The 72,089-nt window shown below is 37.3% G+C and overlaps 1 protein-coding gene across 1 annotated transcript; it reads left to right on the top strand.

Moving 5' to 3' along the window:
• The first annotated feature begins 28,803 nt into the window (after positions 1 to 28,803).
• LOC129267888 (uncharacterized) lies at positions 28,804 to 57,949 on the top strand. The gene is made up of 9 exons (XM_064104541.1): positions 28,804 to 29,118; positions 30,790 to 31,103; positions 32,649 to 32,912; positions 34,535 to 34,840; positions 35,068 to 35,306; positions 36,696 to 36,818; positions 45,753 to 45,915; positions 51,776 to 52,079; positions 53,821 to 57,949. The coding sequence occupies exons 2-9, from the start codon at positions 30,953 to 30,955 to the stop codon at positions 54,080 to 54,082; spliced, it is 1,812 nt and encodes a 603-aa protein (XP_063960611.1). The 5' UTR covers positions 28,804 to 29,118; positions 30,790 to 30,952; the 3' UTR covers positions 54,083 to 57,949.
• Positions 57,950 to 72,089: the final 14,140 nt, after the last annotated feature.

A 72,089-nucleotide genomic window follows, 5' to 3' on the forward strand; every position in this document is an offset into this window, starting at 1 on the left:
TTGTGAACAGTATCATACCTTAAAGAGAAATTCCAGTATTTGCAGTAAACACTTATTTCATGAGAAAATCTGTAAAACAAGGCTTAATTGTCAGTATATCATCGAGGATCTAGATCTGGTACAGTTACATAAACCGAACTTTGTGAAATCTTGAAATCTACGCTGAAAAATGTTCACGCTGAAGATCACCAACACAGATAAGCGCACGTGGGGCAGTGTATTATTATTGCTTTGAGCGTCGGGCACGACGCCCTACCCGAATCCTGTGCTTATTTGCTGATTTCTCAGCAATTACACAATTTCTTCCAGAATCCTTTGGAACGTATGTTTTATTTATACAAAAAGATACTTTGGTGGTCATTTTATTGGATTCTGTACGAACTCATTTTGATATCGTTACCAAAACTGGCATTTACCTTTAAATAAAAAAGTTAAGATTTTTTAAAAGTTGCAAATATTGGTAAGCACTATATCCGTGGAGACTTCAAATTGGTTGGATATGTGATGACATATGTAGAACTCACTTCCTCTGAGCTTAAGATTCTTCTCTAAATTCCTGTAAACATGGTTAAGTACTACTTAAGACATATCTTTTCCGTAAATAGTATGATTTTTATAGTTAATATGTCCGTAGTTAAGTTGGTATTTTAGATATGAAAGGTAGTTACGTTGGATGTTTAGTTTTGTAAGGTAGTTAAGTTGATAAGTGAGTTAAGTTTATTAAGTTAAGTAGTTAGGTTTTGTGATGTAAAGCGCTAAGAGAAATTTTGATAGGATCTATATAAATATTGAATTATTATTATTATTCTATTTTATTTATTTTGTTCTCTTTTCCAACACAACATTTTATGACCAAGGCTGGATTCTCCTGAAAGCATGAACTTTATCCTGTCGTCATTCAAAAAATATGATTAGGTATTCTTCGTCCTTCTCTCTACCTACAGGGGCTGGAGATGTATCAGAAGCTTCCTCGGCGGTAGCATCAATTAGTTCGGACATCGACGCTGATAAAATCATTCATCAAGAAGGTACGATCTAATCAATTGTCTTTTCACTAGCGATTTCACTGTTTGAAAAATGTTTTTTCAACATCAGTTGTGTTTTGACTTTTCATTTGCTTGATTTCTGGAAATTGTGCTCCATATCAAGAAGAATCCAACCCCTGTACATGTATGCAGGCGCGGATCCATGGGGGGGGCCGAGGGGGCCTTGCCCCCCCCCCCCTTCGGCTAAAAAAAAAGAGGGAAAGAAAGGGAAAAAAGAGGGGAAGAGGGGAGAGAAAAGAAGAAAAAGAAGAAAGGAAGAGGGGGAGAAGGGAAGAAAAAAGAGCGGAAAAGGGGGAGAGAAAAGAGGAAAGGAGAGAGGGGAGAGGGGGGGAAGAAAAAGGAGAAAAAAGAGAGGAAGGAGGAAAGAAGAGAAGAGAAAGGGGAAAAGAAGAGGAGAAAAAAAGAGAGAGGAAAAGGGGAAAGAAAAGAAGAAAAAGGGAAGAGGGGAAGGAAGGGAAGGAAAAGGGAGAGGAAAAGGGGAAAGAAAGAGAAGGAAAAGGAGAGGGAAATGAGAAAAAAAAGAGAGAGAGGAAAAATAGGAAAGAAAAGGAGAAAAAAGAGGAAGAGAAGAAAAGGGAGGGGGAGGGAGAGGGGGAAGAAAAAGAGGAAGAGGGGAAAAGAAAAGGAGAGAGGGGAAGAGGGAGGAAAGAAGAGAAAAAAGAGAGGGGAAAGAAAAGAAGAAAAGAAGAGGGGAAAGATAAAAGGAGAAGAAGAGGGGAAAGAAAGAGAAAAAAGAGGAAGAGGGGGAATGAAGAGAAGAAAAAGGGAGGGGAGGGGGGAAAGAAGAGGGGAAAAGGAAAAGGAGAGAGAGGAAGAGGGAAGAAAGAAGAGGAAAAAAAAGAGAAAAGGGGAAGAAAAGAAAAGGGGAAAGGAAGAGAAGAAAAGGGAGGGGAGAAAAAAGAGGAAGAAGGGAAAGAAAAGGAGGGGGAGGAAGGGGAGGAAAGAAGAGAAAAAAGAGAGGGAAAAGAAAATAAAAAAAGAAGAGGGGAAAGAAAAGAAGAAAAAAGGAGAAGAAGAGGGGAAAGAAAGAGAAAAAAGAGGAAGAGGGGGAAGGAAGAGAAGAAAAGGCAGGGAGAGGGGGAAAAAGAGGAAGAGGGGAAAGAAGAGAGAGGAAGAGGGAAGAAAGAAGAGAAGAAAAAAGAGAAAGAAAGAGGGAAAGAAAAGAAGAAAAGGGGAGAGGAAGAGGGGGAAGGACGAGAAGAAAAAAGAGGAAGAGGAGGAAAGAAAATGATGTTCGAACCAAAAGGGCGCCGAAATGATGTTCGAAGGAATGTCAAAATGATCTTAGAACTGGGGGCCGAATTGATGTTCGAACGGGGGGGGGGGGGGGTTGATGTTCGACGTAGGGGCGCCAAATTGATACTCGAGCTAGGAGGGGGGGGGGGGGCGAAATGATATTCCAACTAGGGGCGCCAAATTGATGTTCGAAGGGATGTTAAAATGATGTTCGAACTGGGGCGCCAAATTGATACTCGAACGGTTGGGGGGGGGGGGCGCCAAATCGATATTCAAAATCGATATTCAAACTAGGGGGCGCCGAATTGATGTTCGAACTAGGGGGCGCCAAATTGATACTCGAGCTAGGGGGGGGGCGAAATGATATTCAAACAAGGGAAGGCAAATTGAGTTCGAAGGGATGCCAAAATGATGTTCGAACTGGAGGCTGAATTGATGTTCGAACTGGGGGCTGAATTGATGTTCGAACTGGGGGCTGAATTAATGTTCGAATGGGGGGCGAATTGATGATCGACCTACATGTAGGGGCGCCGAATTGATATTCGAACTAGGGGCGCCAAATTGATGTTGGACCTACATGTAGGGGCGCCGAATTGATACTCAAACTAGGGGGGGGGGGGCGCCGAATTGATGTTCGAACTAGGGGCGCCAAATTGATGTTGGACCTACATGTAGGGGCGCCGAATTGATACTCGAACTAGGGGGAGGGCGCGCCGAATTGATGTTCGAACTAGTGGGGGGGCGCTGAATTGATGTTCGAACTAGGAGCGCTAAATTGATGTTGGACCTACATGTAGGGGCTCCGAATTGATACTCGAACTAGGGGGGGGGGCCGAATTGATGTTCAAACTAGGGGGGGGGGGCGCCGAATCGATGTTCGAACTAGGGGCGCTAAATTGATGTTGGACCTACATGTAGGGGCGCCGAATTGATACTCGAACTAGGGGGGGGGGGGCGCCGAATTGATGTTCGAACTAGGGGCGCCAAATTGATGTTGGACCTACATGTAGGGGCGCCGAATTGATACTCGAACTAGGGGGGGGGCACCGAATTGATGTTCGAACTAGGGACACCAAATTGATGTTGGACCTACATGTAGGGGCGCCGAATTGATACTCGAACTAGGGGGAGGGGCGCCGAATTGATGTTCGAACTAGGGGCGCCAAATTGATGTTGGACCTACATGTAGGGGCGCCGAATTGATACTCGAACTTGGGGGGGGGGGCGCCGAATTGATGTTCGAACTAGGGGGGGGGGCGCCGAATTGATGTTCGAACTATAGGGGCGCCAAATTGATGTTGGACCTACATGTAGGGGCGCCGAATTGATACTCGAACTTGGGGGGGGGGGGTGCCGAATTGTTGTTCGAACTAGGGGCACCACATTGATGTTTGAACTAGGGGGCGCCATGAGCGGAAATCCCATGGGGACAGGGGGGACGTGTCCCCCCTACCAAAAATAGTAGGGGGACACAATATTAAATCTCCCCCTACTATTTTGGTCTTTTATGATGGAGAAAAATACATCATTCACATTCGAAATAATACATGTATTTAGAACTAATAAAATGACCTTTTAAATGGGTGAAAACCTTCTTTTTTTTTGCTTGTCAAATTTTCAAGCCCCTGGTCCCATAGGCCGATCCAGGAGGGCCCGAGGGGCCCTCTTGGATGGGCATTACACATTATCACATTACATTACACCATTTCACATTACACATTTCACCTCGTAAATCGAACTTTCGTTATTTTGTTTGATTTAAAAACTGAATTTTAAAGAGTGCTCTCTAAAAATGACAGCTTGATGGCCTGAATATTAACACTTTCTGCTCACGCTACGCGCTCGCATATTTCGATTTATCAAGTACCTTTTTTAAGATGGCCGACTGTGACGGACGCCACGGTTCCGAATAGCCGTCTTATTTTTTCTTGGATTTTGGTGAGTTTTCTTACATCTGTGATATACTTTTCGAACTATATGGAACTTTAAATCCTGTTTGTCTGGATATCAGCCTTTTGCAGATTTTTGAGACCATTTCTATGATAGAAAAGACACTTAGTGGTGAGTTTGCTGTGAGTTTTAAAACGAAACGGGTTCTCTTGATTGATACACCCGGGAGTTCACCGCTGCGATACTCTTCGAACACTGTATCTAGTTAAGCTATCCGGCATATTATGGCTAATGTGAACGCCCAACCAAAACCCGGGGGTACTACACCTAGAGTTTTGCCTGTTTTTTTCAAAAACAGTGACTTATTAGATGGTGTGAATGAAGTGTCTGTTTATGAAGTGTGTCTTGCTGCAGAGAGAGTTTGTGGTGATTCCACCATTGATGGAGCTCAGAGAATCAGGAATCTATGGCGTATCTATCCACTTGATAAAAAGTCTAGACAAAAACTACTTGTCACTGGTTTATCCATCAGAAGTCAGCAGATAGATCTTATGGACGCTAACCCATACCTTCACACTAGTGAGAAGCCTACCACTAAAGTGTTCATTAGTGACGTACCACTATCTGTTGCCAACAGTGACATAAAGTCTACTTTCATAAAAAGAGGACTGAAACCAGTAACTGAAGTGAAATATGAGTGTGCGAGAGATTCTGACGGAAAGCTTACTCGTTTCAAAACGGGGAGGAGGTTTATCTTCATGGAAATACCGACGTCCCCGTTACCTAATACGGTTGAAATCGTAGGATTTCGTGCAAAAATCTACCATAAAGAGCAAAAGGAATCGAGTGACAGAAACAAAATGAAAGAAAACATCAGATGTAACAAATGTTTGAAAGAAGGTCATTACGCTCGCGAGTGTCGAGAAAATCAGATTACATGTTACGATTGCTCCCTTCCAGGGCATAAGAGAGGCGACCCCCGGTGCACTGCCTTTACGGAAGGTTCTTCCCAACCAGACGACAGTGATCATGTGATCGTGAATGAACGCAATGCGCAGATGGCGCCCACTTCAAAATATGCCAGCGAAGATGTTTGCGACGTACAGGTAGCAACTCCGCAAGGATCGATAGAGGAATTAGCATATACACGCACTAGTAGTCTCGTTGGTGAAAGGTCAGGCACGGTCAAGCAAATAACGCTCGACGAAGTCATTAAACAAGCGCGTGCCCGTAGCAACGAAAATCAACATCGAGTAAAACAGAAGAAAAAGAGAAAAAGAAGGCATTCTAAAAACACGCCAGAGAAGGAAGAATTTATTCGACTGAGTTCTGAAGAAGATTATGAAGATGCATATAACACAGCTTAAGAATCATGAAAACGATGGAATTAAGTATCTTGACAATTAATTGTCAAGGATTAAGAGAAAGGAAAAAGAGACTAAAACTGTATAAATGGGCAAAAGATAAGAAGATTCAAATTCTTTTTCTTCAAGAAACTCATTTTACAAAAGAAATTATTCAGGTTCATGACAAATTTGATTGGAAAGGTCTGTCTTACCACTCTATTGGAACTTCAAACAGTTGTGGTACGAGTATTCTAATAAATTGTCACTCAGTTGAAGTTCTTAATCATATATCCTTCCATGAAGGTCGATCAAATGCTGTTAACATATTATATGGTGGTGAGTCGCTATGGCTACTTAATATTTATGCTCCGAATATTTTGACAAATAGAAGGCTTTTTTTCAAATCTTGTTTTGCCTTCTTAGATGACAATATCCTTCCTAGTGATTGTGTTATTTTTGGTTGCGATTTCAATACTGTTTTAAACTATAGATCTGACAAAAGAGGAGGGATTTCGAAAGATTTTTCGGATGCAAAGTACCTAAGAGAACAGTCTGAGTTAAGAGATTTCGTTGATATCTGGAGACTCAAACATCCCAACTCTATCGAATTTACCCATCAACTAATACGACAGTCTCCTATTGAGACAAGAATATATTTTTTCTTAGTTTCTGATAGACTTAAGAATAATATTATCAATTGCAATATAATAGGGAGATTTTTATCTGATCATAATCCAGTTCTTATAAAAATTGAATTCAATAAATTCAGAAAGGGCAAAGGTCTATGGAAACTTAATAACTCTTTGTTACAAGACTCTGAATACAAAAAAATCATTATTGCTCTAATAAAAGACCTTGGGGAAAATATTAATAATCAAGTAGCTGATATAAGATTACTTTGGGATTTATTTAAAAAAGAGGTTAAACAAAAATCAATATATTTTTGTATAGATAAATCTAACAATACAAAATGTAAACAATTAATTTTACAACAAAGACTTGACCATCTTACTAAGCAGAAATTTATATCTACTAAACAGAATCAAGAAATTAAAGAAATACGAAGAGAACTAAATAATCTCTATGATTATAAAGTTCATGGAGCTTTGGTGAGATCCAAAATAAAGTGGTACGAAGAGGGGGAACGTAATAACAAATTTTTTCTAGGTCTTGAAAAAAGAAATTATCAACAGAAGAATTTGTTTAAAGTGGAACACAATGGTAAAGTTTGTATAAGTCAAAACGATATCTTGACTGCTGAGGTGGATTACTTCTCAGAACTTTTTTCAAAATCGGAAAATATAGAAAGTAAGGATATAAATGATTATTTTGAAAATATTCACATAGAAAATTCATTAAACGAAAAACAGAAATTAATGTGTGATAGCACACTTACAATTCATGAATGTAATAAAGCTATCCAAAATTCAAAACTTGGTAAAAGTCCAGGTCCAGATGGTTTAACGTTTGAATTTTTCAAATGTTTTTGGGATCATTTAAAAACTATATTATTAAATTTATTTAACCATTCGTTATCAGTTGGGAATTTATCAGTTAGCCAAAATAGAGCTGTTATTACACTTTTGCATAAAAAGGGACGAAAATATATACTATCCAACTGGAGGCCTATCGGTCTTTTAAACACTGATTACAAAATACTGGCATCAGTTTTGGCAGATAGATTGAAACTAGTATTAAGTTCATGTATTTCGCTTGATCAAAATGCCTACTTAAAAGGCCGTTTTATTGGAAACAATATAAGACTTATTGATGATGTGATAAATTATATGACAAAAAATGAAAAATCAGGGGCTATTTTATTTTTGGACCTAGAAAAGGCCTTTGATAAAGTTAATAGGAATTTTCTTTATAGAGCCCTTGAGAAATTTACTTTTGGTAATAATTTCATAAGTTATATAAAAGCCTTATATGCTGATGCAGAGAGTTGTATAATGAATTTAAATTGGCAGTCAGTTTATTTCCCTCTAACTAGAGGGGTAAGAAAAGGTTGTCCAGTGTCTGCCCTGTTATTTTTAGTAGTTGTAGAATTTTTATCAGTTGATTTGAACAAGAATGATAACATTAAAGGTATTATTTTGACGAATAATGTAAACAATTCAGTTGAGATCAAGATAAGTCAATTCGCTGATGACACCACAGTATTTGTAGCGGATGAACTGTCTTTAAAAACTGTAATGGAAAGAGTCCAAAGGTTTTGCAAAGTTGCTGGACCATCGTTAAATGTTTCGAAAAGCTCGGGTTTTAGCTTTGGAAATTTTAACAGCAATCTTTTTCAAAAGGTTGATTGGAAAAGTGTGTTTATAAAAACTCTAGGGGTGTATTTCAGTAAAAATATGTTTGATGCTTATGAAAAAACTTGGAAAGAAAAAGTAACAAAAATTGAAAACCAAGTATTATTGTGGAAATGCCGATATTTAACATTTTTCGGAAAAGTTACTGTACTAAAATCTTTAATTCTTTCAAATATAACTTATTTAATGACTGTATTTCCCATGCTTGATCACATTAATAAAAAAGTTGAACAAATCATATTTAAATTTATATGGAAAGGGCGTGATAAAATAAAAAGAAAAACAATGATTGGTAGAACTGAAAAAGGAGGAATAAACATGCCTGATTTTGTTTTACAATGTAATGCCCTAAAAACAGTTTGGCTAAAAAATCTATTTGAAACCAAGGATCACAATTTTAGATGGAAGTTCCTTCCTGAACTACACCTCAATTACTTTGGACCGAATTCACTTGTTCTTAAAATGTCTTTTGAAAAAGAATGTCAAATGCCTGAAATGAAACAACTTCCATTATTTTATCGTCAATGTATAATTGCTTGGAAAATGTGTAATAACAAACCCTCTTTTGAGAATACAGGTGAAGATATTAGGCAACAGTTATTATGGGGTAATAAAAACATTTTGTATAAGAATAAGTGTTTGTTTTGGAAGCATTGGGTATGCTCAGACATTCTTGTTATTGGAGATATTGTTAACAACGATGGACTATTGGATATACTGTGTATTCATGCAAAATTAAAGAAAAAAGGAAATTATTTATGTGAATCGAAATTAATTTGGAGTTGTATACCAGAAAAATGGAAAAACATTTTGGTTAATGATAAACATTGCTCAAATCATTCAATTGTTAGCTACTTTCAATTGAAGGACCATGATCCTGTTTTACATATAAAACAAAGTAAACATTTATCTGTTAAACTTTCTAAAAGATTATACAATTTTCTTGTGGATAAAAAGTTTATAACCCCAAATGTTGAACAATATTGGTCACTTTATTTCAAAGAAAATTTGATTTGGAACAATATCTGGAAAGAAAAAGTTACTTTCATTGAAGAATTTCGTTTAGCTGAATTCAACTTTAAATTTTTGTATAAACTTTTGATGTCAAATGAATATTTGTTTCGATTTAAATTGGCAGAATCTCCACTCTGTTTTAAATGTAAAACTATTGAAAACTATTATCACTTATTTTATGATTGCCATTATTCTAGACTCTTTTGGTTAAAATTCAGTAACTTTTGTGTTACCATTAATCTGAATATTAAAAATGTGGATATTAGTTATAAAGACATTGTGATTGGTAGACACGGTGGTAATGGACACAACGTTATATCTTTCTTTAATGTATTAATCAATTTAGCTTCTTATACAATTTTTCAACAAAAAAGAAAATCAAATTTTAAAGAAATATTTGAAATTTTCTTAGAAGAAATAAAATGGAGAGCAAATATAAAAAAAAGTATTTTTTGGAAAAATTGTAAAACAAAGATTGAAAAGTCAATTTAGGCATTATGTTTGCTTACTATTGAACATGTATCTAAACATTTTTCTTGCTATATTTGTATAATGTTGTCAATTTTTATGTTGAATTCTAATGTATATCATGCTGTTGTTTTTTATTTTGTTCAATATACAGTGACGATGTAAATGAGAACATACAAATAATAAAAAAAAAAAAAAAAAAAAGTACCTATTATTTTCGTGTATTCCATTTTGTTTTAAAAATATCCCATTTCAAGTCTTGATTGTCAAAACGTTTCAGATTTGATTGGCGAGTTATGTATGTCTCAACATTGATTTTCAGTTTATCAAGATTTTGGCTCGCGATTTGCGCTCGCATTAATGGTTAAAACATATTTTAACTGATGCATCCTATTCAAAATTACAATAGTGCTTGAAATGTCCAGTTTTCAGGCCAAATTATCATAAGATTTTCTCGCCCTCATTAAATAAGATATCAATTTAATGATTAAATTGTCCCTTTTGTTTCATCTCGCACTTAGCAAGAGGAATATGAAGATAGTCATCATTTTCATATGATGACATGTCCTAAGGATGTCCCGCTCCTATGTAAAAACTCAAATAATAGTGAAAAATATCAGCTCTTTATGAAGTGCGATCTATATCCACCTCACTATTTTCCTACAAAGTGCTTGGAATATAGAGCTGAAATTGACTTTTTTTCAGATCGGAATATCAAATAGTTTAAGCTCGCACTTCGCGCTCGCTTTGATTTTTCATGATAAAAGATGTGTAGAATGCCTAGATTATAGGTCTAAATCTGAAACACGTGCGCGCATGTTTGTTCAGATATTCAACGTGTTCTCTATTTAAATCATCCAGTTTTAGATCACAATATCAAAAAATTCTGCTCGCGCTTTGTGCTCGCATAATTTATGTAGAAAGACCCCATATTACTCATCCTTTTCATGATTTACAAAACCTCGAATCTCGAATTTTTCCGCTCGCGCTTCGCTTGCATTAATTGCTAAGTTAAATAGCTACCCTGTTCACGATTACAAAAATTGATTAAAATTTTCGATTCTCTTTGTAGAAATGTCAAAAATTTTCAGCTCGCGATTCGCGCTAGCATTATTTGATAATTGAAATATGTAACGTCTTCATGGCTAAGTGCAAGCAGTCCTAAACAAGTACCTTTTCGATCAGTTCAAATTAAACTGCACTTTGCACTCGCATTATTAATGTAAGGAAGACCCCCAGTTACTCATCCTTTTCATGATTTACAAAACATGAATAGAGTGTCTCGTTCTTAGGTCTAAATCTCAATTTTTTTCATTTTTCATCAATTGTTTAGTTTTATACCTATTCTGTTTAAGTTGCAAAAAGTGCTTAGAATTTCCATTCTTGAGGTAAAAATTTCCAAAAATTTCAGCTCGCGCTTTGCGCTCGTATTATTTGATTGTTGAAATATGTAACGTCTTCATGGCTAACTGCAAGCAGTCTTTAACAGGTACCTTTTCCATCAGTTCATTTCTGCTCGCACTTCGCGTTCAAAGTAATTATCTTGTTGCATACACATCTTTTTCAGGATAACAAACATTGCCCAGATTGTTCACATTTTAGGAAAAAATACATAAAATTTCCCCAAAAAAATTTAGCTCGCGCTTCGCGCTCGCATTATATAAATACGGATTATGATAAGAATAAAGCTTAGAAGTGACCATGAGGACTACCCCTTCAATGAAACAAACAAAAATAATCTTCTAGCGCCCGATCGGGGATTAAAATATGGCTGATTTTTTTTGCCCCACCATCCCCCTCCTTCCCATTGGCGAAGGCTGGATCCGTACTGGCAATGATGTTGCTACATAGAGACCTTGAAGTCGACAATGACAAAGTTATCAAGGATTTCGCCACTCGAAATTTTCGCCCATCCTCGAAAGATGAGGCTTTCCTGTGTCATTGATGATCCTAACGATGTATAACAAGTGAAACGCGTAACGTACATGTAAAACAAGCGGATATTTGATTGCTTTTATGTCTAAATTTCATGAATTACTAGTAGATCCATAATAGGCCCGTTTCGGGTACACGTGTACACGTGTACACGCACGGCGGTCAAGTCAGTGCACGTGTACTAAATTCCATCACCGTGTACACGGTAGCATCTGCATAAAGCTTGCATGGGACTACAAAGTCAGTGAACAAGCTCACAGCCTCACATTAAATCTTAGTTCTCAGACACTGCACATGTTTTAATGACTAATATGTCAATATATTTCAATTAATCTAGAGTGAGTTCACTGCCAAAATCGCCGATTTAATCCACATTCATTCTGGAGACTCAAGTTTTTGTACCACGAAATGGGTCTCGAAAGCGTTGCTCAATCAAATTCAGATCCAATTTGAGAATCACCAATTGCGACAGCGATCATTGCTACAACTTACGTGTTATACGCTCGAACACATGTGCTACAATCCTACAAACAAACGCTCCTCAAATTGGCAACAAAATAATGAAAATCAATCGATAACTTCAGTTACACTTAATTCTGCAGCATGCAGCAATCTGTGCATGCATGTACGGTACAGTATACAAAATGCGCATCCAACGGGCGTCGGCGCTAGCTAGGGCCCTGTACTGATTTTCTTTTGCATTCTTTATTAATTTAATGCGCTGCTAAGCTGAGTAAACTTTTAATTTGCACCAATTTTTGTAGATTGATACTTCAAACTTCTCAGGTAAGCTTTAAAACCGTGACTTAGGCTATATAGACCCCATTTTCTCTGAAGGGTAGTGAGTGGGTACGCGACCTCGGTGTGATGATCGACAATAAACTTACTCTTCAACATCATATCAAGCATATTTGCAGGTCTGCGTCATACGGTATTTTCAAAATTGGGAAGATTAGGAAACTACTTGACCGACCCACACCTGCCAAACTAACACATGCATTTGTTTCCTGTCACCTAGACTATTGTAACGCAATATTTTCTAACCTCCCTCGTACATACCTACTTCCACTTCAACGGGTTCAAAACTCTGCTGCTAGACTGGTCTCTCTCTGTAGGAAATCTGAGCATATTACCCCAATCCTGCGTTCTCTCCACTGGCTTCCCATACATCATCGTATATCTTTCAAAGTCATCCTCCTTACCTACAAAATTCTGAATGGTCAATCCCCCAAATATCTCACAGATCTCATTTCTTTACGTTCTAGCACCTCCTCAAGACCCCTCCGTTCATCATTTACATTGCAGTTAACTCCTGGACCGCGCACTTCTACAAAATATGGTGACCGTGCTTTTTCTTCTATTGCCCCTTCTCTTTGGAACAAGTTACCCTCTTACATGCATAGTGCCAAGTCCGTCAGTCAGTTTAAGGCCCTGCTCAAAACATACCTTTTCAATCAATGAATCCCAGTTGTGGGTCGGTCATTGGAGGTGCACACCAGTTTGTTTGTTTTTTTCTCTCTCTTTCATGATTTTTTGTCACACCTTGTGTTAATATGCCCATTTAATATTTTTCCCCCATGTAAAGTTAAATTCAGAACACAGTGCGCTTAGAAACGCCCGTATTAAGCGCCCTATAAATGTTTTGTATTATTATTATTATTATTATTTTATGACATGTTGATGCGGGTCCGTGTCGACATGAAAACATAACTCTCACAGTGTTTACAACGTGTACACGTGTACACGTGTACACGACCGAAAAACATGCCGTGTACACGTGCATCAAAAATGGACTTTCAAAACGGGCCTAATCCATAACCTAATTTATGTCGACTTTTCAAAAAATTAATTTTGGTAAGATTTCGATGTTGATTCTCCCAACATTTTCTAAGTTCATTGACCCAGGCGGCCAGGCCTGCATTGACCCTACATTGTAAATTACCTTTGACCTTGGTCATACTACCTTAAACAAACGTAGTCAGGATATTCCGCTATACTTTATTACCCTTGTTTCCAAGTTTCATGGACTATGACATTTCTTAAATTTGGTTAAGATTTCAGTGTTGACGCCGTCCCCATCGTCAAAAAGAGGCGCCAATTATTGTCTCGCTCTGCTATGTAGACGAGACAAAAATTATGTTCTGTCCTAGCGACTTTTGTAACATGTTTTAGTAGGGGGCACGTACACAATTCGTCAATATTTTAATGAGTAATTCGTGAGCTTCACGAGCTGAGCACTCCATAACTCTATTCCTAACAAAAGTCGCTCTTGTTTATTAAAGGCTAAGAAACAAAATATGAATAAGAGTTGTTAATTCTTCTTGCATGAAGGGAAGCAATCTACACTTTGACAAATGTATGAGAAGCGTGTGATTTTAACTGTTGTTTTTATATTGCTTGCAACACTTAAGCCACTAATCCCAAACGGATTGGAAAATATAATGTTAACAAGTGGAATATAATATCATATATATATGTCCTATGTTTCAATTGGACAGTGAATGAAGTACACGGCCAACAATTATATAACTTTAGCAGTAGTGAGAGTATTATTCTTAATAATAATAATAATAATAATAATAATAGTAATAATAATAATAATAATAATGATAATAACGTTTTATTTACCCAGGGTAGCCACTTCAGTTAGGAAACTGCTCTACTAGCGGGCCCTGCATAACATTATATGTTATTCTTTAAGTTACATTTTATACTGACACTGTTTACATTTTGTACTGATACTCTTGATATTTATCAGAACAAATGAGGATTTCTATTCTTAGGTGAATGTTCTCTTGTTATTTCTCTATTGGAAAGCCGTTTGAGTAAAATCGGTCTAGTAGTATAGTCACTAGCTACTAGTAAACATTTTGCATGTTCTAGGTGGGTAGACATTCATACCACAACGCATATCATATTCTGAAATAGGATGTGTAGTATACCACCATGTGAACGTAATTGTGTATAGATATATTAATATATATTATTTACAGAAATGTTGAAGTTTACTTGCAATATGTAAAGGAATAAATGAAACTTTCATTGTAATGGTGAAAGTTTCGGATGCGTTTTTTTTTTGACGAATCGTCAAATACTCAAATAACTGAAATAACTCTATGGCTTACATGTTTATATCGTTCCTATATTTTTGTTTCATGTAGTAATGCGTAAAAGACAGCTAGATACAGTATGATACGACACCTTTTCGTTACCAACCTACAGTGGGAAATCATGTATTTTTTTAAAACGAATTCCACTGAAACTATTACGTGGAATTATTCAGGCCTAAACTGTATTGCTATCATTTACATTTATTGTTACATCTTGAAATAGTTGATGTCAGTGGCGTAACTACGGGGGCATGGGAGCCACGTGCCCCCCCCCCTCAATCGGCTGGCAAAAAAAACGGGGAAAAGGAGAAAAAGAGGGAAAAGGGAAGAGAAACGTAGTGGGGAAGAATAAATTATTGAAAGAAATAATGTTTTATTATATTATTTTATATTACATAAGAAGCACTTTTTTCATAACTTTATGAAACACTATTTGCTTCATTGTGTCTTCATTGTTCCTGGGGAGCGTTTCATCAACATGTCTGTCCGAAAAGTTGTCAGATCTGACATCTTTCCTTGATTTTGATTGGCTGAGAGGCAGTGTTACTATGGCAACTGTCGGATTAAACAGGACTTGTCGGATAAAACGTCCGACAAGTCCTTTCATGAAACGCTCCTCTGGTGCTCGCATAGACTGTTTAACGAGATATATATAATAATGTTTTACTAAAACCTCCCGATTTCAAATCAATATACAACAAATATATTTCCTCGCAATTCGAGTTATTATTGTTTTATGTAGTGACATATACTTCTTTTTCATGACTACTTAAAGTGATTGCCCTATTTTAAGGTCTTAATATAAAACATTTCCTGTCCGTGCTAACGTTTGCATTAGTGGATTGGTGGGATTTCTGCTCTTCATGAACTCCTAAAATCGGTCCCTAAAATGTCAATTTTTCAGATTTGAATATAAAAAATTTTCAGCTCGCGCTTCGCGCTCGCAGCATTTGATTAGTGAAATGCGTATGATAATCATGATTACAATGACTTCAAAAATTGCTTCACGTGTTTAGATGTAATTCTAACAAAATCAGCATGCGCTTGGCACTCGCATTAGATGACTATGGTGAGATATGTTTACTCTTAATGGATTCCTAAAAAACATAGTCCTTAAAATATCCATGTTTGGGTCAGTATATAACAAAATTTTCACTCGCGTTTCGCGCCCGCATCATTTGGTTAGTGAAATACGTACGGTCTTAGGGAATTCCTACAAACAAGCCTTAGAATGCCTCTCTTCAGGTGTGAATTTCCTAAATTTTCAGCTCACGCTTCGCGCTCGCAGCATTTGATTAGTGAGATGCGTATGACAATCATAATTACAATACTTAGTTACAAAAGGTGCTTCATGACTGTGTTTAGATGTAATTCTAACAAAATCAGCAAAGGATGGCACTAGCATTAGATGACTATGGTAAGATATTCATACTCTTAATGGATTCTAAAATATAGTCCTTAAAATTTCCCAGTTTATGGTCAATATATACAAAAATTTTAGCTCGCGCTTCGCGCTCGCATTGTTTGTTTAGCGAGACAGTTACGTTTCATGATTACAAAATATTGCTTATAATGTCCCTTTTTAGCTCTCAATATCAAAAATTTTCAGCTCGTGCTTCGCGCTCGCATTATCTAATCAGTGAGGTACATATCCGTTTAATGGCACTGCATGTCCTTAAAATATCTCTATTAGGTGAGTATACCTGACAACTGACAACCTAAGTGACTCAATTTTTTTGCTGGTGCCCCCCCCCCCAATGCCGTGACCCACGGTACGCCACTGGTTGATGTATACAAGATACATGGGACCTTGGAATTCATGTTTCACTTGTTTTGTATGAAAGAGAGAGATAATAACTTATCGTCCAAAATGATGCGAACGTAAGAGCATTGTTTTCATATTTATATAGACATTGCCAATAAAGTATATTTTTACAACATATTTATCTTTAGTATCTTATATTTGTTTTATTTACACCGTTTACACGCATTCTGTTTCTCTTTAAAAATCTATTTGGAGTATATACAATTTGAGCAAGATTATAAGATACATAACCTTTTGATACTTGATATGATTGTTGCAAGATCGGAAGAGCCAATGTTTGTTGAATAGGATTGACAAGACAACTCACTGTTTTGAATGGATTTCAAGCGAATAACAAAAAAATTATATAATATATCCAAACTCTTACAGATCTAAGTAAGCAGTGCACTCCCAATTAGTAAAGGCTGGGTGCTGACTACTGAGTCTACCTCAACTCTATAATAAAAAGCATGTATATCTTTTCAAGAATATATTACCCAAAATAAAACATTATTTTCTTTCATGCAGAATATGCAATTTAGTTATTGCACAACCAGTGTTCATACGCGGCGATATATTGGCGTCATCCCCGTAATATTTTTCGAGCCCTGAAACAAAAAGGAGAAAAGAAAAAAATTGGAGTACCCAGAAGAACGAAGTAAGCCTATACAATGCAAAAGATGTTTCTGTGTAAAGTAACTAGACATTACCCTTTCGGTAATGGGAGTCAATATTTTGGCACGATTATTACTTAACTTGAAACTAGGGCCCCCTAAGAAATCCTGGATCCGCGCCTGGCTCCCGCTCACATAATTCTAGCTGGGCCTATATACCCTGATGAGAAGTTAAACGAGATTGAAAGCATCAAAAGATTTTTTTTTAAAGTGATATTACATTTATTCATGAACACATCATTATAAAACCATTATTCAATTGCCTCTTCTTCATGTGCCTATGAAATAAGATAATTTAACATGCATTAAAGGCACTTATGATTGCCAGGGGAGGGAGGGGTTGCCATTTTTTCAGAAAAGTACACAGGGGCGCCAAAATCAGGTCGAATTTGGGCCCCCCTCCCTACGAAATCCTGGACCCGCGCCTGCATGTATGTATACTCTGTAGAGCTTATACTACTACTACTATTATTAATAATAATACTACTAATTATAGGAATAATAATAATGGTAATAATAATAATAATGATAATAATAATACATAACTTATATATATATATAACCAGAAAGTTTCTATATACTATTTTTGTAATCATGAACATGATAGGTGTATAACTATAAAATTGATGAAAGCGCAAAGCGCGAGCGGAAACAAAATTGAGATTTCAGACCTAAAACGGGACACTCTATTCCTGTTCATTAAATCAGGGAAATGATGGGTAAGTGGGTATCTTGCTACATTGGCAATTAATATGAGCTCAAAAATCGTGCACAATTATTTTCATGTTCTGATCTGAAACTTTATAATTTAACCAGGTTTTGAATTTAAAAAATAAAATCTGCGTATCTGAATAAACATGCATGTGCGTGTTTAGAATATGAATAAATGAATAATGCTATTGCACAGCACGAGATGAAAGTATTTGATGTTCCGAACTGGAAAGGGTTATTTTAAGCACTATTTCAAGCACTGTGTAGGAATGGGGGGGGGGGGGGGGGGTCCTACGAAGCGTTCATTTTCATTACATTTCTGTCATTTTTCATACCTATCAGACTTCCAGGGGTGTTGCCTAAGGAAAATAACACACACAGCACACCAAAGGAAATTTTGGGCTTCAGAACCCCCGCTTCCCAGGGCCATGGTAGCTTGTTCCCAAGGGTTGGTCCAGCTACAGCAAATGATCTACCAAACATGTGTGAGGTTTGCGAATTTGAAGAAGTGCTTGTTTGCTGGATCGAACGTTACGGGATGGGTTAAATTGCTACTTATTTATCAAACGTGGCATAGTAGACGTTTGTTTTATAATTTATATATATATATATATATATATATATATATATATATATATATATATATATATATATATATATATATATATATATATGTATATATGCAGCAATGGAGATACACACCTGAAAGTTGACCCTGAGTCAACCGACTTGAAGTCAATTTACTCAGAGTCATGTTCAGGACTTAATTCTTTCGAGCTCAGAGAGTGTACTGCGGGCGCCAACGGAGTGCTATATCACGATTGCAGTTTCTTTCAGTTGATTTTTCTAACATGTTGTCTGTTTTCTTGATAACTGTTCAACGGGTTTGAGTTATTGCTTGGTTATTCATCTCTATTTGCGTTTCCTGTATGAATTATAATGCCTTAATAACAAAATGATGAGTCTAGATTTGTCATTGTATAAATGTTCCACGCAGAGCGATTAATGTGGGGTTGTGGTCGCTTATTAGAACAGCCACTATACGTACGTGCATAGACCTACTGCGTACTCTGCGGAGCAAGAGCCGATTTTGAGTAATTGTGTAGTCTTATTCCAGGAATGAATAAATAAGTAAAATAAAAATTATAACAATGCTCTAAAATTGTTTGGTTTTGTTTTTGTTGTTCAAACTGTGGTGTGATATTATGGTTCGACGCTTATTTTCCAAGATTCGTCAATTTTGACATCCAATAAAGTGTACTGACAGTGGCGTAGGCCTACTTCTGGTAGGGTTTGTGTCTTTGTGGGGCGCGCTGCTGTTCCCCCATCCCCCCGCCCATCCCCCATATTTTCTTCAAAAGGTTTGTGTGTTTATGTGTGTGTGGGTGTGTGTTTCCGATTATACACCACTGTATACAGAAAGCCCACGCACACATCAGTACATTGCTTATGATTCCCATCACCCGAAATCCGCTAAGCGCGGGGTATAGTGAAGTGTCTTTATGACAGAGCTTCACGCATCGTTACTAAGCCCCACTGCACAGCTAAAGAGTAGCAACACATCGCCTCGGTTCTTATTTCTAACGGTTACCCGCGCTCCTTCGTTAAAGGAGAATGAAACCCTTGAAACCAGCTGAATCCATATCAAAGAGAAAAATCAAAGGAACACATTGTTGAAAGTTTGAGGAAGATTGAATGAATAATAAGAAAGTTATGAGCATTTGAATATTGAGATCTCTAGTGCCATGTAGATCCTCCCATCGGCAATGCGACCAAGATCTGTGATATCACACACGTACAACTCCCTCATTACTTTAGTACTTATTTCACTTATATTCTCACTTTTATAGAGTCTATCACAAGGTGAGGTGTTCTCTTTATGAGATGACAAGTACAGAGGTTTCACAACATTATATCATTGATGAATCGTTTGTCATATGATTAGAATGAGCAAAAATAAATGTTTTGGGGTATATTTTCAGTGTCCAAATGGGAGAGTTGTACGTGTGTGACATCACAGATCTTGGTCGCATTGCCAATGGGAGGATCTCCATAGCATTAGTGATCTCGACATTCAAATGCTCATAACTCTTTTATTGCTAGTCCTATTTTACTCAAACTTTTGTTGATCTTATTTTTTTTTTTCTGCTTTCACAAAAGCTAACTTGCTCCAAGAGTTTCATTCTCCTTTAACCGCGTCGGTAGGGAGAAAATCGCTCCGTCCGAACAGCCTGCGCAATTTTAAGTCCGCTATAGTAATCCCGTTTGTTGACGGTATCGAGCATCTTCTCCGCCGGCGCTTGGAGAAGCATGGCATCCGAGTTATATTCAAGTCCGACAGCATCCGCAGCCAGCTGGTCCGTCCGAAAGACCGCCCGGGTTGTTTATAAGATCCCATGCTCGACTTGCGACAGTCTACATCGGTGAGACTGGTAGACCTTTGGGGGAACGCATGAAGGAACATCGCCGTGATGTTCGAGCCGCATCGATAGCTCTGCTGTTGCAAAACATGCTTGGGACTCCGATCATCCACCTAACTGGGATGAGGTCAGCTGCACCACTAATGATAAGCAATGGTATACGCGGCGCATTAAGGAAGCGATTCAGTTCCGTTTGCACCCGAGTAATAGTGGGTTTTCGCCCAGCGTCGTACGACGTAGAACGTACGTGTGCAAAAATCGCCAACTTTCATGGAAACAGAGGCCCGAGCGTTCTTGAGCTCAAATCACGGACGGTTCTTCCGCAAATTAGCGGGCGTCCGCATTAGAACGTAGGATTTGTCAACAGCCGTCAACAGCCAATCAGATCGCTTGTAGAGCGAGCAAGCTGAGCCGATCGATGTAAACACATTCGCCCATCGCGTGCATGCACATGTTGTACTCTACTCTGACTACACTGATAGCTGAAAGCTTCAAAACATGGACTCGAATGCGAGTTTTTCGGTGAGTACCATTTCAATTATACTAAAATCAAGCTAAGTATAATTTCAAAATGTTACAGTAGAAGTTTAAACGAGTATGATTATTGAAATATGATTGAAAAGCCGTTGCATGGCTCGGTCGACGACGCGACTGCAAGACACATGGCACTGCCAGTTGTGTGCACATAGTAGGAACATATACAATGCACATGTTGGCGTGTCAACATTACATGCCAACCATGCCAGCCGGTCGATCCGGCCGCGTTCAGCGATTTGCGAAACTGCTTACAAGCGAGAGTTGAGCGCGACGGACGCACGAACAAAGAGATCGTTCTACGTCGTAGATAGCGTCGTACGACGCTGGGCGAAAACCCACTAATATCAACAGGGACAGCGGCATTGAGATCCCTGATTAATAGTTACCTACCATCCGACGGCATACTGCATCCACCGTTCACAGTGCGCGGCGCCCGCAACCAGCGGGTGGTTGACACCAGCGGGGACCCTGATTGGCCTGCTGCATCGGCCAGTCACAGCGCGGCTCACACCCGAGTGGAGCCAGACAATAGCTCCCGACGCTATGTAACCCGTGCGAACCAGCGTCTTTATATATTTATATTTTTACTCGGTTTTTAATAAACCGAAGATATGGAATAAGGAGCGCTTATAAATGCTTTAGAAAGACACATTATTAAAACCAATAAACTAACACATCCATGAAAGGAAAACCCAAGCACGAGTACTAACTGTTAAATCTAACAAACGATGTTTAAACAAAATACTCATAAGATTTGAATACTACACAACGCCCTTCCTCGGTGAATCTATATCTCACACACAGTGCAATTAATGGCAAAATCGAATGACGAGAGCTGTACAGGGGAGAGTGGAATCCCTCTCGCTTAGCCTGGCGGAAATCATCGGATATCGATGGATAGCGCCATCTCTACACTAAACTCAACCAACCAACCAACCAACCGACAGTCTTTGCTCATTGCCTGACGAAGTCTAGCAGCTTGCAGACGAAACGTCGCTTTTACACTACGTTTGCTACATCGTGAGACAACTGTTTATTTCTTCTACTCAATCCTTCACCACGATGAACCTCTTCCATATCATCTCTCAGAAGCAATATTATTGGAAAGAGTAAAATGAGAGGAACAAACTTAAAAAAGTTTCATTAAAATCGGTTATGAAATAAGAAAGGTAAACGTGCTTCAAAATGGCTGATTTCTTGGACAACTCTCCATTTGTTTTGTACACAAATTTTCAGATTTTCCTCATTATCTTTCAAATTGCATCTTGCCTCATTCAGAGCACAACATATATCGTGGGAAAATGCTATGTCAAGGTCAGGAGTTAAGTGAAATATGTAAAGTAAAGGAGAAAATCTGAAAAATTGTGTAAAAAACAAATTGAGAGTTGTCCACAAAATCGGCCATTTTGAAGCACGTTTACTAATTTGAGGATCCCCACAGAAAGTACAACAAGAATTTTTGAACGTCCATAACTTGCCTATTTCATAACTGATTTTGATGAAACTTTTTTTTTAATTGTTCCTCTCATTTTAGTCTTACCAATAAGATTGCTTTCTCTTCTTGGTTTTTGGTTTCCTTTAATTACTGAGAGTGTGTGTTTGTGGGGGGGTGGTTTGAAAATTTGGAATTGTTGATTCATTACTTTATTCAAGCCTCTAGTATGGTACATTCATGTGAGAAAATATGAATTTATGAATGTTGATATGCATTCCACAACAAAAGTAATACATTAGTTAGACACCATAATATGATGATAAATCAAAACATGGCTGTCGGTAGATAATATCTCGCCCGTCCGTAATTATCATAAATATTTCGGAAGTTCACCCCAACAAAGTTTGATTTTATATGAAAGTTTTGCAGATATACTGAAATGTTTGATTTCAAATGACTTCTGACCTTATAACCTCAGACAGTGCGCCGTTTCCCCGAGTGCATTCATGCCATTGCCTCCACTTTGACACGGGTCGTGTGGTCCAGTGGTTAGAGCATTGGACTCATAATCGCAAGGTTGTGAGTTCGAATCCCAACTCTGCCATTGCCTCCACTTTGATAAAAAGGCCCGAGAGTGATATCTGTCGTCTATAACGTCAGCCACTATGACTGATTAACCTAGACGTAAAACGTTTCATAGGTAATTGGTTATATACCAGCTTGGCGTTTACCAGCAAAATGCTGTCCTGCCGAGTTCCTACGTGAGTTACCACAAACAGAAACAGAAACAAACATGAGTTTCATTGGAAAAGCCGCGGACGTAAATCTGAGCGGAGAACTTACAGTTCAGGAAACGTCATGGATTTACGTCAATTGAAAAAGGAGCGATTCTTTTCATAACGGAGTATCGTAGAACATGTCTTCACACGTCTTTTGACCGTATCACGTGACCCCCGACAGCCCTGCAACTTACACCGAATGAATCTATCACCCAGGCTTGGTTTATATTGGACCAACAGTTCTCTAGTTATGGTCTTGCAGATACAATTTAACAGTTGGATAAATAACCTTTTACTAACCATGTGATATCTCTAAAAGGACAGATTCATAAAAAAAATGTGTAATAAATTGCTTGCATTGGTCATCACGTGGTGGTCATGTCGATGTCGTACCTCTTATATCTCGGAACACCACTCGATAAGACTAATAATGATGGTGCGATACCAATCCACCTTGCGTCGGCCAATGGTCATTTGGACGTCATTTATACCCTTTTTACACAGGATTTTCTTAACCCCGGACTATCGCTAACCCCGTACTATCCTTAACCCCGTACTATTTTGTTTTCCTTTTCACACATGCCAAATTGTTATCGCTAACCCCGGATAAGGAATGCTTGCTTTTCACACACGAAACTCGCTAACCCCGGACTAGTGGTTTTTGTCGATCATTCGTAGTACAAGTACTTCACTCGTACCTTTTTACACACGCTAAAATTTCCTTAACCCCGTAATATAGGTGGGGCTAAATTGCCATTTAGCCCCACCTATAGTACGGGGTTAAGCTTAGCCCACTTTCGTTTTACACTAGCGATCTTAACCCCGTACTATCGCTCTTAGCACCGCAATTGCTGGGATAACCCTGCTTTTTTGCAGGGCCAAATAATCCCGTACTAAAGGTGGGGTTAGCACACTTTGCAAAAATGCTGTGTAAAAAGAAAGTGGGCTAAGCTTAACCCCGTACTATAGGTGGGGCTAAATGGCAATTTAGCCCCACCTATAGTACGGGGTTAAGGAAATTTTAGCGTGTGTAAAAAGGGTATAAGTATCTTGTTCGCGAGGGATCAACTATCGGATAAACCCCAAAACGAAGGTCTGACACAGTTTCACGTTGCTTCATTTGCTGGTCATCTTGAAGTAGTTAAATATCTCACTGATCAAGGATCAATTGATAGACCTAACCGTGACGGTGTAACAGCTCTTTATTGTACAGCATGCAATGGTCATTTTGATGTAGTTAAACATCTCGTTGAACATGACAAATCAATGTTGAAAATCGATAAGAGTAATAACGAAGGTTCGACACCACTTTTCATAGCATCATCCAATAGTCATCTTGATGTTGTTGAGTACCTTATTAATCAGGGAGCCAAAATTGATAAGCCAGATCATCATGATATGACGCCTCTTCATGTAGCATCAAGCAATGGTCATCTCGATGTGGTTAAGTGCCTCATTGAAAAGGGGGCACAGATTGAAAAGACCGATGCATTGGGCGAGAAACCACTTCACAAGGCAACAAGACACTCTCGTATCAACGTTGTTCGGTATCTCAATAGTGATGAAGCAAGAAGATTAGGAGCCAGATCTAAAGTTTAAACACATAATTTCAAACTATTACATCTAAACAATTTAAATCCAATCAGGGCTCCGTCTTACAAAGAGTCATAATTGATCTGATCCTGTTAAAGTACATGGAAATTCAACAATGTTGTACTTTTTTCTCCAGGAAATTTGCACGATGTCCTTTGTAAACAACCACACTACATTTTCAAGGGAAAAAATGAATGAATAAAAATATGTTGAATAATCATGCATTTTTTATGTTGACGTTGCTGGCTTTCCATAGCTGTGGTCCGGTTGATCGGATCAATCGTAACTCTTTGTAAGACGGCGCCCTGGTCTTAGCGATTGTAATACCTTTTTTCAATCCATGGCTTTACACTGTTTGGTTATTTGATAAAATGCAAAACGATTATCCTCCTGACATCATACATACTTTATTTTTAGGCCTATCGATTATAAGTAAATTGAATGATAACAGCTCAACCCCCCCAAAAAAAATGATTATGTAATGGGTACATTGTAGTCCAGGATAGACCCCATAGAGACTTGACCAAACCTTGTTTTTTTATATATACAATATTTTTTCATGGTTTTTTGTCAATTCAAGGGTGCTGATTACGAATCTGGATGATGCCACTCGTGTAACCTTGGGCATTTTCCGCAAATTGGCAAAATCCAATATGGCCGCCAAAATATGCAAATTACCCATGAAAATCCTAAAATTGTCCACGAATTGGCTATGAAATGCATAAAATCGTGTGGCAGGAGTGAAATACACTCTAAAAAAAATAATTTTTGACAAAATTTTTATTTTCCTGATAATCAAAATGGCCGTCATAGGCCATTGTATACTTTAATATGTACAATATGAATAGGGCAAACTAGTTTTCACAAAAATGAGCACTAAACCGCAAAAAAATCGCGATGTATGAACAAAGTAGTATATGCAAATCATCATTTCTAACGAGATATATCATGTATTATGTCATGTATGGGGACATTGCTGTATTTCGATATCTAAAATAGCCGCCACTGGCCCAAAAATTTTGACATTTAAAGACAAAAATCCAATGTTGTTATATATTATGATGACATGATATCCAGAGAATAATATATTGCACTCTTCTCTCTTTAGATTCCTTTTTTGTGGTCTCTATGCCGCTGTGAACAGGATTCTTTGCGGCAGCGTGAACAGTAAAAAAATGAAGGGCGCAGTATAGCACATGTGCTAAAAAGCTGCTTTGTATAGGTCCCGAGCTTTTCATGAGAATCTAACTTTGAGCTATTTTTTGACATCATATTCAGTAAATAAAAGCATATCCTACACTTCTCAGTTGCTTTTCATTCCTCCTTTTTTGTTCTTGTTTGTAGAACCTTTGGGGCCATGGCCGAACCCTTCCATACGCAGTGCTGTGCAGTTGGGGTCCGGGGCGGAGCCCCCTGAACTTTTTGATATCAAAGCCATTTAAACCTCGCAGATACCGCTATTTTAATCAAATCGCGGCCATATACCATGTATGCATAATATAGCCTTTACACAACACATTTATTCAACTCAGTTGAGGAATGAACCAAATATTTTGAGGGGGCAAAACATAGCAATGTTGATTTTTTTTTTAAAAGTCGCCAGCGTGCAAAGCGAGCTGGAAAAGAAATTGCCTATTGAAATCAAATTCTAATTATGTGATAGATTTTTCAATTATATTCAGCAAATAACACATTTCATTGGGATTTCATTGTTTCCATTCATTTCATTATGCGTTGTCTCCTATAATTTCTTTCATTTCCTGATGGGTGTGGAACCAAGACCCCCCCCCCCTGCGCCTGTATGCCAGTTATTGAACGGAGAGGGGCGTTATAGAGCCATTCCCGACCTTTCGTTTGAGGACGCGCACGCTTATTTACGACGGTAGTTGATTTTGGAAGACTTTTTGGGCCCGTCATCATGGTCGTAAAACTCTGTCCTGCAATGCAAATTGTGTGACATTCAATATGCGTTTCGTGTGCAAAATTATGGTTGCTACTATGGTAACAGCGATATATCCGATTGAGGACGACTTTCCAAAGCCACATTTGACTCCTCCTAGAGCTCGAGAGGCCGCCCGGGGGGCCCACTTCCATTGATTAGTGGATACCAGGAGCGACCACGCGTAAAAGGGGACAGAGTGGGCAAGTACGTTACGTATAGGCCTATGTAACGTTATAAGGGTGTCAAAACGATGTTTAAAATGCTGAAAAAAGGGATATATATCCAATACTTGTAGGGTTTCACAAGCCAAATACTTGTTAAGAGATGCATTTTCATAATCTTGAAAAGAATTGCTTCCCTTGTTTAGGGTACTTTTCGAAACCCCATGGTCCTGCCTGGTATCCACTCATCAATGGAAGTGGTCCCCCCGGAATTGGAATATAATCCCCCATTTCTGGGGAAAGTAAAACATAATGCCCATTACATCGTGTGCGAGAGGCATGTCGTTTGTGTAGAAGGACTAAACAAAAGAAACAAAAGAAACAAAAAGAAACGAGTTCAAACGTATTGCATTTGCTGTGTACATTATCAACACATGCGAAATGTTCGGCTGGATTGGTTGATCTGACCCATTAAATCAATCGCCAGTGATCCACCAATAATCCACATTAAATGCAATATCGATTCGATGGACTGTAATGATCTATACCTAAGCCTTCATTCAGTAACTTTTTCCTCACTCAATATGTACCTGATTTGTTTGAAAAACCACCTTCTTATCCATGTTATAATCTGTTTTAGGTCCTGAATTTCGAATATCTCCTGCCATCAGTTGTAATATACATGCATGTATGGTGCGGGTGTCGCGGAAAAGGATTTTGCACACGAAAAGCAGATATGTAGGGCCTGTAACCCCCCTGTAACACAAAGCTTAGCATTGATTGTAGAGCAGTTTTCTACGTTTGATTCTATTGACTATAATGCACAATCAATCTTAAAAATCAAGTGTATGATTAAGCGTTAACTTTTGTGTTAGGGGACCCTAATATTAGCGTCCGTGAGGATTGCGAAAGGTCCCAATATATAAATGAAGAGACCGGCCCTACTGCGTGGGGTCTTGGGCAAAGCCCCGGTAGCTTATTTGCATAAAATTTAGCTAGCTTGTAGCGCAATGTTGTATGTAGTCCATCTTTCTTCCCGCTCTTTAATTTCAATCATCCGCAGCCCGGTGTTGTTATTTTTTTTCTTGTCCCTTTTCTTTGTTTTCCAATTTAGCTTTTGACTTATTACAAGTTCATGTCGGGCTATTGTTTGCCATTTTGTTATCTTTTGATTTATTTCCCATCGTGCTATTGCATTACATAGGCCTATTTCGGAATAGTTTGTTCTTTCTGAAATGTTCTTCTTTCGTACATTTTCCCGATTTCCTTCATTCATTTATCATTTAAAAATGTAGTTTTCTTCGTTTTCTCCTTTCCTTCCCCTTTCCCTTTCTTTCTCCCTCGTTTTTTTTCTTTTTCCCGTTTTTCTTTTTTTTCCCCGGTGAAACCCGCCAGCTTCCCCCCCCCCTGCCCACCCGCCTGTTACGCCACTGGTTGCACCCGCATCATTGGATACGAGCCTGACATTACAGTGTTTCTTTCTTAACCACTTTAACATTTTTTTTTTCAAAACATCTATATAGCTTATAATTATTTTACATTTGATAATTACAAAGTTCTTGAAAATTCGTTTATTCTAAAATTTCATCGAAACACAGAGCTTCTTCAGGCATGTCAGGCAGAAACTTTATCGTGAAGTAATTGTGCTATCATTATCTTAGACATGCTAGAGTGGGGTAGATATATATTATTTGCTTTTTTTTTAACTTTGTTTCAAGATGCACTTTTAAAAAGAGAAGTCCGGTTAGTTCGTTTTATTTTTATAATTAGGGGCGCAACGGTGCTCTAAAATAGTTTAGAAATTAGCGACGCAAAATTTAACACATTTTGACTTAAGGGATATATGAGAGACCTTAGGGGCGCCAAATTAATACTGAACATTGGGGCCTATATTACTTCAAGCTATAAGAGTGCCACATTACTCGAAAGGGTCGGGCGCTGAATTCTTGTTTCATTAATAGTCCCATGGGATATGCATCTTGTACACGTTCTCCGCTTTTGTAGCCAAAGGATACATTTCAGAACTATTGTTACATAGGCCTGGGCTCAGCAGTGTTTCGTGTATTCACGGAATCGATAGGGAGTTTACAGAATCATTTATTAAATATATCGACAGGAAACTAAAACATCCTACCCCTAAAGACTACACAAGCCATGAAAAGAGATTAAGAAAGTTTGGGTATATCGATATATCTTTTTTGTATTAGCTGATTAAAGTCAGTTATTAGCTACGTAATTGTTTATGACCAGTCTTGAAAAACAAATTGGGGGGGGGGGGGTGTGGGGTCTTCTGCTAGTTACAAATGACTTATGTTTACCTCTACTGTTTCTAAGACGGAAATCATAATCTAACGCGATATCTACTAATTACATCATTTAAATACAGAAACAGAAGAAGCACTAAGACCAGTACAACAATCATCAACACCAGCACGAGAAGCAGCAGGACCATTAGAGATTACAGGATCCGCACCCGAGGCAGCACGACCCGGATTAAGAGAACCAGGTCCAGAATCTGGAACGGGGCGATCAATACTAGGGCGTACCACACCAGCAGCAGGACCATTAGGAGCAGAAAAGCTAGAGGGGCCATTACCAGAAGGAACATGGCAAGCACAAGAACAAACAAGGGCACCGGGAGCAGCAGGACCAGGACAAGTACCAACAGTATCAGCAACAGAACATGAAAGAAAGGGGTCACAAGGGTACGTACAAAAATGTTTCTGCTTAAACATTGGCGGCGGAAGCAAAAAAAAAAGAAACTTGGGGGGGGGGGCATCAAAATGTTTGACAAGCAACAACCAAAAAAAAGGTTATCAACCACAATTTTAGAGGGACCAACAAATTTTTTTGACAAGCAACAAAAAAGGGGATCAACCTAAATTTAGGGGGGCCATATAAATGTTAGGGGAACGCAGGAAACAAAATTGACAAGCCAAAAAAAGTTATAAACACAATTTTTGGGGGGGATTGTCCCCCCCCCCCGCCGCATGTGACTTTGAACACAAAAGACCATGCATGGAGCTATTGCGATCCGCTTCGTCCATGTATTGACTCCCCTCTGCTCTTGTGGCTAACAGTAGAGAGTTTTAGGAGCAGTGGACGTGAACGACGTAGCAGTCCTCTGATCGTTTGAGTGAACTTTAGATTTCACTCGACTTGTCCATATGAAACAGCGCGATAACCAGCGGGTCATGTTACGCTGCCCGACCCGGAAGATCTGGCGCACCATCGCCTGGCGACCCGGTTGGGTGATGCGAAGGTGCAACTTGTGCACATGTGCCCTTTCACATGCTTTTATTCCTTTTTACGCGAGTTAGGATATATATCGATGTATATTTTGGAGATCAGAAAGCAATTTCAAATATGATAAACATAATGCATCGTACAACTTACATTAATTTTGTGAAAAGTCGCTGAAAACTGTGTTTTAAAAGGGAAAGGTTAATATTCATGCCCGGTCTTCATGCTGGGCTTGAACGGTTAAAATGACGTCACTCACGTGCACGTCGTGTATGATTAAAGGTCAAGTCCACCTCAGAAAAATGTTGATTTGAATCAATAGAGAAAATCAGACAAGCACAATGCTGAAAATTTCATCAAAATCGGATGTAAAATAAGAAAGTTATGACATTTTAAAGTTTCGCTTATTTTTAACAAAATAGTTATATGAACGAGCCAGTTACATCCAAATGAGAGAGTCGATGACGTCACTCACTCACTATTTATTTTGTTTTTTATTGTTTGAATTATACATTATATCACTTTTTTACGAATTTGACGATTAGGACCTCCTTGCCTGAAGCACAAAATATTAAAAAAATGGAATTCCAAGTGTTCAGGGAGGAGTGAAACTTCATTTCACATGACAATGACGAGAAAATAAAGATATTTCATATTTCATATAATAAAATACAAAAGAAATAGTGAGTGAGTGATGTCATCGACTCTCTCACTTGGATGTAACTGGCTCGTTCATATAACTATTTTATTAAAAATAAGCGGAAGTTTGAAATGTCATAACTTTCTTATTTTACATCCGATTTTGATGAAATTTTCAGCATTGTGCTTGTCTGATTTTTCTCTTTTTATTCAAATCAAGTTTTTGTTTGGTTGGACTTGTCCTTTAAGGAGAACCGCAAAATGGATGTAGCGAGGTTCTCGATTCTGATAGTGGACGTGTGAGGACCTGAGGCATATGGAACGCCAAAAAATGACGTCATCTCGTACCAGTCCACTATGCGGACGTACATTTCTAAAAGTGCTCATTGTATATTTTCATTTCACGTGTTCTTTTATTACCAAACACCCAAGATTATTTATATAACCATGGACCTAGGTCAATGATAACATATCACCCCCCCTTTTTTTTACAGATTGGATTCTGTGATCAATGATGACTTTGACGATATTTTGACCAATATTGCCAAGAACATTTACAAAGACTCAGACATCGATTATCTCGGCAAAAAGTTGGGAGTAAGAATAGCTGCTATTAATCTCTATATCAAAAGAAATAATCAACCAGGAGAGAGATATATGGGAACATTAGAAATGCTGAGGGATTGGCGTGAAGGGCAGAACCGTTCGCAGGAACGGCAGGTATTGAGTTCAGCGTTAGTAGCAGCTGGATTGATTAGAATGAACGAAGATTATTTTGGGACGTGTACAACTGCCATGGACTCTCAAGGTAAATTAGACTGTTTATAGAAATGTGATCTATGGGTATTGCCCTGGGGGCTCTCAGAATTGGGAAGGGTACAGGGGTGTAGCCCAAAACCTGAAACCATGTTCTTAAAGATCACCTTCACCCTAATAAAATGTTGATTTGAAAAGATATAGAAAAATAAAACTAGCATAACACTGAAAATTTCATCAAAATCGGATGTAAAATAAAAAAGGTATGGCATTTTAAAGTTTTGCTTATTTTTCACAAAACAGTGATATGCACAACTCAGTGATATGCGAATGTCCATCACTTACTATTTCTTTTGGTTTTTTTTATTGTTTGAATTGTACAATGTTTTATTTTTTACAGATTTGACCATAGGGACTGACTAGACTGAATTATATAGTATCAAACAATGCTAATTCCACATGTTCATGGAGCAATTAATCATTGTTTCAACGGATATTGAGGAGAAAATTAGAATCTTTCATATTTCATGTAATAAAATACAAAAGAAATAGTGAGTGGGTGACGTCATCAGTCTTCTCATTTGCATACCAACAAGGATGTGCATATAACTGTTTTGTGAAACGAAGCAAAAATTTAAAATGTTATAACTGTCTTATTTCACATCTGATTTTGATGATATTTTCAGTGTTATGCTTGTTGGATTTTTCTATTTTTATTCAAATCAATTTTGTGTTGGGGTGGACTTGTCCTTTAAGAACGGAATTTGGTTATGAAATGAGGGGCTTAAAATTGAACAATTCCGACTGCCCTCTGCAAATAACTTGAATTCAAATGGGGGTCTCGAGAATGAGGGGCTTATGAACGGAGGAGAACGGGTGCGATGAAAAGGGGCGAAAGTCATAATTATGCTTAGGATCGACTGGCAAGGCATGAAAATGGTGTCTTATTAAGGACCACACCTTTGATCTCGTACTAACTCTTTATAATAAATCATCAAAACGCCTGTAAACGTTTTTACCACCTTATATATCACTTTGCTAAATTTTCTGTTCTGATACATGATTGGCGTAGGAACATTGGGGCCCGTATAATGAAGTCAGGTTTAACTGATACCATGGTCTAACTCTGTGCTAGAATTATTGGAAGCCAAGCATTTAAACAATTGCTCCCATTCTATTTTTACTCATGTTTACTGTGCACTTTCATGATTATTTAATGGAGAAGACAATTATCTGTTTATCTTTCCCAGACAGTTAAGAATGATTTGAAAGTCAAATTAGCTGATACTGTGAACTTGTACCATGTCAACTGTTAGAGATTTATGTCACAATTGGCTCTCCATAATTAAACCACTACTTCAGAACAAACTTTAAATAAAACACAAAGGTAGAATACGGGACTGGGTGATTATAGACCCACAAGAAATGGAGGATTTAAGAAGACGACTTTTGTGATATAAAATTTGTTATAATTGATTTGCAAACTCCTACAAACACTATAATAGCCTTAATAACAATGAGAGAGTCGTCTTCTTCAAGTTATGCGCCTTGCATCTCTGGAACATATTGACGAATGTATAAATTCCTTTCTATGCAGAAACGGAAGATGCACTAAGATTAGTTTCGCAACCATTACGACCAGCAGCAGAAGCAGCGGGACCATTACAGATAATAGGATCTACATCCGAGGCATTAGGACCATCAGGTCAAGTATCTGGAGCTGGAGGATCAACGCCAGGACCTGCTAAACCAGCACCAGGAGCAGAAAAGTATGTAGGACATGTACCAGAAGCAACATCGCAAGTAACAGAACAAGAGATAAGAGCAGCAGGGACGTCTTCAACTGTCATGGACTATCAAGGTAAATAAGACTGTTTATAGAAATGTGATCTATGGGTATTGCCCTGGGGGCACTCAGATTTGGGAAGGGTACAGAGGTGTAGCCCAAAATCTGAAACCATTTTCTTAAGAACGGAATTTGGTTATGAAATGAGAGGCTTAAAATTTTACAAGTTCGAGTGCCCTCTGCAAATAAGGGTGCTTGAGAACTTGAATTCAAATGGGGGTCTCGAGAACTGGTGTCTGGAATGAGGGGCTTAGGAACGGAGGAGAACGGGTTGGACGATGAAAAGGGGCGAAAATCATATGCTTAGGAACGACTGGCAAGGCATGAAATGGTGTCTTATTAAAGGCCACACCTTTGATCTCGTACTAACTCCTTGTAATAAATCATCACAACGCCCGTAAACGTTTTTACCACTTTATCTATCACTTCGCTAAATTTTCTGTTGTGATACATGATTGGCGTAGGAACATTCGGGTCCGTATTATGAGGTCAGGTTTAACTTGGACCATCGTCCAACTCTGTGCTAGAATTATGGGAAGCCAAGTCCGTAAAAATTGTTCACATTCTATTTTTTCTTATGTTTACTGATTGTAGACATTTTTTACCCAACTTACAGACTAACTAGGCCTACTTTTCGCTTCCTCTGGTCGGATATTATGTGCAGACATACTTATCGCTTCCTTCTAGTAGTGGAGATAGCAAACAAAAATGTTGCAATATTTATTAAAATATGATTTTAAACTTCCTCTACTGACTGTATGCGGCTGCAACTGTAACACATAACATCGCAAATAGATATATTCCCTCACATTATTATCATTTTTGTTTTGTAAAATGTTAATTTGAAAATTGTCAAATTCTAAGGGTTTTCCACATTTTGACACTTTTATCATACAATATTTAGCCCAATCTCAGGCCATAATATTCCTTTGATAAAATAGTCGACGTTTCATATTGAAATAAAACTGTATTTCCAACTAATATCTAATTTTAACACAAATTTTTTGTTTAGCTTTCCCATAAAGCTGGCGGCATCACAGGTAGGCATCAAAGGCTACAGTGATCTGTATTTTTTTTGTATCTCTTTATACTTCGAAGCTACGTGTACACAAATTAAATTGAATTTCGTTGTCGCATCTCTTAAAATTCCTTGCTTACACTCGACTTTCCCGGCCGTTACATGTTGGCCCTTACGTCACCCAGAGAAAGTTATACGAAATTTACGCACAACTTACACGACCTAAGCTAGAGTGTGGTAAAAGGCTATTTGTCCGGGAAACAAGGTCCAGGGCAAATGCCCGGTAGAAGTAATCGTCTGGGAGTATTTGTCCAGGGGTAGTTTCCCAAGATATGCTTGTCCTGGGGTGAATATCGAGGGGTTGGGAGATGTTCGAGGTAGATGTCTGGGAGTGGATCTTCGGATACGGTCTACTGGACGTACATTCTAAGGAAGAAAAATAGATTGAAAGGGTGGGGAGTAATCATTCAATTCGATTAAAGATCATGCGAAGGCAACGTGTCGACTAGACAGTGTCCCCGAAACGCATTGAAGTATTGTAAATAATTGGCCGTATAATCCTTTCTTTTTGGTAGACGTTAGTGCAAATAACCATTTGTAATATTTTGTTATTAAATAGATGATGCATTGGCTAGTGGAAAGTTCGGTGAACACGGAGGGGAACTGTCTGTCAAGTCCTATGGCTTTAGACTTATCATCCCAAAGGGCGCCCTAGAGAAAGATGAACAAATTGGTCTCCGTGTACTGACCGAAATTCCGGATGGACTCAGACTCCAAGAAGATGAGATGTTTGTTAGCCATGGCTTCAAGCTTTGGCCAACCGGTCTTCAATTTAAGAGACGGGTAAAATTGATAATACCACACTGCGCGGTTGTCGATATTCCAAACAAGATCGAGACAGTATTGTATTCCTGGAATCAATCGGGTAATTATGTTTAATAATGATAATAACATATTAATAATAATACTGTTAACCTATTAGATTTGAAGATTATTCATTCACGTTTCTTAATATTTTCCACGATGAATGTTAAGGACTTAAGACAGTGATTTAATTTATTTAATTATTTTTTTTCAAATCATGCGCAACTTTTGAGACCACGTTTTGGACTTCCATTTTTCTATTTCTCTAAATTTGCAATGTTCTCAAAGGTACATTTGAGCGGATTTCTTATTCGGCCAACATGATTTGCTCAGTGCAAGACAAGTGGCTGGAGGTTCTTATCAGCCATTTTTGTGGAGGACGCTTTGCTATTATTTGGAGTTGGATAAATTCACCTTTTCGGGGCATACTGTTGTCATGCATGTCATTTCTTCCAAGAACGTTGCCTTCTTCCAGGAGACCAGTGCTCGAAGTTAGATTTGCCAAGAAGATTCGTGGCCAAACATGGGTAAATGTCATTTTTGCATTACGTTATTTTCATCTAGCATTGAACACCAATTTTACAGAGATATTAGGTAAATTGTGAAAATTAAAGTTATCATGATCAAATGGGTATTAACATGATTAAGACATTCAGTACATTCAGCTGGATTTATTAAGATTTTTTTTTGCCGGAGGATACAAAGCGTTCTATTATTACCCTGGCTTTTAGCTAGGTTGTCATTTAGCATGTTTCGGAACTAAAGCATTCAAGGAATCTCTTCCTATTCACCTACTCTGGGTTGATGAAGCACAATGTGGGTAAATGTCTTGCTAAATAAAAACACGATATGGATTGAAATCGAACCCCACGTCCCTCAGATTGAAAGACGAGAGTCATAACTAGTAGACCACCACCCCCACACATTAAATTCCAGATGAACAAAAAGAAACGATATCACTATTCATAATATATTAATCAATTGATAAACCAATAAATATTGAAATATTCAAGCGGTGAGATTTGCAAGTCGCACGTACATTCCGGTTTTTCTGCTTTATTTTGTTTTATATTTTTCTTTGGGGTGCATCGAACCACCTGATTAGGTTTTGTACGATCCGCCATTTTGTAGAGTCAATACCATCTTTGACACGTCAAAATGACAAAAAATCTTTCCATATCGTCTACAAGTGGCTGCTATTCTCTCAAGCATTTTGCTTATGATAGCTGGCCGCTGCATTTTATTATATATATTATATATATTATTGCTTACATGTATTTCTATGTAAATTATTTCACTATTATGTAATCGTCACAATTTGTAATTATTTCATTTATTTTTTGTATTTCTTTATATTTATTATGATTACTGTGTTTCATATATTGAACTTTCAATAAATGCAGAAACACCTGCAAAAAAAAAAAAAAAAAAAAGTGCATCGCGTCACACGCAAATGTGCGAATGTGTGTTTGGTTGTGCATAAGTCCATGTATATATGATTTCGATATCAAAATTTGCTGAGTTCCTTCCCTTACTTCAATGAAAATATAAATGATTAAGACTGACAGAAAACAAAAAAATAAGCACAATCTAAGCGTACCGTCATTGATTTTACGAATGTGGCATAGACCTCGGCTGGTATCCTTGACACGATATAGAGATAATTGCGTTAAACTGATGATGTTTTGGAGACGCCCGAAAACTTTGGGCTTCGAAAGAAGCCTAATCAATCATAATATGTCTGGAGAATGCATTTTTTCCTTTATTATATGTAACATTTTGTTTGCAATTCGATTTTTTTTTCAATATTTGAAATGACGCGTAGATATACATTTCAGAGGATTTGTGCCAAAGACTTGCACTTTACAACTATATTCAACACTAAGATAAAACAAATGTGTCTCTTTCTTTTAAAGAAAAATATCCACGCGTTAGATGTCAGATTCCATCCTGTGAAGAGTGATGACGACGAAATTATTTTCCGACGTAAAAAAATTACTGTATCATGCAGTCTTAGTGGGAACAGTATCAATCCTGAAGTAAGTACAACGCAGCTGAATGAAAACCTACAACAATCTTAGGTTTAAAAGGATGATTTTATATCAAGCAATTGCATCGTGCATAATGAAGGGGTATGCCTAAGCCAAAACAGACATGTCCTTGCAATATTGTATGTATTGAAAGCTGCCCCACCACTTACTGGAGCAAGTGGGTCGATTGTCTGCCATTAAATATCCAAAGATGCAGAAAAAAAGAAACTATCTATACAGTGCGTCCCACAAAAAACGAAACCGAGATTTATCGATGATTTATCATAACTTATTTACAAATACAATAGACAAATGACCTACCATCGTAAAGCTTAGAATGTCCTCTTTTATCTAATATTACTTAGATTATTTCTCATTCACGCATGAGTGAGCAAAAACAATTTGAAGAGGGGATACCAAAAAGTCACTTGGCGGGCTGTATCTGGATTTCAAAAAGAAAACTACAGTTTTAAAAAGTTCTGTTCTTTCATTTGATACCTCAATTACAGAAAATTGTCATGAAATAACAAAGTTATGGTCATTTGAAATAAGGCTTGAATTTCAATAATTTCATAAAAGGAAGAGGTTTTACAGGCTAGCGTTCAAACTCACTCGACAATCCGTTTTGTTGACGATCAGCCATGCTTTAAGTCTTTTGTTAACCATGCGATAGCTTCTTTGGGAAACCGGTGAAAACACATTTAATAAAATTTTGGAAATACAAGCATTTTATCGAGGGGACATAACTTTTTTTTACTTCTTGACCATTTTTTGTGATTAAGGTATCAAATAAAAGAACAGATATATTGAACTTTTTAGGCATGTGATTTCCTTTTGGAAATTCAGATACCCCCTGCCAAATTAGTTTTTGGTATCTTTTCTTCAAATTGTTTTTGCTCACTTCAAATTGTTTTTGCGTGAATGAGGAATAATCTAAAGTAATATCAGATGAAAGAAGATATTCTAAGCTTTACATAGGTAGGTCATTTGTCAATTGTATTTGTGATTAAGTTCTGACAAATCATCGCTTAATCTCGGTTTCGTTTTTTTTTCCGGGACGCACTGTATAGTCCGGCAGCCCAGGAGATTTATTCAACCGAAAGCCGGACAAGCAAATGACCCCATAGCTGGATGGCATGGACCCTGAAGTTTGCAAAAATGCATTGCTGCCGGGTTTTATCCGTGGTCTTTCCGCCTAAATGACGTAATCTATGACGTCACTACAAAATGACCCTATTTTACCCTTTTTAAGACATTCTATCCATAGCATGAAGTCAAGGGCGAACATCTCAGCTAAACCATGATTCTACTTCGTAAGCCTAATTGTTCGGAATCATGTATGGGTTGCACACTTGCTACCGATCAAAATGCCACAAATTTAAAGCAACAAAAGGTTGCCATTCATATGCAAATGAGCACAACCGTATATAAGCACAGCAAGCACGCTCATTCACCAGTGTACTTCTGTGTGCCGATCTTCGCCAGGCTACATGATGACGGACCTCTCTTGAGAACTCTCCGATTTACTTCACGGGCCCTGCCCTTCGCTAGATCCGGAGCCATCCGCCTCCCAACCACTGGCTGGCGGCCAAGCAGCTAAGGACGGGAAGAAGAAGGGCAAGCAAGCTCCGTGTACCATAACCAGACCGCCCCCGGACGCTGAGTCTATTGACCCCCGGGAGACCTCGCGGCAGCCCCCGGACGCTGCACCTATGGGTGCCCTTGAGGCGAAGATAGACGTCGGCAATAAGCCCAGCATGTTGGAGCTGGCCAACGCTTTATCGACCCTACAGTCGACTGTTCTGTCCCTCCTCCCAACCACCTCTGCAACCGCCAACCAGCAGGGAGATGATGTGGACGACGACATCGAATGGCTTGTCTCTCAGCAGCCCTCCACTCAGAACCAAGCTGACCAAGGTGTATTGGGAGAGTACTTGGAGCTGGTGGAGAAGGCAGACGAGGTGGTCGGCGCTTCTGTGTCGGAGAAGCTGGTCGAGGTGGTTAACAAGTTGATGTCAACCGACTTGAAGAGGACACTCTAAAGGAGAAGTTGGAGGCTTTCGCTCTGGCCTGAGAATTGTAAGGCCCTAAACGCCCCCAGAGTCAACCCTGAGATTTGGTCTATTTTTAAGAGTGGAACTCGAATATTCGACCACAAACTCCATAAGACCCAGTCACTCTTACTCAAGGCGATAACTCCGCTTGCCCGCGCTGTGGATGGCCATCTCGATAATCCAGATAAGGCCCCCTCCATCGATCCACGGCAAACTAGCAAGCTGCTACTGGACGGCATTGTGCTTTTAGGGGCGGCAAGCCTCGACCTGAGCTTGACGCGTCGTGAGCTCATCAAGCCGGAGCTTGATATGGCTTTTCGCTCACTATGCACGGATAAGGTGGGTTCCTCAACCTCTAGCCTGCTGTTCGGGGACAATCTCCTCCAGAGATGCATCGGCTGGGCATTGGTGTACAGGCCCCCCGTCAAAACCGCAGGAGGTTTGCACGCCCCACTCGACAGGCTACCAGACCCTACCAGGTAGAGGGGTACCATGACTCACGCCGCCGTTCGATGGCGGGCAACTATTCAAGGCCTCCCCCAAACTTCGGGCCGAGGAGACACCGGGCTCCGCCTTTCCATCCGGACCAGCGTGGTCGTCAAACCAAGAAACAAGCCGATTGGATCACTCGGCGTTGGTAAGTTATCATTCAGACCCACCATTGCCCATTGCTTCGGGTAGATTGTCTCGGTTCATCCACCATTGGAAGCGGATTACTTCAGACCCATGGGTCTTGAACACGGTTCAACATTTTATAGAATTCGACTTTTGGCCTTATCATACTACTGTTCCATCTCAAATCAGTTTCAGCGAACCTGATTATTATATTAATTGACGCAGAAATTCAAAATCTGCTCAAAAAGGAGGCTATTGTGCCCTGTATTCATGTGAAGGGTGAATTAATTTCCAACATTATTTCTCACACGCAAAAAAGACGGCTCTTTTCGGCCGGTTATAAACCTCAAAATTCTGAACCAATTTGTTTCGTATCCCCATTTTAAAATGGAGACATTTGACTCTGCCCTACGTTTACTTGAACCGAATTGTTATTTTGCGTCTATTGATCTCAAAGACGCATATTTCTCAGTGCCTATTGCACAAGAACATCGCAAGTATCTCCGCTTCCAATGGAGGGGTAAACTTCTCGAGTTTTGTCTTCTCCCATTTGGGTTATCGAGTGCAACGAGAGTCTTTACAAAAATTCTTAAACCAATGATTTTTTTCGGAATTTAGGATATGCATCTTGTAATTATATCGACGATGCATTATTGACAGGATATGATTATAACGAATGCCAATGTAATACTAAGGCACGCCTAGATCTTTGTGAATCTCTAGGCTTTGTTGTAAATAGAGCATGGGCGTCAGCGCAAAGGATTATCTTTTGTATTTGGGGGGGACGCAACAATAGATGTCCCCCCCCCCCCATGAACAAAAGATAATCCTTTGCGCTGACGCCCATGAAATAGAGAGAAATCAGTGATTGAACCCTGTCAACAAATCGAATTTCTTGGTTTGTGATAAATTCTCGTATTATGACAATTTCTCTACCACCAGGCAAAGCGGATCATATTTCTTTGTCTTGTAAAAATTTGCTGGACAAAGTCAACCCTACAATACGCCTGGTTACCAGAACTATAGGCATGATACTGGCTGCGGAATCGGCAGTCCCCTACAGCCCCCTGTTCCGGCGAGATCTTGAAATTGACACAAATTTAGCCCTAGAAATTCAAGAAGGAAATTTCAATGCTCGCAGCTAAATACTCGATCAAGGTTGGCGCTGACATGGAGGGCGTCTAACGCTCCCGGCGCCTCCGCCCCAATCGTTCGGAACGTTGACATTTACATAGAAGCATGCGTCCCTCGTAGGATGGGGGGCGTATAGTCCAACTCGTCATGTCAATACACAAGGAAACTGGTCCTCAACAGAATGCGATTTGCATATTAATGTTTTGCAACTTTTGGCCATCTTTGCTCTTAGTTCTTTTTGTTCAGATTTGAACGCTGTGCACGTTCACGTTAGGACTGACAATTCCTCAGCTGTATCATGCATCAACAAATTTGGTACATGTCACTCGCCTGATCTACATTCCGTCAGTCGAGACATTTGGTTGTGATGTATGGTGAGGAATCTTTTGCACTCCGCCGAACACATACCTGGGAAACAAAACACAATAGCAGACTCCTTCCTCCGTAACTTTAATGAGAACACAGAGTGGATTGTGTTTGATCGTGTTTGCAACATATTCTTTGTTCCTGACATTGATCTATTTGCATCTCGTCTCAATAGGCAGGTGGACTCCGTTGTATCTTGGCATCTGGACCCGGAGGCATTAACAACTAACTCATTCTCTCTAAACTGGGGGTGCTTTCGGAGCTATACCCCCCCCCCCCCCCCGTTCTGTCTCATTAACATGATACTACAAAAGATACTGAAGGATAAAGCCGAGGTGATACTATTCGCCCCTCCCCCCCCCCCTGTGGAAAACCCAGATATGGTATCCACGACTACCACACATGCTCACAGCTTATCCTGTACTTTTACCAGCATCTAATACTCTGCTTTCTCTTCCTTTTTCAGATAGACCCCACCCTTTCTTCGGGAAACTGCGCCTCATTGCCTGTCAATTATCGGGGGACAATTAAAGCCCAAGGAATTTCGTTGCAAGCTGCGGATGTCATCTTGCACTCGTGGAGAAAGTCCACTAGTCAAAGTTATGAGTCAGCCCTTAGAAAATGGCTTCTTTTATGTTGTCGAAAGAGTGTCAATCCCTTTTGTTCTAATTTGAATTGTATCAGCGAGTTTTTAACATCGGAATTCTACCGGGGTGCATCATACAGTAGCCTAAATACGGTCAGGTGCGCACTTTCATTCCTTCTACCCCCTGTCAGGGGTTTACGGTGGGGCACATCCCCTCATATTTCGCTTTTTGAAAGGAGTATATGATTTACGCCCTCCCCGCCCACGTTATAGTACAACGTGGAATGTGAACATAGTTCTGGACTATATCAAGAGGCTGACCCCCCTTCATGATCTATCCCTCAAACAGTTAAGTTTTAAACTAGTTATGTTGATAGCTCTAGTCTCGGGTTAACGGGCTCAAGCTTTATCACTAATCAGTATGACGGATTGCATTATATCTGATTCGTGTGTTGAATTCGTGATCAATGAATTGACCAACACGAGCCGACCAGGATCACCCCGAACGGTAATCACGTTACGTGCATACTGCATACCCAGCAGAAGAAAGGCTTTGTGTTCTCCGTACCCTCATGGAATACCCGAAACGCACTTCGCGCCTGAGGGCCAATAATCGTCGGCTCTTTGTTTCCATTAATGCTCAACATCACAATGTGACATCGCAAACAATAAGCAGATGGATTAAGTGTGTCCTGAAAAAAGCAGGCGTGGATACCTCTACATTCAAAAGACATAGTACCCGTTCAGCATCAACAAATGCCGCATTACGTCACGGAGCGTTGGTCGACGTCATTCTTTCCACCGCCAGGTGGTCTTCGGCGCAGACCTTTGCAATCTTCTACTATAAACCTCTTGCCTCGACGGCGTACGTAAACTTTGATTCTGCAGTTCTCGGTGATACGAGATGACTTTTGACCTTAATTGTTTGTTGTTTGAAAGCAAATACAGAACAGTTGATATTAAGATACCATGAACCATATACAGTTGGAGATCAGGCCTTTACTTGATTTCCCCTAAATGGGATTCTTGGATCAGTCGACTGTCAATACGTTTTTTTATATTAAAGGAGAAATAAGTTAATATTTACAAATTTGTCTCAAAATATTTCTTTATGTATGACAAGGGTGAATGTCGCGAATTGTAATGTCATGTGTGATGATCTCGACGATCATGTGAGTTGGGTGCATCTTTTGGACTAATCGGCTCATCCAAAGTTTTGGCTTTGAAGTCCCATACATGATTCCGAACAATTTAGCTTACGAAGTAGAATCAGTAAGTTTAAACGAATTTTAATATTGAAGTTTAATTATGATTCTACGAAGTAAAGCCTAATCTGAGGAATCATGACTCACCCTACTTTTTTCGTCCAAATGTAATAGCTCTTATTCCCTCCCGTATAAAGCGAGTTGGATTAGCATTTTTGTCACTTTGAAAACTGGTGAATGAACGTGCTTGCTGTGCTTATATACGGTTGTGCTCATTTGCATATGAATGGCAAACTTTTGTTGCTTTAAATTTTTGGCGTTTTGATCGGTAGCAGGTGTGCAACCCATACATGATTTCTCACATTAGGCTTTACTTCGTAGAATCATGATTAAACTTCAATATTAAATTTCTTTTCAATCTTGTTTAATTTACTTTAAACTTTGAAAATATATTGTTCAAGTAGTGCAAAAGATACTTGCAAAATTTCACGAACAAAAATTATTGTTTACATATGCAAATTACGTCATAAAATTAGTTTTTGAGATTTCTTGCTTCAAAAATTGTCAAAAATCGATTTAGAAATTTATTTTCTTTTTTAGTGTACTTTCTTTGATAAATTTCAAGTAAAACATAACATCGTTTTCTTTATATATCTACTTTTAGAAAATATATGTCAGTAATTTAAAATGACATAATATAAGCCTACTGTGATTTCAGCCCCCTTTTCAATATGGTGCGTACAGAGAAATCGTGCGTTTTTTGGCCCATTTCACCATATTGCTGAGGTGTGCGAACGATATGCCTACGTTATTGATGTTTCCCGCATTTTAGATGATATTGAATATTCCAAACAGCATATTTTCATCTGTATTATGTCTCTGCTGATAAATAAATGATTTTGGCAAAGATTGATTGCCCACTGGGCTCTATAGGCTACGTTTTCAGCCTAGTTTTCAACAACGAACCTATACCATGTATGACTGCATTATTGTAGTCGAGTCGGAAATGGGGGTTCCTGTGCACCATCAAAATCTATTTTTAATTAACGTTTTTGTATTGCCTGAAGTGTCTAGTTAATGAATCTTGATATTCCCTTTGTAAAATCGTGTCCCACGGGGTTCAAAATTTATATCTTTGTTGGCCCTCTTGGATTTTTTAAACAATTATTTTCATATTTTTTTGCAGAGTCTGACAATGGCATTACGTCAAACCCCCGTTTGGAGAAAGACCGCAGTTCAGATTGCAAACTGCGGTTTTATACCCCAAATTGCGTTTGTAAATCTCAAAAATCATTTCCAAGCCCTGATCCCCCCTCGGCCAGGTAATCCCCGCTGTTTCAATGGAACAATCTGAAATGAATACGCGTTTCACTATGATTTGGATAGTAGAAATCGGTTGAAATCGTTTTCTGGATTGTCCGGTTAATATATTTTGAAAAAAATAAGAATTTATTCAAAAAATTTGGTCCAAAATGTTCATGTGCATTGACATCTATCTGTTTTATCTTGCATCGCCTAACACGCAGAAATGCATGTAACCGTGCGTAGCGATAGAATATACATGTATATATATATTACTTGTATGAGGGTAAAAGGCGTGTTCTACATGTACAAGCAACTTTTATAAAACTGAAACCTCTTGAAAAAAAATTGAGGATCGAGGCATAGCTCTGCATTTTCATTTTACATGCAATTACTTTCTGGCACCTTAAAGCATAGTCCCAAGGGGCTTTACTACATAGCAGAAACACTTTTTGCCTCAATGGGGGCTCGAAAATGGCATATTTTCCCATAAAAATGTACAATATGGAAAAGGGGTGGGTGATTTTAGCGACCCCCTAAGGGGGTATGCTTCAATATGCCAGCACTTCTTTATAATTATGTAGCAGATAGAGGAAACTTTACTCTTTTTCGAAACAAAGAGAAATTCTAGTATTTGCAGTAAACACTGATTTCATGATAAAGTCTGTAAAACAAGGCTTAATTGTCAGTATATCATCGAGGATCTAGATCTGGTACAGTTACATAAATTGAACTTTGTGAAATCTTGAAATCTACGCTGAAAAATGTTCAGGCTGAAGATCCCCAACACAGATAAGCGCACGTGGGACAGTGTATAATTATTGCTTTGAATGTCGGGCCCGACGCTCTACCCGAATCCTGTGCTTATTTGCTGATTTATCAGCAATTACACAATTTCTTCCATAATCCTTTGGCACACACCTTTTATTTTGTACAAACAGACACTTTGGTGGTCATTTCATTGGATTCTGTACGAACTCATTTTGATATCGTTACCAAAACGAGCATTTACCTTTAAAGTGGTTTTCCTGCATAGTAAAAGAGCCAACACTTCCCTATATGTAGCAGATAGAAGAAAGTCTACTCTTTTATCTCCAAATGGTTAAAAACAATAAATGTGCCTCGACTACAAAGCAGAAACATCTTTTCCCTTCACAAAAATTGCGAATTTTCCAAGAAAAATGGCAAAATACGAAAAAAGGATAAGGGACTTCGGCGGTCCTGTGAAGGGGGAGGGGTAGGCTTTGCTGTGCCCTCACTTCTTTATAATGTAGCTGATAGAGAAAAGCCTACTCGAATTTGCGGGGATGATAAAACAAAATTAAAATGTTTTATAAAGGATGTCTTTTTTGCCACAACACTTCGTGTTTAGAGTCCGATTTGCGCAAGGTGTAGAAGGTGGGGTCGTACTAAACCAAATAAGGTAAAGCCGACGACCGAAGGACCCGTAACAATAAAACATTTCTGTACGTGTTTACCCGTAGGAAGAAATTCCTTCCCTGTCATAATGTGCATTGCTTAGAAACATTATATTATTATCAAGCGCTCTCTAAATGTTGCGTATTGTTACCATTATCTGACATTACGAACTCTAATAGAGTAATAGTTGCATTATGTGTATTCTTGTTGCATTGTACGGTCAATAAAAGATAAATCAAACATTTCCCTATTTTTTCTTCAGGCAATTCATTACGAAGACATACAGAGCCATCTAAAGAAGACCGTCTACTTTGCTCTAGATCTTAGTAATAACCATGATGAAACCCTTGTTACCCTTAAGTTGGATCAAGATAAGGATTCAGATCGGAGAGAGACAATCAAATTCAACACACACTTCCAAGATGGTAAAGTACAGTATGAATACGCAAAATCACTATAGCATATTCGGGCGATCTGCTAGAATGATTTTTTTTTAATACGGACACCTTTTTCAACAGACACAAACACGCACGTAATCCACACACCATGTTCATAAGAGCGCTAAAAGCATTTTATTTTATTCGAACGTAGGATAAAACAGCACAGTTGATTGAATTACCTTCGACATGCGAAATGCTATTGCATGAAATTTACCGCCCTTTCACATGATAAAAAAGTTGGAATTCATTAAAGATTCCAGTGAAAAATATGGCTATTGACGATTTTTTAGCACGTAAAACCAAACTAGTACATAATGAGAATCACAAATAACGCAATTTAAAAAACCACTCAAACCCATGCTAGCATGTCGGTAGCAGTCACATGTCTTAAAACGACACGGTTATTTTGTTTCCTTTACAAGTAGTCAAGGAAAATACTTTTTTTTCTTTGGGGGAGGGGGGGGGGGTCAACCGCAAACAAATTGCAATATATTTTGTTACCACAATGCATAAGTCAATGACTTTAAGGTCAACGACCTCGAAATATCAAAAATGTATTGTTTCCATCACTAATTCATGATAAATATGGTCATGATGGAAACAAAATTAATTGATATTGACTTTCAAGATACAATGATAATCTAGAAAGCATTTTTTTTTTTGTGTTATGAATTTCGACCTTTGATCCTGGAGAACTGGCAAAGTTCAATAACCTTAGCACTTTCGAATATTGGCACTTGACACTACTGATTTAGGATAAACATGCCTCTCTTGTAGATATTACAATATAATGTATTTCAGCACAATGCATTTCAATGAAGTCCCCCAAATCTTTCTCTTTCCCCACTTATCATCCCCTTCTCCATTGCTTTGTCATATTCCTTTCCTACCTGTTCAATTATGTACATCAATCCATATTAAGAATATTCTCATTTCAACAAAACTATCTGAGTGTTGTGCTCACTTTTTGGACAGGGAAAGAAACATTTTTTTAATTATGCAATGACTTACTTCATCTTCTATTCATACGCCTTGTAAATGTGGTGGTGAGGTAATTAGTCATGACATAAGTCACATTATTTATAGACTCAATGAAGAAATCTAACTGTTAGACCTATACAAAAATCATCAAAGTTTGCACTGCTTCACTTTTGCAGAGAATGAAATGGAAAAGCACAAATTGAAAAAAAATGGAATGGACAAAGATCACTGTCACAAAGATCATCATCTTCAAAATCATCCTCTGTATCTTTTTTCCCCTTCGATCGCTTGATTGCTTGATTGCTGGTGATACGAACGGTGTTTGACCTGGCTCTGGGCTAGATGTAACATTAGTTTGATCCAAGTCGGATCTTGCTGGTAGGCCGGGCTCCCGGGCCGGGCTCCAAGTCAATCGGAAACTTCTCTGGCTGATCAGTCTCTGCTGCACGAATAGCTATTTTCATTCCGAAGTCCCAGGTAGTCTACACCAGCGAATGCAGCAAAGGCTTAAATTTGTTCGAGCTCTTTACTTGAAAGAAATTACTGGTGGTAAAATGAGTAAAACGTCATTTTCGCTGTCAAAGCACGACGAAGACGAAGACATCTTATCCGCCATCGTAGATTCTAAATTATACAGCGAATAAAAAATAAATAAACGCGAACGAGGTTACATGCATTGTACACGCTTGCGCGCGTTCCCGGAAGTCCTTAACACACGGGGTGAATGGCGGAATATCCAGTCGAATCAATGGTACGATTTTGCATATTATCATAAGGAGCAGAATTCAGCGATGGCAACATGTTGCATGTATTCACACATAATATTTTACATATTATCATGGATGTATACATCCATGATATTATCATGTCCAAGAACCGAGGTTGCATTTGCTGCCCCACGGAAATGAAAAAGTAGATACATTTTCCTTGCCCATCCCATAGTCTATTTGAGGTAATTGGCCTTTCACTTTGCTCAGTTGTTAAATGTTGAGATCTGCGATCTTTATCTAATTGATCTGTTAATCAACAACACAACTCTATCATTACTATACGATAGCCTTGTTGTTATGAACCAAAGTGTCAATATTTTTACATTTTGAGGTCATTGCTCTTTGAAGGCCCTCAGATGTCAAGGGTCAAAACCTCCAATGCTCAACAATACTCTCTGAATTATTCTGAGTATTGAAAAGTTAGTCGTATGTGTCAATCATCTACATGTTACAACTGGCTAATTGCAAATCCTGCCTATTTTCAGTCATCGTTTTTTTTTATTTTTTTACTCACGGAGGTTAGATCATTGAGCAGGTTCGACATAATTTGTGGAATGCCTCAATTGCAATTTTGCTGTCATCATACTTCCACTTTGAGAGACTTTCAAGTTTTCCTGACTAGCTTGTAAGTTTCCTTCCTCCGGTCTTCGGAGATCGGCGGCAAGCCGCAGAATTTTGAGTAATTCAGGTCCTTTCTAGATATTGCTGTCGACATTTTTAGGATGTATCTTAAGCAGTGACATGTCAAAGAGGAGGCAGATGATGAGGACAGGGAGTGCGAGGAGAAGAAAATGGACGATGCAAGGATATGGGGGTCAATTCCAGTGAAATCGTTTAGGATGAATGCAGGCAGGTTAAGATTCCCAACATGACGTAGAAGGTCCAGGCACTGCACCAGGAGGAATGGCAGGAGGCAAGAAAGTGGGTTGTTATTTTTTCCTCTAGAGAGAAAAGCTTGCAGGTTGAGTCTAGGCTCTTCCAAATGGTGACTAGACGATGTTGTGTGGTAAGTAGCTGGGCACGTCGAGTCACCGCTGAGCGAAGATCGGTCGGTAGTGAAGAAGGGCGAATAATAATAATAATAGCCAATTTTTATAAAGCGCTTTTTCCCAGAATGGCTCAAAGCGCGTTACATCATATCATTACCCCGATCATCGGATTAATTTCAATCCCGCACGAAAAGTGCACAATTTCCACTCCCTTGGGAGCATTCCTTGCATTTATTTTAGCCTCATTATGGCGCTGGCAAAATAAAACATACAATATCTTTCGCATCCTACCGGAATAGTGATGATATCCTGGGGAGCATTGAGAGGTTACTTCATAGGCTGTGTCACGACTTAAATTTGAAAGTAGAATTTTCACCCTAAATAAATTCAGGTTAAACTAAAGTTCAAATGCAATTGTGATTATTACTTATTAAAAATCTAAATACCAGGTTGCTTGACCACCCACAATTCACAAATGACTCAAGAATTAGAGAACAGCCGTCAAAATTACCTTTTTTTATTACATAATTATTTTACATCAAAATTAGCAAACAGTCTTTACAAAGGAGAGCCTCGTACAAAAGTATAATAAATCAACAGAGAAGCACATAGACTAATTCCAAAATACAACACAAGCTCCCTCTCTTAACCCAAAATTAATGATATGTCGCGAGTGTTCTTTATATAAGAATACTGTCGAATCTGTGATGTGTTCTAAATGTCTCTTCAAACAGTCGCTAAGACTTCAAAGGAGGTTTGAAGAATCTTGAAGTTGAAGTATCGATTACAGGCATCTTACCTTTCGGCACCTTACTAATTATACCCTTCTGACTCGTTCTTTGGCAAATATCGCAACTACGACAAAACCTTACAACATCAGCACAAATACCGGGCCAAAAGAAGCATGTCAATATTTTCTCTGTCATTTTCCCAATACCATGATGGCCACTGAGAATTCCCTCATGGATTAGCTTCTATACTGCCCTCCGATAAACCTGTGGTAAAACTAACTGTTTTACATAATTACTAGAAGTCAATGCAGGTTTGAAAATCATACACAACAACCTTCCAATACAAAATGCAACCTTGAATTATCATTTGGTCTAGCTCGATATTGATCCCTAGCTTTTCTCAATGTAGGATCTAACACAGTTTCTCTCTTAATATCCTCAGGAGAAACATAAGGAATAGCAGATGGCACAACTAAAGGCCGTTGGGGACGCTGAGATTCTTTAGCTTGTGACATTGTTTGCACAGCCATTCCAATAGTAGCACTATTCTTAGTGTTACTCCCCATCAGAATTATCATCCTGAAATATACTACCCTCTGGAGTATTTTCCTGATTCAAAATATCTTCATTACAATCTATCTGAGCTACACTATTCTCATGACTATCTGTCTGAGTCAAACTACTCTTATGACTATCTGTTTGAGTCAAACTAACCTCATGACTAACCGACTGAGCCAAACTACTCTTATGACTAACTACCTGGGTCAAACTACCCGTACGACTATCCGGAGTCACACTTTTCTCAGAAACGTCACTTTAAGGAGACCTACCCTCAGAATTATCACTCTTGGACAATCCTTTCACAGTATCATCTTTGAGGTGAACCATCTTCCCAATTTTGAAGAGGGTTATCTACAGAACGAACATGTTCTTTTTCCCCAAGAACAAGTTCAAATATTGGTGATTTAACAGACAAAGCCTCTACAGTTCCAAAAAAGAAAGGGGACCTACTGTCTATCCTAGCCATAGGAAATAACCGAACAGTTCCATCTATAAGAACACACCATCTAATCTTACCAGTGAATTGATCAGGCGCAACTAAGGATTTCCTTACAATTACCCTTGAACATCCAGTATCGCGCAGAATACTAACAACCTGGGATCCTACTTTCCCATCTATAACTGGTAATTCGCTCCTTAGCTTAGACTTACAAGTAGCACAAAGCACCGACTGAAACTCTCCACTTTCCTGGGAATAGTCTGCAACATTTGCATCAACAACTACAGACGATACTAACAACAGTCCACCCATTTATGTACTATTAAGATCTGGACCTAACAATCCCCAACTGACCACCATGAGCCTTAAAAAAAGGTATCAGCTAACTCTACCATTTCCGAAACGGACTAAGGCTTTCTTTCCTTTAGAAAAAGGACCACCTTTCTCAATGAGCTGTTGTTTCAACAACATATCTACACAACTTCACAGGACCTATCTGTACCAGTTAGCTCAATCCAGCGATCTAAGTAGTGCCCTATTCTGACTATGTACTTACTTGGGGTTTCGCCTACGTCAGGAGACGAAAACCATTTTTTTTTCGAAAATCATCACAGGTTAATTCATAAATAGTCAAAAGTGCCTCTCTGAGTACTTCATACTTCCCAGCCTTATCTATCGGAACCCTAGAATAAACATCCAATGCTTTTCCCTGCAACAATTTACCCAAGGCCAACTTTGGATCTCAGCATACTTCTCAAACCGATGAAGGTATGCATCCATACTATCAGTTCCTTCAATATATGGAGGAAGCTTGGGGGAGGGTGCTGAACAACGACCGTTACCATTACTAGAATTACTTAAATTTACCTCTCCAAACGTGCTAACTCTTACTTTTTCTCTAGAAGCAATGCCTCTTCTTTTTTAGCCCGCTCAAGAAGTAATGCCTCTTCTTTCCTATCTTCCCTAGCTTGCTGACGTTCATCACGAGTTCTTTTATCTACAAATGATATTAATGCTTCACCTGTCAATCCTACATGTATTGTGACCTATTCCATGTCTATTGTTAGAGATTTATGTCACAATTGGCTATACATAATTAAACCACTACTTCAGAACAAACTTTAAATAAAACACAAAGGTAGAATACGGGACTGGGTGATTATAGACCCACAAGAAATGGAGGATTTAAGAAGACGACTTTTGTGATATAAAATTTGTTATAATTGATTTGCAAACTCCTACAAACTCAATAATAGCCTTAATAACAATGAGAGAGTTGTCCTCTTCAATTTATGCGCCATGCATCTCCGGAACATACTGAGGAATGTTTGAAAATAAATTGGGATTATTAAAATTTAAGTCCTTTCTTTGCAGAAACGGAAGATGCAGTAAGATCAGTTTCACAACCATCACGACCAGCAGCAAAAGCAGCGGGACCATTACAGATACCAGGATCTGCATCCGAGGCAACAGGACCCGCACTAAGACCATCAGGTCCAGTATATGGAGCTGAAGGATCAACGCCAGGACCTGCTAGACCAGCACCAAGAGCAGAACAGTATGTGGGACCAGTACCAGAAGCAACATGGCAAGTCACAGAACAAGAGATAGGAGCAGCAGGACCAACACACGGCCAGACAAGATCAGCAGTAGAAGAAACGAGAGAGGGGTCAAAAAGGTACGTACAAAAGTGTTACTGTTGGACCCCCCCCCCCCCAAAAAAAAAAAGCCTAAGTATTAATATCCCATGTGGAACCCTTACCATGCTTACCTAATGTCTCTATTTCAAGCTCATTATGAATCTCCACTCGTACTCGCTTGTTCCCTGCTTCCCACAATCTCTCAACCTCTCTTTATCTCATCATTTTTCCATATCTGGCCCTATATCTCCCTCTCTATATAGGCCTTTCTACCGTTACCTCTCCCCTACCTAATTAATATTATCTTGTCGTTAAACTAAGTCAATTCTCTCTAGTCTTTTTCAGTCGTCTAGTCTAAACGGGGATTTTTTTTCTGAGGAATTATCTTTTTCATAGAGAGTAGAGAGGGGGTTATTTCAAGAACAGAGTAGTAATATATTACCATGCCCGTAAAATGACAAAGAACAAATGGAGAAGTCTTTGCCGAAAATTGGTGAACCGGAACAGCAGATTCGTCAGTTTTAAAGCTGACAACAGTGCAAATATGCTGTTTGACCAGAATCAAAGACTAAGATGCTGTTTTGATTCAACAATAAATTTTCGACGAAAACTTCTTTGTTCTTTGTCAGGATGGGCATTTAACAACACATAAACTCTGTTCTTCATTCCTCCGTTTGTTACCGAGCGAAAACTCTCTATTCTTTGAAGGGTAGACATTCTGCGGCTGTTACCTCAAAACTAATGGACAATAATAGTGAAGCTGGCTTTCAATGTTTGACGTGAGATTAATTTCATCAATCACAATTAAACACATGGCCCGTATTTCGAAATCGTATATAATTCAAACGCTGGTCTTGAGTTGTGGTTTAACTGTGGATGGCTAATTGTGACATTAAATCTAGATATTTTATTTATTAGCTATTTGGCTCTCAAATCATTCTTAAAGGTCAAGTTCACCTCATACAAATGTTGATTTCGATCAATAGAAAAAAAATCAGACGAGCATAATGCTGAAAATCTCATCAAAATCGGATGTAAAATAAGAAAGTTAGGACGTTTTAAAGTTGCGCTTATTTCTCACAAAATAGTTATATGCACAATTTAGTCACATGCAAACGAGAGAATTGATGACGTCCCTCGCTATTTCTTTTGTTTTTTATTGTTCGAATAATACATTATTTCATTTTTTGCTGATTTGACAATAAAGACCAACATAACTTATCATAAAATGTTAAACAATGGTCATTCGAATGTTCAGGGAGAAATAAAACTTTGTTTCACGGGACAATGAGGAGAAAATTATAATATTTCATGTAATAAAATACAAAAGAAATAGTGAGTGGATGAGGTCATCATTTCCATCATTTGCACACCAACCAGGATGTGCATATAACTGTTTTGTGAAATCAAGCGAAACTCTAAAATGTCATAACTTTCTTATTTTACATCCGATTTTGATGAAATTTTCAGTGTTATTCTTGTTGGATTTTGCTCTTTTTATTTAAATAAACTTTTTGTAGGGATGAACTTGTACCTTAGCTGTATGGGAAGAATAGACAAGATAGTTGTCTTCACAATACCAAAGAATTAGGAAAGAGCACAGTGAACATAGGAACTATACAACAATGTACACTTTTTTGAGGGGTCATATTTGGCTTCCCGTAATGGTAGCACAGTGTGAGGCCATGTTCCAAGTTAAACCCGACTTCACAATACCGGCCAGTATATCTCTATCAATATTGTTAAAATTTAAGCTGATTTTGTTCTCTTTATCTATAGTACCAAGATAATTCTTTTGGACATCCACTTACTTACGCTAGCTAAAAGATTTCCATACTCCCTTTACGAAGATCTATGTTTGGAACTTGGAGATACTGCAATTGGAGCCGAAAATAGACTTGTCAAATACAGCCAGGATTACAAGAGGGCAGTCCAAGAAGTTCTGATGAATTGGAAGACTCGAACAGGAGGTTATAAGGCTGATTTAGAGAATGTACTTAAAAATATTGAAGCTAGTGGACTCGTAGGTCTTCTTAAGTAGCTAGCTATGTCAGCGCATCTTGTAGACAGACCTATCTCTGGAACTTGGAGACAACAACAGACTGTTTAATAAAGACTCATGAAAGCAGTTATTGAAGTTCTCGTGAACTGAAAGATTCGTAGAGGTTATCAGAATAATTTATAGAGTGTTCTAAAGGTACTGAAAGTCGTGGACTCGTAGATCTTCCTAAATGGCTTGCTGAAGAGTTTCCACACATCCTGTGTACCTATAGTATATGTTTGAAACTTGGATACATTGCTAGTGGAGGTGGCAAAAGACTATCCGACTGGTCAAATAGTAAATAGGAAATTGTAAATTGTAAGCTAGTAGTTTTATAGAATGTGAAGTACATGGAAATGTGTGTACACGTATTGGGAGCCATGATAGCTCCATGGAAGAGCAGTCAAACATCCTAAACGCCATGGCTTGTAAAAGCCTTTTCTGTTATTTGTACATGTAAAGGGTTGTACGTTATCACTCATGATTTTGTATTCACCTATTTATTCCATTTATGATAAATTGAAATTGAATGGAACTTGAATTGAATTCCTAAATCGGGAATCTCTGAAAGAAAGAGACTGATGCAATAATAACATACAGATTGTAAAATTTTTAGGGCACAGACAACTCTGGACCATTGCTGGTTAGGGTTTGTCAAATCGTTTTGAGGTAATCCAGCAATGCCATGATACCACACTGGATGTATTCGTCGTCTCAACAGTTTCTTTTAATTGTTTTCATGCACCTTAACATTAACATTAACATGCAATCAAACACACCTCTGCACAAGCAAACACATAACAAACAAACAAACATGCATGGGTATTTCAAACCACGACTCAAACCATGTTATCTCACAGAACCATCACTACATAAACCACAACAAAACATAAAAAATGAAGAAGCAGGCGCTTGATTTGAATGGATTTTCATCTCTATTGACACAGACAAAAGAATCATTTTCTGTATTGACCCTTCATGACTATTTCTGCTCGTTTTGCAGCTTTTCAATTCAGACCTCGTCCAACACTCTTGAATCCTGCTCTTTTCGTGATGGCATAATCATAACAAGCAGTGTATCATTTCAAAGAAAATTAAATGATCTTTTGAATGATATCAAATATGCATTGTGTAAAATTGGGAGTTGGGAGAAATTAATGGCCAAACTCAGATTTTCAAACTTTTTTTGCTCGTTTTGCAGCTTTTCAATTCAGACCTCATCCAACACTTTTGAATCCTGCTTTTTTCGTGATGGCATGATCATAACAAGCATGGTATCATTCTAAAGAAAATTAACTCATCTTTTGAATGATGTCAAATATGCATTGTGTGAAATTGGGAATCGGGAGAAATTAATGGCCAAACTCAGATTTCCAAACTTATTTTGAGGGGTTTATTTCTCAGTTCTTTGGCTATGTAATCATTACTTAGCATTATTTGATTCCTCTGTTGCAGAAGCTACAGTTCGACCGGGGAAGTTAATGCAAATTGGCCTCTTTTAAGTATAGTGTGAAGGGTTACTTTACTTGTTTAGATTGGGCAAGCTCTCTTCCTATTGACGTTTTGAGAGAAAGGATATGTGTCTCACTTTCGGCCTGTTTGTTGATTGGAAGTTGGTTGGATAGGCCCTAGGTTGTAAATAGAATTATACCTTTATATTTTTAACACTCGAATCAGATGATAGGGAGCCATGCTCTTTTAAAATACATATTCTGAATAACAATTTTAAGTCATGTTAAATCACTTGCTTATTTTCATTTGTACCTTTCTTTGTTTGCAGTGTATAGAATATCAGCATGTTTTGTAATCTTTCTAGCTGTTTAGAAATATGAACAACCATTATCATCACATAAAAAGTAATATCCTGTTGTATTATTATGAATAATGAGACTTGTAAAAGGAATAGTTACTGTTACATGCAAGCATTGTTTATGATTTAAAGATAGCTGTTATTATTGAGGATATGTATAACTCTTATTATTGTGGATATAGTCTCGACTTAGGCCGCGCCCAGTGAGTTTTGGATTGACACTGGAAAGGCCTTGGTGAGGCCCCTTTCTTTGTGGGAGCAGCATTAGACTTGATGCTACCTAAGTGAAATAGCAGGGGACTTAAACTACTTCTTTGTGGATTAACTTTGTGAGACTTTGTGACAGTTGCTCACTCCTGGGTTAAGGCTCCAAACCTAAAAGTCAACCATTCGGTCATCTTTTCTTGTACATCATGGCCGAACTCGACTACTGAATCCTCATTCTCCACTGCCAACCCTAGGTGTGATCATGGACCTACTAGCAAAGTAGCTAGTAGGTCCATTGTTTGATGAATTCATAAGAGATGACGTATGCTCGTTAATATTAAACTCTGATAGTCCTCATCAACATATTCTAGGACAAACCTCATGAAGATGGTGACGTTTGTTCATTTCCGAACGCACGCTTCCAATCTGAAATCAAACCGTATGTTCATCCTTCTGGGACCTTGTAGCTGAATTTCACTATTTTTTATACACAGTTGGCTTCATCTACTAAATGGGGGAATATTGACCAATATTAATCTTTGCCATGTGAATGTTTGTAATATTTGATTATTTTCTGATATATGTTATTTGAAACACACATATGGCACATTAATTAGCTTCATATTTGTTATTTTGATAATGTTGATATTCGTTGTGCAACCATGTGATCTTTGATGTTGGATTGCTCGGATACATATTTGTATTTAATGTGATATCTGATGTTCCACAAGTCCTTGATTAAGGGTGAAGTCCAGCCCAGAAAAAAAAACGCTGATTTGAATAAATAGAGAAAAGTCAAACTAGCGTAACACTGAAAATTTCATCAAAATCAGATGTAAAATAAGGTTATGAAATTTCATAGTTTCCCTAATTTTTCACAAAACAGTGATATGCACAACTCAGTGACATGCAAATGAGACAGTCGATGGTGTCCCTCACTCACTGTTTGTTTTGTTTTTGTTTGAAGTATACATTCTTTTTTACATATTTGACAATAAGGACCAACTTGACTAAACCATATAGTATTAAATACCAATTTCTAAATTGTCTTGCTAAAATGAAAGCAACATTATTATGTTTTGAAAAAGTTTATCGTTTTCTTCGTGCAATGAAAATAGAACAATCACCGATACGAAGAAGCATTATGGCTAATGGATATTCAATAGCAATAAAAACCAATCACAGAAAGGGAATTTGGCCACGCCTCTTTTTGATGAAAAATACATGTGACCCCAATGAATATTCACTACGTGTACAAAAGTTAGTGAGGGGAAACGGGTGTCAGAATAGGGGTACCAGAGGTGTTAGAAATTATTCTACTTCTCCTCTGGCTATCATCCTTCACTTCCTATTAAAATGTCTTCATTCATTCCATCAGCACATCTGCTTCTTCCGTGGAATATTAATTATTACACAATCCACTCATTCCCATCCGCATCTTAGGTCTTTGTCATTGATTATTTTTTTTATGAATTTTGTTGTTACATGTACGTTATCTTTAGTTGGCAGGGGCCGCGGAAGCCGGGGGGTGCCTCAGCCCCCACTTTTTTTCCAAAAACGTAAAAATGACCACATGATTTTGATTTTTTGCATGCTCAGCCCCCTCCCCCCCCCCCCCATCCTCCTTTGAAAACCGCTTCGCGGCGGTCCCTGATTGGGATATTCTATTTTCTCTAAGTTAGTTAGGTATTGGCTTCGATTCCAAGCTAGGTCAAGATATCTTCGAAGAGAAACATTCTGATTACTCGGCCTCCTATCAGGTAATACTCAACACATGGAAAGACGGTAAGAGTACCAAGGATATTGACGATCTTTTGGAAAAAGCAGGAATCAAACTGGCATCGAGTTACAAGAAATAAGGAAAAAAATAATCCTTCACACTAAGGAATACACGAAACAGGGATTCCAATTTGAACACCAAGGGTTGGTCCAAAAGCAGCACTGTAATGAGTGCAATTTCGTACATTTATTTACCTTTGAGGGTGCATTTAGATACATTAAGCACCCTAAATGGTGCAGGGATGAACCATTTTATAAATGGAGGTTCAAAATTGAACCTTTTAAACGTTGGATAACATGCACCCTAAAAGGTGCATAGTTGTAAATTCCAGACTAGAAACGAACATTTCTTGGTGAAAATAATGACAAAAATATGTATTATTGTGGACCCTTTTTTTCAAAGTAAGGTCCAACCGGTGATTCATCTATAGGGGAATCTAGTGTTTGAATGATTGATGTCATTCATTTATGATGTAACTTGCTATTTATCTTATTACAAAACTTCGACTGAATTCATTTCAATATCCTATCAATACGATGTAGTTTCTATATTAATGGTGTGTATTATATAATACATAGGACATGAATGACTAAGGAAGTATGATATTAACGTACATGTAGTTTTGATACACTGCAAATACTCCGGTGTTGATTTAACACCAGCCCGGAATGTATATAAGTCCACACCAGAGAAGTATTGAAACAACACCAGTTTTTAATCAAACCGACGCTGTTTTAATACGGATTGGTGTTGTATAAACACCTATCTGGTGTTAGACTAATACCGAAACCGGTGTTGATTAACACTTCTCTGGTGTGGACATATATTCCGGGCTGGTGGTAAATCAACACCGGAGTTTTTGCAATGTACTTTAAAAGTATAGTGACTATAGTCAAAACTTCATTTTTTTAAGTGTAGACTGAATGATTCCCAGATTGGAGTTAAAATAATTTACTTACATTTGAGAAATTAGTTTTTACTGTGTGAAACATATGTACATAGGACTGGGATGACTGATGAAGTATTATTTCATAAGTCGAAAATTTCTTAAGCCCCGAGAAACCCCCTCAAACTTTTTAGTCTAGAACCGCGACGCCCGAGGCGACCTTGACTCCTTCTCTGATTCTATGACAAATGGAAAGTTAAGCTGTTTGACACTCATTGTTATTTTTAATATGATCCGTTCCATATCTCGACTCGGTTCCGTACAAAAGAACATCCTTAATAGTTATTCACATAAGCATAAATAGCCTATGGACATTTTACTTCTAAGATTATTGATATGATAATTGAAATATTTAAGCACGTGTATTTAAACTTGGAATCGATTCTTTTTTATATAATATTACAGCTGTACTTTCATCAACAAAATACATGTTTCTGCTGATTTTTTTCAAAGAGGAGAAGTGTAGATATTTTTCAGGAGTATTTGGATATCTAATTTCTATGTTTGACTATTCTCTGAAAATAATATTTTTTAATATTCTCCTATGTAGTTTCGTTAGTATTGAATTCATTATATTTACGTATACCATTATTTATGTTCTGAAATTTAGATTATTGGATTTCCATGAGCTAATTTTTCACATTGAATCATTATAAGAAATGCATTTCATGCATTATATTACATAAGTGGATTAAACATTTACCCAGGTATGATACATGGCGTTGTGATTAGCCATGTATTTTATTACTTCAATATTTAAAGTTATTGATTGAATTAAGTTAAGTAAAATTTGCCGAATATAAGCATATGCGATTCATCTGAATTACTTGTCTGTATTATCTTACACTCTTCTTATTGTTTTAGCATTTTATTATTTTATACCGAGTGAGTAAAAAACATTGACACATCACGGATCCCAAATTTAAGGAAAAATATGTCATGAACGCATAATTATTAAATATGTCTGGAAAGAATATGATCTCTCAAATAATTTTATGCCATATTTATGTGTTATGTCTGGTCAGGAGCTATTGCAGTCATGTAAATTTTGATATATTCGTAACATTTTACATTATTATATTGTATGTATATCGTAGAAATGTATTTCTTACATTATGTTACACAAGTGGATTAAACATTTACCCAGTAATGATAGATAGTGTTGTGATTAGCCATGTATTTTATTAATTCAATATTACAAGTTATTGATTGAATTAAGTTAAGTAAAATTTGCCGAATATAAGGAAATATGCGATTTATCTGAATTATTTGTCTGTATTATCTTACACTGTTCTTGTCGTTTTACGCATTTTATTACTTTTTACCAAGTGAGTAAAAACACTGACACATCACGGATCCCCAATTTAAGGAAAAATATGTCATGAACGAATAATTGTTAAATATGGCTGGAAAGAATATGATCTCTCAAATAATTGTATGTCATATTTATGTGGTATGCCTGGTCAGGAGGTTTTGCAGTGACGTAAATTTGTATATATTCGTAACATTTTACATTATTATATTGTATGTATATCGGAGAAATGTATTTCTTACAATATGTTACACAAGTGGATTAAACATTTACCAATTAATGATACATGGCGTTGTGTTTAGCCATTCATTTTATTAATTCAATATTAAAAATCATTTATTGAATTAAGTTAAGTAAAATTTGCTGAATATAAGGAAATATGCGATTTATCTGAATTATTTGTCTGTATTATCTTACACTGTTTTTTTTTTTTTAGCATTGTATTATTTTATACCGAGTGAGGAAAAACATTGACACATCACGGATCCCCAATATATGGAAAAATATGTCATGAACGCATAATTATTAAATATGGCTGGAAAGAATAAGATCTCTCAAAAAATGTTATGCCATATTTATGTGGTATGTCTGGTCAGGAGGTATTGCAGTCATGTAAATTTTGATATATTCGTAACATTTTACATTATTATATTGTATGTACATGTATATTGTAGAAATGTATGTCTTGCATTATGTTACACAAGTGGATTAAACATTTACCAAGTAATGATACATGGCGTTGTGTTTAGCCATGTATTTTATTAATTCAATATTACAAGTTATTGATTGAATTAAGTTAAGTAAAATTTGCCGAGTATAAGCATATGCGATTCATCTTAATTATTTGTCTGTATTATCTTACACTGTTCTTATTGTTTTACGCATTTTATTACTTTATACCGAGTGAGGAAAAACATTGACACATCACGGATCCCAAATTTAAAGGAAAAATATGTCATGAACGCATAATTATTGAATATGGCTGGAAAGAATCTGATCTCTCAAAAAAATTTATGCCATATTTATTTGGTATGTCTGGTCAGGAGGTATTGCAGTGATGTAAATATTGATATATTCGTAACATTTTACATTATTATATTGTATGTATATTGTAAAAATGTATTTTTTGCATTATGTTACACAAGCGGATAAACATTTACTCAGTAATGATGCATGGCGTTGTGTTTAGCCATGTATTTTATTAATTCAATATTAAAAATCATTTATTGAATTAAGTTAAGTAAAATTTGCCGAATACAAGGAAATATGCGATTCATTTGAATTACTTGTCTGTATAATCTAACACTGTTCTTATTGTTTTACGCATTTTATTACTTTATACCGAGTGAGTAAGAACATTGACACATCACAGACCCCCAAATTTAAGGGAAAATGTAGTCTGAATGATTCCCAGATTGGAGTTTAAAACAATTTACTTCAATGTGAGAAATTAGTTTTTACAACTGTGTGAAAGATGAATACGTACATAGGACTTGGATGACTGATGAAGTATGACTTACCTTAGTTCTTAAGTCGACAATTTCTTAAGCCCGGAAAAAACCCTCAAACTTTATAGTCTAGAACCGCGCCGGCCCAGGTGGCCTTGACTCCATCTCTGATTATATGACAAATGGAAAGTTAAGTTGTCTGATACTCATTGTTATTTTTAATATGATCCGTTCCATATCTCGACTCGGTTTTGTACAAAAGAACATCCTTAATAATCATTCACATAAGCATAAAAAGCCTATGGACATTTTACTTTTAAGATTATTGATATGATAATTGAAAAATTTAAGCACGTGTATTTAAACTTGCAACCGATTTTTTTTTTCAAATCTAACATTACAGCTGTAGTTTCATCAACAAAATACAATGTTTCAGTTGATTCTTCTGATAGAGGAGAAGTGTAGATATTTTCATTAGTATTTGGATAGTTCATTTCTATGTTTGACTATTCTCTGAATATAATGTTTTTAATATTCTCTCATGTAGTTTCGTTAGTATTGACTTCATTATATTTACGTATACCATTATTTGTTTTCTGGAATTTAGATTATTGGATTTTCATTAGCTTAATCTTCACATTGAATCATTATAAGAAATGTATTTCTTGCATTATGTTACACAAGTGGATTAACCATTTACCCAGGTATGATACACGGTGTTGTGATTAGCCATGCATTTTATTAATTCAATATTAAAAATCATTTATTGAATTAAGTTAAGTAGAATTTGCTGAATATAAGGAAATATGCGATGTATCTGAATTATTTGTCTGTATTATCTTACACGGTTCTTATTGTTTTAGCATTGTATTATTTTATACCGAGTGAGGAAAAACATTGACACATCACGGATCCCCAATTTAAGGAAAAATATGTCATGAACGCATAATTATTAAATATGGCTGGAAAGAATAAGATCTCTCAAAAAAATTTATGCCATATTTATGTGGTATGTCTGGTCAGGAGGTATTGCAGTCATGTAAATTTTGATATATTCGTAACATTTTACATTATTATATTGTATATATATTGTAGAAATGTACTTCTTGCATTATGTTACACAAGTGGATTAAACATTTACCAAGTAATGATACATGGCGTTGTGTTTAGCCATACATTTTATTAATTCAATATTAAAAATCATTTATTGAATTAAGTTAAGTAAAATTTGCCTAATTCAAGGAAATATGCGATTCATTTGAATTACTTGTCTCTATAATCTAACACTGTTCTTATTGTTTTACGCATTTTATTACTTTATACCGAGTGAGTCATAACATTGACACATCACAGACCCCAAATTTTAGGGAAAATTTTGTCTGAATGATTCCCAGATTGGAGTTTAAAACAATTTACTTAAATGTGAGAAATTAGTTTTTACAACTGTGTGAAAGATGAATATGTACATAGGACTTGGATGACTGATGAAGTATGATTTACCTTAGTTCTTAAGTCGACAATTTCTTTAGCCCAGAAAAAACCCTCAAACTTTTTAGTCTAGAACCGCGCCGGCCCAGGTGGCCTTGACTCCATCTCTGATTCTATGACAAATGGAAAGTTAAGTTGTCTGATACTCATTGTTATTTTTAATATGATCCGTTCCATATCTCGACTCGGTTTTGTACAAAAGAACATCCTTAATAGTCATTCACATAAGCATAAATAGCCTGTGGACATTTTACTTTAAGATTATCGATATGATAATTGAAATATTTAAGCACGTGTATTTAAACTTGCAACCGATTTTTTTTCAAATATAACATTACAGCTGTAGTTTCATCAACAAAATACAATGTTTCAGTTGATTCTTCTGATAGAGGAGAAGTGTAGATATTTTCATTAGTATTTGGATAGTTAATTTCTATGTTTGACTATTCTCTGAATATAATGTTTGTAATATTCTCTCATGTAGTTTCGTTAGTATTGACTTCATTATATTTACGTATACCATTATTTGTTTTCTGGAATTTAGATTATTGGATTTTTATTAGCTTAATCTTCACATTGAATCATTATAAGAAATGTATTTCGTGCATTATGTTACACAAGTGGATTAACCATTTACCCATGTATGATACACGGTGTTGTGATTAGCCATGTATTTTATTAATTCAATATTACAAGTTATTGATTGAATTAAGTTAAGTGAAATTTGCCGAATATAAGGAAATATGCGATGTATCTGAATTACTTGCCTGTATTATCTTTACACTGTTCTGATTATTTTACGCATTTTATTACTTTATACCGAGTGAGTAAAAGCATTGACACATCACAGATCCCCAATTAAAGGAAAACTATGTCATGAACGCATAATTATTAAATATGGCTGGAAAGAATAAGATCTCTCAAAAAAAAATTTATGCCATATTTATGTGGTATGTCTGGTCAGGAGGTATTGCAGTGATGTAAAGTTTGATTTTCCCCAAAGTAAGGCATGGCTGAACTGAATGAAGCGATATTCCAATTATGTATTAATCCTACACGAGTTAGTAAACATATCTGCAATTCCCTTTTTATTAACACTAACTTGAAAATTGATAAGAATTCAACAGTTATAATGCGAATTATTGGTAAGGATGTTTTAAAGTGAATTTTAAAGTCAACCCGTGTTGTTTGCATATGGTCAGTGGTTTACAAGTTAACTATCTCGCTTTTTGTATTTGTAACATTCTACATTATTATATTGTAATGTTAATTGCGAACATGGTGATTGGTTTTGTATTTTTTCCTGTTCTTTTATATTCCTTGACAATTTATTCACTCGAAATCATACCGAGCAACTGTTGTCATGAAACCATTAAGGGACAGTTGAGTCTACTGAATAAAAGGACGACCAAGTCCAAGCTAGTTTATTTGGACCAAATCGGAAAGATTCCTGAATACATTTATGTCCAATGAGGGACTTGGCCAGCTTTTTGTTAATTTTGTGCACTGTTTGATGGAAATCCTTAGTATGAATTAGACACAAGATTGGCTAGTACCCAGCGACAATATCACAAATTAAAAACAATGTAGCAACGATATGAGCTTCAGACGTTCTTATATCATGTATATTTATATATTCAGATATGAACTTCATCCTGAATATTATTGGCAACGAAAGCAGGCATGAGATCCTCTATTTTTCAATGTAGAGGGATAATAAAAAGACACTTTCAATCCTTCCTTGACATTGGGATTCATGAATAATACATAATACGTTTCTCGAAAATATTGAAACATGTTTAAGTTTTAGAGTGGTCGGATCGGCCTTTTTTTGTTCGTTTGTGTTTATCACGATCATCTGCGCGAAATACAATTTCGTTTCTAACATTTTGTCCATCTCGAAGTCTATTTTAACAACAAGGTTGACTTGTAGGAATATGAAAACGTCAAACAAGCATATCGTTAAAATTTACTTTAAAATAGGATGTAAGATAATCGATCAATGGCTTTTTAACTCTTGCATATTTTTTCCAAATAGGATACTCACATTTCTTTCGTTTCTATTTTGTTTTGGTAAAGGGCGTTTTGGCATATTCTCATTCAATGTTCATAGTTTGTTGCATATCACATTGTATTCTGTATCTTATTCATTAAAATTCTTCCACGCGCATTTCGAAGTTTGTCTGTTTCAGTAATTTTCATGTCATTTTATTCGACTATGTTTACTAAAATGTCCAATTCGTTTAACGTTTCTTGTCTGAAGTATGAACATTTAATTGAGTATCTGAAAATAAAAAAGACCCAATTTTTGGCGAAATTTAGGTAAATTTGGAAAATTGTTCTTTATACAATAACCCATCCTGTGTATAAATGATAAATCTGAAATCATCTCATGAATGCCTTATACAAAGGAGGAAAATCTGTTATGAGCGTAAGAAAAGCCCACCTCCAGGACTTACTTTTACTACCTACTACACAAGTCTACCATGCATATGAATGTAAGAACGACCCAAGTCCATATGATTCTAAAAACAACCCAAGTCCATCAGACAAAAGGCCTCGCCAACAAGTAACGTGAATACCAATGTTCATAAAAATGTACACTTAAATTTGTTTCATGATGATCTCTGATGTATTTTGGGTAAATATACTTTAATTGCACAAATTGAAAAAAAATATATCCAGTTTTGTTCGATTTTAGTCAAATAGTAGATCCCTGATGAATATGCAACGAGTATGTGTGTTGAATACCTTGGGGCATCATGAATATTCATGAGCCACATATTTCGGGCAGGATTGCGTTATCAATTATTGGAATGTTCTAAGTGAAGAATTAAGGCTAACATGTCCTTGACACTGGACACAGTTGTAATTTTATGTTATGAACATGGCATTGAAAATGTCTTTTTATCATCTTATGGAATGTACATATATATGATTGGTTGTTAGGAGGTTGTGAGTGAAAAAAATAATCAGAAAATAATTATGTGATTCTTTTCAAGGCGATGTATAAAAAATATGTGATTGTATAAGATGTATCCGAATGTTCTTGATGTTTAATGTTCTTGATGTCGTAAAAATGTACATTTGACGTGGATATAAAGGCATTTGAAAAATGCTTGGTGGATTTTATCTTTTTTAAAACAGATTTCAAATAAGCAATTTTATGAATCTTTTATTCTGTTTGTCTTATTTCTAAATGTTTTTGTGTAGCTCTACAATTATATTGTCTGAGCAACAGATATGTATGATATTGCGTATATGGAAGTAATAACTTATGCACGGAAATGATTTAATAACAAGATAAGGAAAGTGTTCGAGGGATGCCTGTTGTATTAGAAAATGTCCAGTTGTTAAAATTTAGATCGAAGGGAGAAAATATGCCGATTGAAATGTGATCACAGATGTAAAAATTCCTATTCTTTTATATGTTCAGACAAAGCAAATGATATTGCTTTTAATAACCCGTTTATTTATACTGAAGCAAGGTGGTCCCTATCAAAAACCTATGGGAATTACCAAATTTATTCGTAGATTGGTAAATAACAAAGTCAGCACCTCTGTCATAGATGTAACCTTTCAGATAATGGTAGGACTTTGTCAACATTATTTTCCCATTTGAAACACCTTTGCACTGAAGAAATAGTGGGGTTATGACGACACCATACAATGTTGTAAGAGGTCAGCACCAAGCATGCGACACTATTGTTATATTGATGGTGTTAGTCCATTGGTGTAGTTCTGTCTGATAACATATTGTTATATCCAGAGTGTCAAAGTTACCTCAAAATAAAAAAGAAAGTCAAATATGGTGGGAATCTAAAACGAGGCCAGGTAAGATAAACTGACCGCATACATTCGTAATTCCGAAGCTTCGTTATTCCGAAGGTTCGGTTATTCCGAAGGTTCGTTATTCCGAAGGTTCGTATTTCTGAAGGTTCGTAATTCCGAAGGTTCGTTAGTCCGAAAACGAAATGAGGTTCGTAATTCCGAAGGTTCGTTAGTCCGACAACGAAGCGAGGTTCGTAATTCCGAAGGTTCGTTAATCCGAAAAAGAAATGAGGTTCGTAATTCCGAAGGTTCGTTAGTCCGAAAACTAAATGATTAACTAACCTTATTTCGTTTTCGGACTAACGAACCTTCGGAACAACGAACCTTATTTCGTTTTCGGATTAACGAACCTTCGGAACAATAAACCTTATTTCGTTTTCGAATTAACGAACCTTCGGAACATCGAACCTTATTTCGTTTTCGGTTTATCGAACCTTCGGAATAACGAACCTTCGGAATAACGCCACAAATGTTCGGATTAACGAACCCTTTTACGTTTTCGGATTAACGAACATCGAGGTATAGGCAATTTGCGTGTTTCGGAATTACGAATCTTCGGAATAAAGAATTTTCGGAATTACGAACCTTTTGAATTACGAAGTGTAACCAAACTGACCATGGTTCTAACTCCTGTTCAGAATAGTTTTGCTCTTAGAATATTTTCTCTTCCCATCTTACTTACTCAGGGGATCTGGATTTATTTTTTCATTACTCAGGCATTGCTTTAACATTCTTTTGTGTGTAAAATAATGATAAAAAAGGTCAAGTTCTCTCTTTTGCGCTTGTTCTTAATGTAGATATTGTTGATTAAAGATTTATCATGATGAAAAACCTCACTATCTAGAAGTCATGTTATCGAGTGCTATGTCTGTCTATTTGGTTTCCAAATTTTCTAATTCCCCCCAGCCATTTGTATCACATGTGCATCGTGGCAATGAGATGTTTTAAACTCTTGGGAGAGTTAATTTCTTAGTTTTAACCCCCCCCCCCCCTGCACACCTTACTGCTTATCCACCATCCGATTTTGGAACAAATCGCATTTCGCTTATTCCCTAAAGATAGAAATGAAAAGTATATTTTTATTCGTGGTTAAAATTAAATATAAGAATTCTACACAATTCTGTATGATTGCAAGTCTGTATTTTGGAGTATAGGCTGAATTAGTTTCAAATCGAATCCAATCGTACAATTGTTAAGATGTCAATACGACTTGACATTCAATTTGCTTTTATTCTGATAAAAGTCTGGTAGCATAGTCACGGACTTGAACGTAGCATTTGTATGATAATTTAGAACGTTGCACATTATGCGCCTTTAGCACTCAACAGAGTGGGTTTGGCTGTTTACTGGTCACATTATTAGGTGGTCTGTCATTAAGATGACAGATCACCTATTATATTCGTCAGAATTTACTTTATTTATTTTTATTGCCAAATCTTTGTCCACCTCTATCTCAAAATCGGGCATGTCAATTTCCTTGATTTTCATGTCATGTATGGGCATCATTATAGACATGGGAATGGAAGCTTTTCAAGGTTATCAAATCATGATGACGTCATCTAGGCGCCATTTTGTAAAATTAAATGATTGATCATATCATCGCAACTAATCATAAAAAATCATCCATATTTGCATCATATCAAGTTCAGGTGACAGGTCATCAGGACATATCATCAGAGGTCATGCAAAGGTCACGACGCGCACGTACGCGCGCGTCAAAATTTTAAATTTCCCCAAATCGACCGTGGTCAAGTTTGGGTACGTTTCTGGTCATTTTGAGCATGTCAAGAATTTGCGCGCGCACAGGTATGCGTGCGCGTTCTTGCACCTACCATCGTTATGCATCTTCGAGTCATCATTTCTTTCATGTCTTTCCATTGTCCATTGTCTTCTGATTAATTTGATACCTCATTCAGCCTCTTACGACCAATAATACGGGAATGCGCGTCCATTCAAATTTGCATTACGCGCGCGTAAATGGGCTAAAATATGCCTATATAAAATTCACTGTAGCTCTTCAGGGAGTCCGTTGACCCCAATTTTTCTTTTCATATTCGAATAGAGTATGAATAGGAGATATGATTTCATGCCACATTTGACTCTTAATTACATCGTGACGTCATCAAAATGGCGTCGGAACTAAGAACAAGTGTTTTCTGTTTCATGATGTCACCACAGTCATTTAAATTGATTTTAATTCCGTAAATCTTGGTCTGTTCTCGCCAAATTTTCAATATGTTTTAGCTTAGAATGTATCCTTTAGACAATATCTCCACTGTTTCATTTTAAAGCTTGTACTATTCTCAAAACTAGAATTTGTAGAGTTTTGTCATCATGCCAATTTGGAATTGCAAGAATGTACATTCAATGTCAAGTTGACAATATGTTTCCTATTTTGCTCTCTGTGCTTGTCGAACACACTGTGGCCGACTGGATAACACACCTGACTGGTATACCAGGGTTCGGTGGTTCAAACCTCGCTGGACCCCCTTTTTTTTTTTTTTTTTTTTTTTTGGTCCTTTTTAGGTGGTCTGTCATTAAGATGACAGATCACCTATTATATTCGTCAGAATTTACTTTATTTATTTTTATTGCCAAATCTTTGTCCACCTCTATCTCAAAATCGGGCATGTCAATTTCCTTGATTTTCATGTCATGTATGGGCATCATTATAGACATGGGAATGGAAGCTTTTCAAGGTTATCAAATCATGATGACGTCATCTAGGCGCCATTTTGTAAAATTAAATGATTGATCATATCATCGCAACTAATCATAAAAAATCATCCATATTTGCATCATATCAAGTTCAGGTGACAGGTCATCAGGACATATCATCAGAGGTCATGCAAAGGTCACGACGCGCACGTACGCGCGCGTCAAAATTTTAAATTTCCCCAAATCGACCGTGGTCAAGTTTGGGTACGTTTCTGGTCATTTTGAGCATGTCAAGAATTTGCGCGCGCACAGGTATGCGTGCGCGTTCTTGCACCTACCATCGTTATGCATCTTCGAGTCATCATTTCTTTCATGTCTTTCCATTGTCCATTGTCTTCTGATTAATTTGATACCTCATTCAGCCTCTTACGACCAATAATACGGGAATGCGCGTCCATTCAAATTTGCATTACGCGCGCGTAAATGGGCTAAAATATGCCTATATAAAATTCACTGTAGCTCTTCAGGGAGTCCGTTGACCCCAATTTTTCTTTTCATATTCGAATAGAGTATGAATAGGAGATATGATTTCATGCCACATTTGACTCTTAATTACATCGTGACGTCATCAAAATGGCGTCGGAACTAAGAACAAGTGTTTTCTGTTTCATGATGTCACCACAGTCATTTAAATTGATTTTAATTCCGTAAATCTTGGTCTGTTCTCGCCAAATTTTCAATATGTTTTAGCTTAGAATGTATCCTTTAGACAATATCTCCACTGTTTCATTTTAAAGCTTGTACTATTCTCAAAACTAGAATTTGTAGAGTTTTGTCATCATGCCAATTTGGAATTGCAAGAATGTACATTCAATGTCAAGTTGACAATATGTTTCCTATTTTGCTCTCTGTGCTTGTCGAACACACTGTGGCCGACTGGATAACACACCTGACTGGTATACCAGGGTTCGGTGGTTCAAACCTCGCTGGACCCCCTTTTTTTTTTTTTTTTTTTTTTTTGGTCCTTTTTAGGTGGTCTGTCATTAAGATGACAGATCACCTATTATATTCGTCAGAATTTACTTTATTTATTTTTATTGCCAAATCTTTGTCCACCTCTATCTCAAAATCGGGCATGTCAATTTCCTTGATTTTCATGTCATGTATGGGCATCATTATAGACATGGGAATGGAAGCTTTTCAAGGTTATCAAATCATGATGACGTCATCTAGGCGCCATTTTGTAAAATTAAATGATTGATCATATCATCGCAACTAATCATAAAAAATCATCCATATTTGCATCATATCAAGTTCAGGTGACAGGTCATCAGGACATATCATCAGAGGTCATGCAAAGGTCACGACGCGCACGTACGCGCGCGTCAAAATTTTAAATTTCCCCAAATCGACCGTGGTCAAGTTTGGGTACGTTTCTGGTCATTTTGAGCATGTCAAGAATTTGCGCGCGCACAGGTATGCGTGCGCGTTCTTGCACCTACCATCGTTATGCATCTTCGAGTCATCATTTCTTTCATGTCTTTCCATTGTCCATTGTCTTCTGATTAATTTGATACCTCATTCAGCCTCTTACGACCAATAATACGGGAATGCGCGTCCATTCAAATTTGCATTACGCGCGCGTAAATGGGCTAAAATATGCCTATATAAAATTCACTGTAGCTCTTCAGGGAGTCCGTTGACCCCAAATTTTTTCTCACTCTTTGATATAATCAATATCTCATTTGAAGATTTCATAATTACGTTAATATTAAGTTATCAGTGAAAATTACATATTTTCGCAACATACGTCAACGTACTTGACTGTATCTTCTTTATTACTGGTCAGTTTTCTCTCAAATTTTGATATCATGTAGTGAAGATAATTCTCTACAAATAACGTGTGAATAATTTTGACTTTTGACCACAGCATCAATGTGTTATGATGTGTTTAATTTTTGGCAAATTTTTTCTGGACGTAATTTTTGCGAAATTCTTTGGAGAAATGTTTTATTAACCAATTGTACAGTCTTCCTGAAAATTTCAAGCCCACTTGCATTGCATTTTTTTATGTAGGACAATTTTTGTAATTTTGCCGGAACTTTTTAAGGGGCAATTTTAACATTGTAAAACATCATTTATGTATTTTTTAGTAAACGCTGCAATATTTAAACGCTATTGGGTTGAAAATTTTCATTCCGGACATTTTGCGGAAATTCCTGGATTTTTTTCCGTTTGTTCATTTTTACTTAATATAACATATAACAAATTTTCAGGTACCTTCTGTGAAATGAAAAAATTGTGCAATTTAGTTAATTACACATGTTCCCGAAATTTTGCGGGAAAATTGCCAGTATTTGAATCTTTTACCTGACTTTTTTCAGTAAAAATCATCAAGAAATAATTTTCAAGTAAATGTCAAAGTCATACACAATTAAATGGATATTGAAAATTTTTGACGGAAAATATTATTTGAAATGTTTAAAAATTTTCAGAAATTTGGCAAACATTTACAAAAAAATCTGGT

Source organism: Lytechinus pictus, chromosome 9 (assembly GCF_037042905.1).
Source record: "Lytechinus pictus isolate F3 Inbred chromosome 9, Lp3.0, whole genome shotgun sequence".
Taxonomy (NCBI): domain Eukaryota; kingdom Metazoa; phylum Echinodermata; class Echinoidea; order Temnopleuroida; family Toxopneustidae; genus Lytechinus; species Lytechinus pictus.

Excerpts from the sequence above, each read along its gene's own strand:
- LOC129267888 (XM_064104541.1), top strand. The coding sequence starts at position 30,953 with ATGGGAACATTAGAAATGCTGAGGGATTGGCGTGAAGGGCAGAACCGT. Across the intron at positions 31,104-32,648 it reads AACTGCCATGGACTCTCAAG|AAACGGAAGATGCACTAAGA; the intron begins GTAAATTAGACT and ends CTTTCTATGCAG. Across the intron at positions 34,841-35,067 it reads GTATTCCTGGAATCAATCGG|GTACATTTGAGCGGATTTCT; the intron begins GTAATTATGTTT and ends ATGTTCTCAAAG.